This window comes from Pinus tabuliformis, chromosome 2_1, assembly GCF_031772625.1.
Source record: "Pinus tabuliformis cultivar Carrire ecotype Pingquan chromosome 2_1, CPIR1, whole genome shotgun sequence".
Taxonomy (NCBI): Eukaryota; Viridiplantae; Streptophyta; class Pinopsida; order Pinales; family Pinaceae; genus Pinus; species Pinus tabuliformis.
Window position 1 is genome coordinate 123340918 of NC_142299.1, and position 70610 is coordinate 123411527.

Consider the following 70610-nt stretch of genomic DNA (forward strand, 5'->3'; position numbering starts at 1 on the left):
TACTGACCCTAAAACCAGGTTTCCCCACCCTAGAGATGTTTAATGAGTTCGACTGGTCCGCAGTTTGATCCTGCGCGCAGGTTGCTTCGCGCACTTTCCGTTCCTCGCAGCCTGATATACTGCCTTCGCGCAGCCCTACCCTGGGGCTGAGCATCGCACTCTGCGTTATTACTCAAGACCTTGCTTGTATTCCAATGTTAGTTGATTATCTTTGCCTACTTGAGTGCTTTAAGTTATACTTAACAATATAAACCATTCATACAGGTGCGCGCAGTAAATAAACAGTATATTCGCAAACTATATCAATCATGCATTAACCCAAGAACAGATACACAGAATTATAACAAAACTTCTTTTTATTGATTCTTTCCACGGTTACGGACTCGACTCGCCCTGCACACTCAGCTGCAAGGATCCACCCACTCAGTTGCGGACTACTAGGCCTCTGTGCACACAGCTGCAGAGCCTTCTCCTACCCAACGAGTCACAGACACACTTTCCACTATGACTCAAACACTTAGCTCTCTCATGCTTCTCTTCTATTCTCTTCTACACTTAGAGCCTCGCTCTATTTATACAATCCCATGGTCCGCGGACCATGGGTAGGTCTATCCAACCAACATTACATTACAAAACTAGGGCGGACAACCCTGTGACTCTATCATACTTTCGCACCCCGCGCCTGCAATTTGTGGAGATTTTACACAAGATTCGATCAAAACTTGGGCTTTGAGCCCCAAAACATGCCTTGGGGGGATTCCATGCCCAACAGGCCCCCAACACAAACATCGTGACTCGCCCTCGAGTCACTCTGTCAGCGCGGAGGTCAGCAGCACACTGAGCTGCTGCTTGCTGGATCTGCTACATACTCTGTTCCGAGACCTCTATGTCGAGAGTGCTTCTCTGCATCAATGTGTGCATCCCCTGCATGTGTGCGAGCTTGCCTTCGATTTCTATCGTGATGGTGAAAGCCTCGTCGATCCAAGGTTGGACGCCACCTTTAGGACTTGATCCAAAATGGATCCTAAAACCTCTAAGTCTTGAATACTATCGGAAAACACTATCGCAGAAGAAAAACCATGAAGAATGGCCGAAAACAGAGTAAAGCAAAGGTTGAAGTATCATTGAATCAGAGTCGTTGGATCGGACTGATCAACGGTCCAGATCAAATCGGCGGATCGCATCGGAGGGTTCAGCAATATCGCATAGGCGGAGTGTATCGGGGACGGCCCAAGGGGAAATACGACTGCGATCGGCGACACAGCGCGAACCATTGATCGAGCACGCAGATCAACGGCTGCGATTACACCATCGCATCGCAGGTTTCCAAGGGAAGGACTTACCAAAGGCCCGAAGACCATGTGATATGCGATTGCGATATATCGCATCGCAACAATACAAATGGGGCGAGACCCATAGCCCGTGCGATTTGTGATAGCTATCAAGGTGGACCTGAAAGGGTTTATAAATGCGGTTCTATAAAATTTGAGTTCCGATATAAAAGTGTTTTGTCAGGCTTTTTCTGTGTATTGGTGTATTTCCGTTATAAAACTGAAATACAAAGGAGACATGGCATATGGCACTACAGCGATAAAACACGGACCCGAAAGGATTTATGAATGCAACTTTATGTTATTTGGGTTCCGTGGTAAATGGTATTTCGGGCAGGCTTCAGGCGGTAAGTGGTATTGGACGGGCTCCACCCGATCCCATACACTGACCGACACGTAGCACGCAGCAAGGAGAGAGAAAACCGCTTTTTCGAGCAGGTGATCTCCGAGCAAGTCATCTGAAATGCACATCAACCGTCAGATCAAATGGTCGCAGATCAACGATGCAGAATGCACGAGCAGGGTGGATGATCGGGATGGATGTGAACCGTCGGATGAGAACAGATCGACGGTGTGGGATGCCAAGACAACGGACGAGGCATAACAGCCGTCCTATTCCTCTGTTTTAGAGTTTTTCCTGTGTATTTCTCTATGTAAACAAAGAAGCAATTCTTTGGGATTTTTCACCACGCCAGTTTTTCCGTTTGAAAACAGGTGGCCACCATACCTTAAGAATTTTACAATGATTGTTTAATGCTCGACAGGGAGTTGAACAAATAGCGACCGGGAGCCAGAAAGCCCAAGAATGTAGATGAACGGACAGAGCCAAGAGGCTTAAAAGCAACTCTAGGGCAAACAAAGAGAACAGAGGCAATTGAAGACAGTGAGTCAGTCAGATTGAGGTAGATTGAATAGAGGAACAGGACAGAGGGAGAGTCTGTGCACTCCTTTAGACTCGAGGTTTTCGAGCAGATCCCTCTTTGATGTCACTGTAGTTGAGACTCTGTTTTTGAGCTCACTCTTGTAATAATTTGTTCTTGAAGACTTAATATAGAGGTCGACACTGAACGCTGGACCAAGAGACGTAGCCGGGGGGGGCTGGTGAACTCCTTCATTATTTTGACTTTGTTGATGTGTGTTATTATGTTTTATAACTATTCATTGTCTATATTATTCGCAATCTTTTCGATCCGTTGCACTAAATAAAATAGGCATTCCTGCACATGAGTCTGTAATACCTTAATATTGATTTAAGATCTCATTTTCAGAACAGGACTGCTTCCTTATGTCGTGCCATGTCCACCTGCTCCTTCAGCGCTTTAGCCTGCTGCATCCGTGCAAGCCTCTGAGTGAGGACCAGCGTCTGCGCAGTTCCTCGGACACTGTCACACTGCTGTTGGAGTTCTCGCACCTCTGTCTCTAAGTGCTGGATGTTGGGGTCCTCCCACAGATTTGAGAGGACCTCAAGTGATTCTTCCAACATACAGGTGCAGTCTCACACTACACCTCCAATTTCCTCCAATCCCGCTATGATAGCGCTAGCGCGCTGTTCTCTAACTTTCAAGGGAGTGGATGGTTGCGCTTTTAACCGCAGCTTAGCGATCTAAAGGTTCAACTCCAGCTAAACCTTTGCCATTTCTTCCTTCACCTTGTGGACCCCTGCTGCTAACCTATGGATCCACGCCTCCGCTGGTATGTCTGCTGGGATGGCCAACTCCGTGACCACGCCTCCGCTGGTATGTCTGCTGGGATGGCCAGCTCCGTGACGCTTTAGCAAGCGTCGTCTATCACCTGTACCAGCTGTTGATTCTGCGACACCACTTCGGCGCGCTGCAAGCTCAGTTGTTCCATATTCATTTTCTGCTCACTGAGGACTTGCAATGTGCGGATCTCCCTAACTCGCAGCTCTACAGTTATCCCATCCTATAGCACATATAAGGCCTCGCGCAGGAGTGCAGCTACATTGATACCGAGACCTTTCAGCACGCTAACCAAAGCCCTATCGGCCTCATTTGATGTTACTAGTGCCCCTTCCGACAGCACTATGGTGTTCGTTATTAGCACGCGCAACATCTGTTCTGTTGTTGTTGAGCCGACTACGAAGCTAGTCGAGTGGGTACCAACCTGAGGAGGGCACGCCTGTAATTCCTGCAGCAGCGCTCTGAGGGCCCCCAACACATTTGGTTCTCCTGCATGAAATCTTGGAGAGCCTCAGAGGTGACATCGCGCACTATCTCGCTGATGTCATGTAGATCACCCTCGGTTAGGGTGATTGGGTCAATAGACAATTTCGACGCCTTGATCTTCTTACACGACTCTGCCCGCTCGGTTGGGTGATGGCGCTTCAGCTGCGTTGACGTTGTTTGTGGGTCCGCACCTCCCTCTTCGGTCTCTACTTCCTCTGCTTCCTGCCCCTGTGTCGTTTGGTCCTTGCCCGCCTGCGTAGCTGCCTCCTGTGTTGCTACTGTTGCAGCCTTTTCTTACTTGGCTGATTTTTGTGCCGCGTCTCGCGTCGCCCGTACGTATGTTGCCGCTTCTGCCTCCCTTCTCTTTTCCACCAACTGTGCGATGCGCAGCTTGGCCTCTTCTTTCTTCCTCTGCGCTGCCGACTTCTCGATCTCTGTGATGTCTAGGGCGCGCCACTCCGGCAGCCATGTCTCCAGGACGTTAAAGATGACATCATTGGTGGCTACAAAGGGTAGCTTCCTCCATTGTTTAGTCAGGTCCTTGCGCGCTCTAATGTAAATGTTATGCATGTCCGCTTTGAATTCCGCAAAACCCTGAAGACTGTTGTAGACAGTGGGCGACAACCGCGGCTTGCGGTTGATCCCCATTCTGAGGTTCATCTGCATGAGCACCCAAAATATTTTGCTGTCGCGGATCCTAGTGGCATCCTTGGTGGCCCAAAGCGAAGCGTACTTCACGGCCTCTAGTAAATCTCTGTCAATTATGGGGAATTGGCTATCCTCCAACAATTCCCCTGCCACGAGCACTATGGACAGCAGAAGCCATGCATAGTGGAACGTTTTGCCCTGTTCCTGGGCTTCGCGGCAATTCTCTAAAAATTTCGTGCTGAGGAATTCAGACCAGTTAAACTGGACCCCCTCTGCGCACTGCCCGGCCAGTGTGACCACCGGCGCAGGTACCTCATCTGCGTGGCACTTGCGCATAACCTTTCCTGCGGGATTTGGGTTGCCACACGTACTGCTTTTTCCTTGATGCGAGAGATGGCATAGCCCCTTTCCTTCTTTTCCAGCTTGTACTTTTTCTTCATGGCCTCTACAACGGCCAAGTCACTGCCCTACCCTTCCGATATGTCTGCGGGGTCCTCTCCTTTGCATGGAAGCCGGGAGACGCGATGAATCAAGTCTGTCGTGATGGGGATGGCCTCTTCCAACCACAAACACCCATTATGCACCAGGTAGAGCAGCTGCCTGATGACGAAAATGGTTATTGGTGCGCAGTGGAAGTGCGCCACCCAGATTAGTTTCAGTAACCTAGCCTTTTCCACTCCGCGCAACCACTTTCGCGGCTCTAATTTTGTCACCTCCGCTGCGATGTTCTGCTTAGGCTTCATGAGGTTCGAGGTCGCAAGGTGAGGGAACTTCTCGTGGCCAGCGAGGTCCCAATCTTCAAATTTCAAGCTTGGCACCCGTCCCAGGTGTGTGCCCTCAAAGATGATGTTGTCTAGAAGGAGCGGGCTTTGGAGCAAGCTCTTCGTCTCATCAAAGTCCTTGGGCACTCTAGCTTTTCCTTTCCGCGGGGGGACATAGGTGGGCAGCTTTGTCGGGGGGGTACGCAAGCTCAGCTTCCACCTCCATGCCTTCGTCCTCGTCCTCTTTAATGAGTAGGTCCTCCTGGTTTTCTTCTTCTTCATCGGTTTCGATGGTGACAGCTTCCCCCTTTTCCTCCATTGACAGCTTGCTACGTAGCAGGTTCCGCGGGGACATACGTATGGGGACCATGGCTTGTTTGTCCTTGGGTTTGGGCGTGCGCAGTGACTTCAGGATTTCAGCCACAATCCCGGCTCTTTCCGGAGCATCTTCTACTGCTAGGGCCTGCACGACCTCTCCGGCTGTCATTTCAGTTATCTCCATAATGCCCTCAGCTGTTGCCATTGTATTCGTTCGGAAATCTAGAACTTGCAAACTCAGGGGCTCAATCAACGCTCGGCTCACAACAATCAGGGCTCTGCTAAATTGCTTAATCCACAAATGACCAAGTGTTGTTTGTTGGGCAGCCCTTTGTATTTTATAGCACTTTCTGAATTTGAATTCGACCGTTCTCCCCCAAATTCGGTTCATTAATGCTCCCATGGCGACAGATTTTCCCAGATCTTGCCCATAAATCGCGTCTTAAATGCCTGCCGCCTGCTCCATTTGGCCTCAAGTCGATTCCCATCGTGAATAGTGACTTCAACGGTCACTTTTAGGCCATCCCGCGCAGCCCCCCATGCGCGGTCGCGGACCTTGTGACTCTTTGCTTCTGCGCGCAATTCCAACATCGCGCAACTCCCGGACATAATAGTTTATAGTCCCACACTCTCTTTCAACTGCCTGGAGCAGTAAGACTGTCCTTCCCTCGACTAGTCAGGTGGCTGCACCACCCGTGAAAACTTCCATCCTATCGTTCATCATGTCTCCAGGAGAATCCCCACCTTTCACTGTTAAGGTCGGCATCGCGCACTTTACTATTTGCAACGCGGTACCCTGGTCACTATGCTTAACAATGTGCAGTCCAAGCCAAGGCATTAGAGTGATCAATTCGCGACAACAAGGCTTAAACTTGTCATCGCGATCGTACCTATCCAGCCTTTCCATTCTGGTATTTTTGCTGAGAAAATCTTCCTTTATTTCGTCCTCCGTCTTCTTGACTACCACGTCCGCCAGAGCGCTTTTCTCCCTTAACTGTACCCTTTCTTTTTCAAGTCCTTGGAGTCTAAGATTTCCCTGTTGGATTTTTGCTTCCATGGTTTCGCGAACCGTTGTATCTATTAGTGCTATCAGGCGTGGTCTAAGTTCCTTAAGTACTATCGGGTTTATTGTGGTTTCTTCATACTCCAGCCTTGGCGGTCCCTGTGTGGTCAAGCTTTTGCACGCGGTCCTATAAGCCCAGAGAACCGCTAGTACGCGCAGGTCCCAGTCAGTTTGCTTCACATGGTGGGCCTTGTTCAGCGCGTCACGTACTTTGCTAAATGCTTCTGCGTGGATATTCTTTTGCGCCCCTGGCCTTTCCATACTTCGTGGTCCCAACCGTTCGCGCCATTGCCTTACCCGTTCCTGCTTACTAATCGTGTTTCCTACCACGAGGACGGTATGCTTTTGTGCGAGTTTCGCACCATATGCCTGTATCTGCCTGGGTAGGTGGGTGCGTGAGCCGGCTTATCGGTCATACTTATCTTCCAATTGCACCTGAGGCTTCCCAAACCGCATGAGCATCATCCTTCTGCATTCACGTCAATCCTCAAAACTTCTTTGGTGCGCACCCCACCATCTTGCAGGCATAGCGTGCAGTACCCATTTCAGAGCGTCGAAAAGTTGTTGTTCTGGTACTTCTTTTTCAAATTTGTTCAGGAAGTCATCCACCTCGCTCGACCCGTCATACATAGGCACATCTCTTACCTCTGTTGCCACGCGGTGCAGCGACCTTATCATCATGTTACAGTTGAGCGTGGTTACCTCGTGTAATCGGTTCTACTGTCGTTCTATCTCCTCGTCCGAATCTGAGGTGCATGAACATTCGCACTCCCACGAGATTCTGCCATCTGCGGTTGGATTTACCCAGTCCTGCTCCCGCGCGGTTATCTTGTAGATACAGTCTAGATCGTCGACGTTGTCGTAGTCGTGTACTGGCTCTATGTAGTGCGATCCTTCTACAAGGTCTAAAGGTACCACTAGCACAATGACTTTTTCTCAAAAATCATCTTGCACTTCTTTAGATTTATTACTCCATTCATGTTAGTGGCCCAGTCTATTCCCAATAGCGCGGGATAGGGTTTGATGTCATCAACAATATCTATCACTTCGAAATCTGCAAGCGCGCTTGCTCCTTCGATATCTACTGTGATTCCCTGCAATCTCCCCATAGGTAGGATCTTTTGATGGTTCACCATTCGCAGCTGGATAGGTGACCATTACAGTGCAGGCCTTCCCATGCGCTCCCATGTCTGCTTTGGCAAGACGTTCGCGTCTGATCCTAGATCCAGAATCACTTGATCCATTTCATATTCCCTGATCTGCGCGGTCAATCTCATCTCCCTTCCTGTTCGTGTCGTGTGCTTCCCGAGCTTCTGGACTACGCGCGTTCTCTTGGCGCGGTCCCAGCACACCTAGTTATGATTTCTTGCAGCGCCTTCACAACCTTGTTGTCGCACAGCAGCTTCATGCATGTCCCCAAGAATGTAGTGAGCATCGATGGGTCCATTTCTGACTCCAATCTGTCTTTATTTCCTAAAGTGGAGGCATCCGCGAAGCTCCTCTTAGCTTCCATGAATGTCTCCTTAGCGCGTTCCAAATCAAATTCTGGTTCCTTTGTTGGAGCCTTGCGAACCCAAGTACTTTCTTCAGGTTGCTTGCTTTGTCATCCCCTGTCGTAATCCCGCTCTGGAGCACGATATTCACATTAGGGTCTTCCTCACGCAGCTCAAACCTCATCATTTGTAGGTTCTGAGTCGGGGGAGTCTGGAGTGTTCCTTTATCGCGCAACCTCGCTATCAGTGTGGGACAGTCCTCTGTCTCGTGATCAAACTGCGTACAATATAAGCATGATGGTCTCGTTGGATTTGTACAATCGCGGGCATAATGCCCTGGCCCTCCACAATTGTAACATATCAGCTGTCCGCAACCTCTTCCTGGTCCCATTCCACCCTGGCCTCGTTCGTGCCCCTGAAATCCAATGCGCGCCATTCCTGTATTTTGATCGAGGGCCCGTGTTTCGGTCTGAACTCTGTAGCTAGGAGTCTGATCCATCATCAGTTCATAACTTCTACAAGTGCGCTCATCGTGGCCTACTGACCTGTAGAAATTACAAAACAACTGTTGGGAATTCTACGTATACTTCTGTAATAGATGGCAGTTATCTGTAGCATGCTTCCCTCCTACCTAACAAATCGCGCACCATAATGCAGGCGCCGCGCTCGGTCCTGCGTGTGCCTCCGGTCTCAATGGCATTGTTACTCCTCCCGCCATGTAATTCGCGAACACTGGACAATGGTCCTTGTCATGTCCCTAGCCTTTTCACTTTACACATCATACTTCCTCGCGCGCTTCTGGGCGAGTTGTCCTATCTTGTTTCAAACTCTGCATCTCAAGGCACAAGTTTTTCAACTGCGCGTGGATCTGTTGAACTCCCAGGTTAGGATCTTGTATCGGGGTCTTGTGTAGTCTCATCGCGATCTCTAAGGCCTCGGCCTAAGTGGTTAGCTTCTGTTGTGACAACGCGTTCCTTAGATGCGGCGTTAGCGATGCTACAAACCATGCGCGGTGTTGTCCATCCGTCAAGGTCATATTAGCTTCACGAATTGTACACTTTAGTCTCTGATTTAGCTCCCAAGGGGTCTCGCCTAGAAGCATCGCGATTTCCTTAAATCCAATGATCGACTGTGTCTCTGATTTTGGCCTGCTAAATTCTTTGTTCAACGCAGCTTGGATATCCGCGATCCCTGCGTTCGGATTGTCATTGGAATGCTTAATGTACCAAGTCAGTGCACGATCCTGCAGAGCGCTGACCAGCGTTGCTTTCTTTATATGTCATCTATGACTCCCTACGCTTCCCATACAGCCCTTACCACGAACCAAAACTGGTCCGGATCTTCATTCCCTACTCCCTTGAACACTAGCAACTTTATCGCACTTCCCATATTGAACTGTAGTGGTGGTGGAGGTGGTATGGGCGAAGACAGGTGAAAATGGTGAAACTGGCGGTGTAGGTGGGAGTGGTATGCGCGAAATTCGTTGCTTTATCAAACTGATCACACTTCTTGGTGAAACCTTCGCGAGCTCTTCCTTGCTTTCTCGCGGAGGCGAAATCAAGGGGCTAGTCTCTAGTTCTGCACTACCTTCGTTTTTGTAGATCCTCCCACTCCGCGTAGCCCCAACATCAATTTATTCGCATAACATGTTTTTCACACAGTAGCATTTTAATCCAAGTGTTCAAAGATTTAACGTACTTACCTCGCGGTCCTTTGAGGAAGCGTCGTTCTGCCTCGCTATAGCTGACTGAAGTATCTACCGCGAACTTGGTGATAAATCCTCCTATAATTCGATCAAGCTAGTGATCCATAGCGCACGTGATCTTATCTTCCGATGTTTCTAGTCTACGGACCAATTCTGGAGTCCACACAATAGGTCTATCGAGTCTACACCTTCCTTGACTGTCTGCTAGCTTCGCGATCCACTCGTACAACTCAGTGGGGAAGGATGCAAAGAAAATTTCGTGGATCTCCGTATACAAGTAGCAATCTAACCACTCTTCCTTTGATAGTCACGGATTCCTGTTTTCATGCGCTGCGAACTAATGAATTTTTCTGTCCAACCAATCTTCAATTCCTTTCTTTGTCGGATTCCAGTGATACGACATCAGACATCTCTATGCAGATCCCGGTCCCGGCAATGGAACCATTTGTTGGCTTTATGGGGCCTGACCCAGGTTCGGAGTTAATTATCCAAACAAATCCCAGTACTACTGGACCTTTCGGCAACAGTCCGCGGAGCGCGGACTAAGGTCTCACCCGAAGTAGTATGGGAGGGTGCTAGAACCAGGTTTCCGCACCCTAGAGATGTCCAATGAGTTCGACTGGTTCGCGGTTTGATCCTGTGCGCAGGTTGCTTCGCGCACTTTCAGTTCCTCGCAGCTTGATATACTGCCTTCGTGCAACCCTACCCCGGGGCTGACCGTCGTGCTCTGTGTTATTACTCAAGACCTTGCTTGTATTCCAATGTCAGTGGATTATCTTTGCCTACTTGAGTGCTTTAAGTTATACTTAACAATATAAATCATTCATACATGTGCACGCAATAAATAAACAGTATATTTGCAAACTATATCAATCATGCATTAACCCAAGAAGAGATACACAGAATTATAACAAAAATTCTCTTTATTGATTATTTCCATGGTTACAGACTCAACTCGCCCTGCGCACTCAACTGCAGGGATCCGTGCACTCAGCTGCGGACTGCTAGGCCTCTGCGCACACAGCTATAGAGCCTTCTCCTACCCTACGACTCACAGACACACTTTCCACTATGACTCAATCACTTAGGCCTCTCATGCTTCTCTTTTATTCTCTTCTACACTTAGAGCCTCGCTCTATTTATACAATCCCATGGTCCGCGGACCATAGGTATGTCTATCCAGCGGATATTACATTACAAAACTAGGGCGGACAACCCTGTGACTCTATCATACTTTTGTGCCCCGCGCCCGCAATTTGCGAAGCTTTTACAACAAGATTCGGTCAAAACTTGGGCTTTGAGCCCCAAAACATGCCTTGGGGGAATTCCATGCCCAACAATTTTTGAGGTCTTGCTATAACCCACAAAGATGCCCTTGTCTGCAGTGGGCTCTAGCTTGGTCTTGTTCTCCTTGGGGTCATAGGAATACGTAAGGCACCCAAAGATATGAAAGTGCCCAACATCAGGCTTCTTCCCAGAAAAAGCCTCCTCCGGAGTCACATTCCCCAAGGCACGATGTGGACTCCTGTTCTGCAAGTACACAGCAGTGTTGCAGGCCTCTGCCCACAAAAATAAAGGTAACCCCTGATCATGAAGCATGGCTTTGGCAGCCCCTGCAATGGATCTATTCTTCCTCTCCGCAACCCCATTCTGTTGGGGGTAGTAAGGAACTGTGAACTCCCTTCTAATGCCTGCCTCAGCACAAAAATCAACAAACTCACCAAGGGTATACTCCCCTCCATTGTTTGACCTGAGGACCTTGATCTTCCTACCTATCTGGGTCTCCACAAGAGCTTTTAACTCTTGAAACTGCTTGAAGACCTCATTCTTGGTCTTCAAAAAATAAATCCAGGTCTTCCTGGAGTGGTCATTAATGAATAAAACATAGTACTCATAGCCACTCAAGGATACATGAGACATCTGACCACTCACATCGATATGAATCAAGTCAAGGATCCCGGTCGCTCTGTTGTCACTACTGCGAAAAGGGGATCTGGCAAACTTCCCCATAGCACATACTCTGCATACATCAAGGTGATCAGGACTGAAATCTAGCACACCAGTGGTGATCTCCCGCAATGTACTCAAGGCCCCATGATACATGTGCCCCATCTTGCGGTGCCAAATCTCACACAACTCTGAACTGCTAGATCTATTGTCGGTCTTGTCTCGGGTGCCGCTACTCAATGCCATCAGGGGCTGGAATGAGAACTTGTACACCTTGGCATGGCACACACCAATCTCTCTAGCTGAAGAAGCTGGAGTTTCCCTAGGATATATAAGCACCTACCCTCTCCTTAACAACACATCATACCCTCTATCCTCAAGTGCTAAGACAGATATCAAGTTCTTCTTCATTCTAGGCACATAAAGAACATCTGACACTTTCAAGGGAGGTTTGGGTCCCCTATCAAATGTCAATGTCCCCACACCGACTGCTCTAAAAAAGTTGTCATCACCAAGTACTACCTCCATATCAGTATCACCCTCTGAAAGCTCTGAGAAGTACTCTCTGACTCTTGTCATGTGGCGGGAAGCGCCACTGTCAACATACCAAATGCTAGAAGATGCTCTACTAGTAGCGGGGAATGCACACTCCCTCTGAACTTGTATGGTAGGTGATCCTGCACTAGTGGCCTCACAAGCTATGAACCCAAACTCCCGATCAAATTTCTCTGAGAAGCTCTCTATGTCTACAGAAGCTGCCATGGGTTTGTCTTTCCCTTTCTTGTTCTTCTTCTCCGAACACACAACAGCATAGTGTCCCAACTTTTGAAAATTCCAACATTTGACTTTGGAATAGTCCTTCTCCTTGTTCTACTACTTGCCTTTACCTTTGCCTTTGCCTCCACTATTGGAAGCTTGTTTCTTTGCTCTGCCCTTCTTGCCTCTTACTAACAATGCCACATTGTCATCCTCCTCCACCTGTTTGGCTGCCCCAAGATGGTTTTTTCTGATCTCATTCTGAATGCAATCATCCCACAACCTCTCCCAATCGGGAAGGTTTTCTCGTGTAACAATGCCATCCACAAAATTCTCCCAAGTCTTGGGAAGACCATTCAAAGCAATTCTCACCAACTCAATGGGTGCAATGATCTCACTTACGGCTGCCAACTCATCTCTCACTGAAGTGATCTTTGTGAGGTATGTTGTAGCACTATTAGTCTTAGCCATTTTAATGGCCTTCATTTTCTCCTTTAGGACCATTTTTTTGTTTTCATTTGAGCTCTAGTAAAGACTGGTCAAGGTTGTCCACATCTCATGTGCATAAGTCTTTCCTCTCACATGAGGAATGACATGGTCTTTGATTCCTTCCAGAATCAATATTTTTGCCTTAGCATTCTTTTTGTTAAACTCTACCAACTGTACAAGGTCAGCAGGTACTACTACTAGGTTCTGTGTGGTATTTACCATAATGCCCCAGACTTCTGCTTCCTCAAAGATGCTCTGGATTATCTCCTTCCATGCACTGTAGTTGTTCTACCCATCCAACCTGTCTTCAACTCTCAAACCCAAAGACATGTTTCACTGTCCTACCAAACTGAAATTTTCAAATCTGTGGTAAAGGTTTATGTTTTCTGTGTAAAAATCAGCTGCTTGTAATTTTCACTTTGTTGTCCCAAACTGCACTTTTCAGTCAACCAAGCTCTGATACCATGAAGAAATTTCAACCCCCACTCCAGTTATTAGTTTTCCTTATCACTCCATGCATTTAGTTTTAAATCCAAGCATGATAAAAATTCTAAAATCAGGAAATGATAATAATTTTTTGAAAACACAAATTTAGAGATTTCACAACTATTGAAATTGCAGAAATAAAACACAGCAAAATTATGACAGCCACACACAGAAAATAACACAGTGATTTTTTGGTCAATGTGACCCTGGAAAATCCCCCTACAACTCTTAGGGAAAACCAGTTTGAGAGCTCTTCTTTATTTCTGAAAATGCTTTTACAGCGAAACTGAAATACACAGTAAAAATTCCAGCGACTACAAATTACAATTTATCTCAATTTTTGTGCTTGAACTCTGCCTTAAAAATTGTGCCAATCAGCAAACAGCGAAAACAGAAATTTTTACAGCAATAAAACAGAATTAAATGTTGTACGGCTAGCCTCGAAAAATGTGCCCAAAACTTGTTGTCCCTCTTCGTCGATTTCTATGCCTTTCTCCTACTGTACGGTTTTTCCTTGGGATGGGTGCCAATAAATGTTGCTGCCAAGATTTGCTGAAATGTCTTCTTGCTACTCTCCTTCACTTCCTCACTGCTCAGAAATTTGCTCCTTGCTCTCTCTTCTCTCTCTCAAATGCTCATGAAAGAATGAATTGATCTTTTCCTCCTCTTCTCCTTTTATTCTCTAAATGACCTTTTGGGTTACCCTAAGATCTAATCGCTAAGATTCATTTAGATCTAGGGATGAGAATAAATATGCATTTAATTCTCACTTTCTATTTTTTAACTCACCCACTTAAATAAAGACCCACTTGGCCTTTTATTTCCAGACATTTTTTCACTTTCTAATTCTTCACTGACTTTAATAAAGTCACCTTTAAATTAGAATATAACTTTACCACTTATAAAGTCACTTTTAAATTAGAATGTAATTTTACCACTTATAAAGTCACTTTTAAATTAAATTGACTTTACCACTTATAAAGTCACTTAGGAGAAAAGTTAAAAAAAAAATTGGACACTTTTCCCTAGGCCAAAGATCAAAGCCTTAGGGAACCACTTGTCCTCTGGTACCCAAATTTTAGCATGACTCTCCGGAACTGGAAACTCCTTTGGAATACTATTATGATGTCCCTCTACCACCCGCCACTTGATCTTTGACTCGATTTCTCCTCGTGAATCACCTGCACTGTAATGACCTATCGCGAATTAAAGGGAATATTGGGATATTATCATACATGCGAGGTATGCATATGATAGCGACATATGCATGCATCACATGTACTGCACTAGTATACATACTGGCTAATATTAAAAAAATGTCTAAGCTTAGGGTAACGAGTTAATTATTGGAGCAAATACCTAACTCACTAGAATATAATGAATATATCGAGTGGATTATTTAATGTGTTTACCACTAGCATAATATATATAATTCTTTTATATAAAATAAAAGGTAAATGCAATGTATTGTACAAAATACAAAGGAATTATAATATATATATATAGTATTCTAACAAAAAGAAACTATCATATATATATATATATATATATATAGATATATAGATATATATATAAAGGGGAATATAACATACATTGTACAAAACATAATTATATTAATTTGTGATTCAAACTAAAACTATAATACAATAACATTAATATCTGTCCGCATGGGGTAGCTCAAGTGGCAATGGCCGTGGAAATGAAGTCTCACCAAACCAGAGATCTTGGGTTCGATTCTTGTGCTACCCTCCCTGGAAATGGGGTGAATAACAGACATGTAAAAACTCGAAAATGAGAAGGTCCTACCGAAGCTTACAAAAAAAAACTATAATACAATAAAGGTAATGTAATACTAAAAAAAGGAGAACCATAATATAATAAAAGTAATGTAGTATAAATAATTAAAAATAACTCATAAAAGCATTTCATTGAGTCTTGGTGTCAAGAGAAGGCGATGACCGCCTGCAAATTCCCAAGAATATCTAATTGAAGGCGGTGGAGAGATTGGGGTGATGAAGGAACCTCGGCAATATAAGGAGGAGAGGAGAAATTTAGAGAGGGGAACCTGATACAAAGGAGCACAAAAGGAGGGTTTTACTTCTAACAGTGGGAGAAGCAGAAACTATGAAAAATACGAAGAGAGCCGGAGAAGTTTGAGCAATTGTTCTTGGGGTTTTGGGCACGAGGCCCGGAAGACCTCTATTTCGAAGTCTTCTAAGTCTGGGCACTGGATAGGTTAATACCAGATAGGCTGGGAGGAAAAGGGTCGGTTTGGTAGCAGGAGCGGGAGCAAGGATAGTACAGATTCGCCTTCAAACAAGATTTTCAAGTAAGTACCTACAAATAAATTCTTAAGTTTAGATTGTCTAGTTAAAATGCAAATTAAGGCATCATAATTGGTTTATATTGTTAAATTTAAGTTCTCTGTTTAAATTACATAATTTGGGTTTTTAGATGCATTGGAAAATCGAACTGCTCAGATCACTGAGTATCTGCACTGGTGTGTTCTCCATCTACCCATCGACCTCTTATAATCTCTAGTTAGGACTCCAACGACCAAAATTAAAACTTAATTGATGGTTGAGATCATCTCCAAGTCGATCTGTGTGAATTTCTAGAGAATTCTCACCTTTCTCAATTAATTGCTATTAATTAACCATTTTTCCTAAGTTAGACTTAGGAAATTTTTAATTATGGTCAATTAATTTAATTGAACCATCTATAGGTGGAAATTCCAAAACTGATTTCTGGGTTTTGGAAAACTCCTGCGTTTTAGCCTCTCCATAAAATCTTGAGACTAGAACATCATCCAATGCTACAAAAACTAACAAAAAGAGGATATAGATCTTTGAGGAGAGTTTACAAAGGGGCTCATAGAGTTGTCACTCCTCAAATAAACTAATTACAAAAGAAGAAAAACTACAAATGCTTGCAACAAGTACAATGACAAGTCCCCAAGTGGGACACTTTGCTTCCTCAAGATGTACGATCTTCTCAACCAATGGGTTCTCAAAAGGAAGCACCTTGCAACGGAAGATGAGAGAAGGAAAGGAGTTAAGAGAATAAATTTGGACCTGTAAGGCTCCAATAGTATGCTCTTGATCTTCAAACAATACTCCTCAAAGTGAAGCCCTCCAATCCTCCTAGAGATCTACAAAAGAGAAACAAGTTAGCTTCATGATTCTTTTCAAAAAAGTAAAGTACAATATAGAACAAAATCCTGCAACAAGAGAGAGTCTCTCTTGTGCAAGCAAGGAAAGGCTAAGCCTTTCCAAAAGCTCTCAAAAGCTAGATAAATCAACTAAAGCACATAACATTGATCAAGAAAGATTTTGAATTTAGATTTTTTGTGATCTTAGTAAGCCAAGGTAAGGAAAACTCCCTCTTTTGATTTCTTTTAATGAGATCTTTGAGAACAAATTGATTGGGTCCTTCTACTCTTGCTCTTGACAGTGAGTTCGTCTATATGAAGAGTTACCCCACGCCCAAGCAATCCTTCAAACAATTCTTAAATTTCTACACACTTTGAAAAGAAATTTTACCGAGAAGCTTATAGTGCTCCCCTTCCTAGAGTATTTCTCTAACCCAAAAACTATACAAAGTAATTTGCATATAGTAATCCAAACAAATGGCAAAATGAGAGCTAATATAATCCAAAATACATGTAATATATGAAGCACAAAAGTTGAAATAATATCACCTCAATGATAGAAGGAGAATACCAACGAGATAGTATCCCAAAGTCTTTTATTATAGCTTATGAAAGTGAATACAAAATGTAGCAGAGTCTCCCCAAGAACAATAGCTCATTCCAAGATGATACAATAGGAGCCCAAGGCTCATTTAAATAGGCAAATGGGAGCAAATCCCACTGGAAAAACCAAGTGACAAGTGTAGTTTCATCATGATGACGATCCCAAAGCTGAGATGGCTAAGATCCCAATGCAATTGACCTCTCCAAGTGGCAACATGACTGTTGTAAGTGGTATGCGTATTCCTCCTAGTGGCAACGTATGAGTATGAGTGACACAAGCATATATTTGTGTGGAAATGAAGGGAAACATATCCCACAATTTACTCTTGAAAACTGCCACCAAACAAATGTAATGATTGTTGTGAACTGCCACTAAATCAACACTGTCCCATGAACCGACAGTCCTCAAAAATGTGTGCAAATCTGTCCCTGCGTGTGTTCTAGAAGACTGCCAGCATGAGGGTTGAGTGTAGTTGGTTTTGATCTCACATAGATCTGCGTGTACTTGGCTGGATACTCACGTAAGCAAGAGGGCTTTAAAGTGGAAACACGCTCCACTTCAACTGAAGTCAACTGCTCATCCAAATCCGCGTATGATCCTTGTGGTTGGCTAGCAGTTTGAGTGCTATATTTTAACTGGTTGTTGGTGCCACCGTGTGAGTTGAGAGTGGAGACAAACATGAGCTAGTGAGGGACAAGGCCTGTCCTATGTGGCAATGTTGTTCCCCACCAGAATTATCAATTTTGTGAGCTGCTAATGTGGTAGATTTGAGCTCCCAACTTGGAAACGCATTCATATGTTCCCCACTTAACATTTTTTTATTGATTTCCTTTTGTATCATATGCCAAATCACTTTATTTTGTCCCCCACTAACTTGGAAACATATTTTTCTCATCCCTTTTTTGATTTGGATAACATTTTGATATGTTTCCATTATTTTATTTTATTTTTTGAATTTTATTTCACTTTGCCACTAACATTAGAAAAATTGCTTGTCGAGGGACTACAAGTCATTTTTTTTACCCTCAAAGTGGGTCTTAGGATAATGTTGGGGTTTCGAGGATAAGTTTTGAGTTGTCACACACCCCAAACATTTCCTAGGGCCACTTATTTACATCATTACATAGAAATTAATTAAAAAATCTCGTTTTGCAGGAAATTTTTAATTATTGAAAAAATCCTACTTAGACCTAGTCAAAATCCATGAAATTTCAGAGATGACCTAGCACGGTGATATACATTGACCCTAGACACTAAGATGGGCTTAATGCACAATCTTCAAGCAGTGACCCCAGCTTTGGGGTATGCAATGAGTGAAAAAACCCAGAAAATTATTTGCTGCTAAAAGTGGGAATAATTAACCAAGTAAAAAAAACACTCCAAAGTTTACTCGCTTTTTGATAGAGTCTCAACATCCTAGGTCTATTACATAGCTTTATTCATCATGCTAGTGATATTTATACAATATCCCCGTAGGGTTGCGGAATTTGAAGACTGAATGAAGAAAGAGAGAAGGAAGGGGCTTAGAAGCCCTGATGAAAGTTAGAACTCTATAAGTGCAGGAATGCTCTGACATATCCTTGGACTTGGAGTCTTCAAGTGTACTTTAGTGGTCAACATGGACCAATCGCAGGCTACCACGTAAACCAACCAAAGGCTGCAATGTGGACCAACCGCATGTTGCCACATGGAACAACAATAGGATGCCACATGGACCAACAAGAGGTTGTCATGTGGATCTTCTAGAAAACCTATGCAGGGTTAGTTGGAGGATCAAAAGTACACTACACAAAATATGCATTGGTGAGATTCGAACAAGTGACCTCCGCTCCAATCTCCAACAAACTTTACCAATGCACCATATGTGGAACATGTGGTAAAGAAGGCATAATATCATTCATATTTTGTCTCTTTTTTGTTCTAAAAATAGACAAAGGAACAGATTTGTAGTAATTCGAACCTGTGACCTAGCGTACATAAGCTCACTGCCTTTAACATCATACCATGCACCACACATGGGATATGAGGTGGAAGATATTATATTTATTCAAACAAAAAAATCTCTTTTATTTAGAGATTCAAACCCCAACACATTTGGGATAGGATTTTAGCATTAAAAGCAAAACTAGTTGCTCCTAGCCTATAAAAGGACGGAAATTTTTTGTAAAAGGGGATAGATATGTTTTTTCTAAGCTTTTTGAAGTGTATTTTATAAACTTTTTGAAGAAGAATAAGCAAGTAGTAGTCTTGCTTATGAATTGAAGCCTCTTAATTGGGAGAGAGTTTTTGAGAGTCCCTTATGGGAGAATGAGCTGTTGAGAAATCAATGCAAGTAGATTAGGGTTTGATTCCTCTTTCTTGATAATTACTTGTGAGTTATGTTGGCTTCTTTTACTTCTTTATTATCTTATCTTTCATCAAGCAATTACCATATTATATGTGTATGAAGATCACAAAACAAGGGACACAAGATGTAGGCACTATGCCAGGGCAAAATCCCCCTCAAGGGGAAAACCCAATCAAAAATTCTCTTCCTTCAATAGTATTCTTTGAGACTCTTCAACCTAGACAAAGACCAAACCTTCCCTCCACACCAAGTCAGCCTTCCAGATCTTCAACCCCTTTGCAGCGCACTTCCACCCCAACAACTTACGGCATCAGGCAACAACTGGCAGTAGCAACACTTGGAGGACTTTGATCTCACAAACTAGGGCACGAAATAGAGAGAGAGTAGCTCCAGAATTTCGATTTTCTTCTTCTCCTTAGACTTGACCCAACTCGAACTTCCTTTAACTTCCTTTGACCCACTTCTCACGTCTCTGGCTTCCTTAGAGATATCGAACTAGCTTGAGATGAGATGCTCCAAATGAATTTCACTTCCTTCTATTTATAGGCTCCAAGTGAAGTCGAATTGGTGTCCTTAGGCCGACTTGATCTCTTCTAGGCCGACTTGGTGTAGAGGTTACATAAACTATATTTGACTCTGTTGACCACTACTGGTCAACTGCCCATGCAGTACACCTCCTTTCTGTTGGCAGAGAGGGGTAGCTCCTGAGCGACATGTCCGTGCCAGCCTTCAGTCATCGACAGCTTGATCATTTTTGTTGTAAACCCAGTCTGCATGTATAAGTTGTAAATAATCTAAGCAGATCAGAGTCATGTATGTAAAGTTGCCTAGGTGGACCTAACTTTCTAATGATGATCTGCGTCCCGGGAGGTTTTTCGTCTCACCGATCTACGATCGGCAGAGTTTTCCTTCAAACCTGACCCCAAAGCCGGGATGGATTTCGTCATCAAAACTTTAGGAGAATCTTATATGTTAATCTGCTAGATTATAGTTGTGTCGCAGAACTGGGTGTTCTATGAGGGTCTGTATTAAGTGGGTTCGTCCCTTTGAGATGTAAATTGTAAAAATCATGATGAAATGTGTCTTGAGGGTTGAAAATGTTGTAAATCCCCTCATGAGTCCTAGGTCCTAGGTCCTAGGAGATGTTTCCAACGGCTCAGTTTGATGATCCATCTTAAAATGAATTAAAAATTTAAAAAATGAATAAAAATAATAAAAAATTAGAAAACATAAAGCAAAAACCCTAAGCAATAAAATAATAATATTTTTGTGAATACATGCAAAACTAGCCGTTGGGATCATTTCCTTTATATAGGGTCTTAGGGAGTCATTTTAGAGGTTTATCTGATCTGTGAGTCTATACTGAGAAAGCTCTCTTGTAATCTGATTTTCTGGTTAATAAAAAGACTTTGGGGTTCAAAACTGGCTGGTGTTACTCTCTGGAATTGTTGTGAGATGTTTGTTTTTTCTGCATATTTCAGTTTTCAGCAGTTAATAATAGCTTGTTTTCAGAGCATTGTGAGCACAGGTATCTTGTTCACGTGCTAGGGTTTGAATGTTGTATAGTTTTCTGGAATAATGGCAGGTATCTCCATCATTTCTTGAAATCTAGTAGCATTTCTTGCCCTCTTTACTGATGTTTGCTGAAGGTGTGCAGGAAATCTTTAGGTGAAGGGTATTTGTGGGCGTTTGGGGAAGTTCTGGGCTGAACCAGCCGACTCCCACAGGCTTTTCTGTGCAGAGCCCATGCTGTTTGTGCCCTGGGTTAATCTTTTAATTTTATTTCGTGTTTTACATTGAGAGATTTTCTTTATGTTCACAGTAAAGTTCAAATCTCTGATATATCGAAAATGTTACTGTAATCATGGTTAAATCTGGTTGTTCTAGAGCTGTAAAATTTGCGATTTCATGTTAATTTTGAAGGGTTTACTTAAAATTTTTTGCATATATCTGCGGGCTTTATTTTACAATCTTGCAGGCTACCAGATAAGAGCCAGAGAAGGAAATTTTGCAGGATTCCTATCTCAGTGATTTAAGGGGTTTCTGGAGCGAGAGAAACTGAAATTTTTTTTTGTGCTCCTCAATTGTCGAAAACTTTTCACAAGGAGATCCCGCCATCCTGCAATCGCTGCCAAATTCCTTTGGGTTAGCAAACAAAATCAGGCCCAGTCAAGCAGTGGCTTCAGCATAAGATACATTGGTCTACGAATGGCATCAAGGTTTCATTAGCGGGTCACTCTCCTTCCTTTTGCGGCTGAAGACATTGCCAGTTACGCACGCCCAGAGACCTGCACGAAACTGTGGAGCTCTCATCCGCTGCCAGGGTTCCAAGCAAGCATTGGACCAGGCACTCCATTGACGTGATCGATTTTCTGTGGGATAAGTATTACGTTGTCTTGCACAGGCATCAGGTAAGTCCATCAATAAACGCCGGTTGATCTCTCAGAATTCGATTTACGTTTTCAATCATAACGTCTTAAGGGTTTAGTAAATGCATTGAAAGGTTGTCTCGATTTTTACTATCCTCAGAGGGCAATTCTTCACATGTTCTGATCCACGTTTACTTCCGAAATTTAGTTCTGGTCCAAATCTTTTCGATTTCGTTCTTTCCGTCAGCGTTTTCAGGTGTTTCTCTAGCGAAAATTCCTCCCGCACATGCAGTCTCTGTCTTGTATTGACTCTCCGCCGTCGTGTAAGCCGTCAGTATAATTTTCCCATCGTTTGCAGATCCCTATCACCGCTACAGGCATCGTATTTTTGAAAGCTTTTTTTTTGTGTGACTGTCGTAGGGTTACGTATTTCATCTTAAGCCTGCGAGAAAATTTATAGCTCAGCCCTCTTGTGATTTACGTTTAGCTTGCACCTTTTAATTGTTTAGCGTAGGCACTTTTTTTTAGTTTTATAAAGATTTAAAATAAAAAAAAAAAGGAAGCAAAAGAAATGTGTTAAGTTACTTGTTAGATTTTAATCGTATTTCATTTTTTTTTTAGGATTTTAATTCTTTTAAAAAAATTTCATTTCTTTTAATTGTAGATTCAAAAAAAAAGAAAAAATCAAAAAAAAAAAAGAGGTTATATTTTAATTAGTTCTTAGGCTTAGTTTTAAACTTTTTATTTTAGATTAATTTTAGTTTAAATTTCTTGGATTTTAATTTAGGTTTTAGATTTTTTTTTTTTTTAAATTTAAATTAGATTTTTGATTTGGTTTTTTTTTTTTTTTTTTTTAAATAAATAAATAAATAAATAAATAAAAAAAAAAAAAAAAAAAAATTGAAAAAGCATAAAAATTTCTTTTTGTGGAGAATTGCTCTTACCACCTTCAGTTGTTTATCATCGTATATCTTTCGTGCTGTGGTCTGAATACGAAATAAGTATCTGGTTTCTCTATTATTCAAAGCAATTTATTTCTCTTAGTTTGCCGGATATCGTTATTCGAGGAACTTTGTGGTTTTTACTGGATATTTAAAGCATTGTTCTGATCATTTGATGATAGGTGATTGCTGTTTATGATTTATGCTCTTATATCACCTAGAAAGTAATCATTTAGGCACCAATCTAACAAGGCACTGGTCTATCAAATCAATAAAACCATTTTAGTGCATCTCGTCTCCCGGCCCAACTGTTTGGCAGTTGGCCTTCATCTTTCCTCAGGGTCTACCCCCCTTAGCCGTGGGAGACAGGCTTAAACGGAGGGATCGGGGATCAGAGTGACAGCCCCCGGTCTGAGCGTTGTCGTGTCAATCCGCGCGACAACATTTTTTGGCGCCGTTGCCGGGGATAGAGTTTTTCTGTCCTTGGTTCTTTCATTCCAAGCTTGTCTGTGCTTAGCTTCTTGTTCAAGTGGCGACTCCACTTCCCATATTATCTGCAAGAGTGTACACTAGAAGACATCCAGGCAGTCTGTGCAACCCCACTCCGGATCCTGAAAAGGTTTACAGGGTGCGATCACACAAACTCGCTTCTCGTGCACTCCTTACAAATCTTGGACAAGAAGCCCTTTCTGACGTTCATCTGCTCTTTAGGGGTCAAGTTAGGCGCAACACCATGAGTCTGTTGGGCCCTTGTGATTTTTCTAACATTCCTGGAGCCCCCAATGATATTCCATCTGTTGGGATAGACAAATTGCCTAGCTTTCATGGAGATAATGCCATTACGGTTAATCCCATTTGCGAGATTTCAACATATGGATGGCTAAGTATGCTAGGTCTCCTGATTTTGATCATGAAGATGTCAGGATGACCCTTTTTATCTTGACTCTAGGAGGTGATGCTCATGACTGGTTTACAGAAAAACCTCCTAATTCTTTTGACTCTTTACAATCAATCATTAATTCATTTAGAGAAAAGTATGGAGATAAGAGAGAGGGAAGACATCTTGTAAGAGCTCTTACTCTGATGAAAAAGAGAGAAGACGAAACTGTTGAAGAATTTAATAGAAGGTTTAATGGTATTATTAGAGAATTACCTCAAGACTATAAACCTTCGGATAAAACTCTCCAAGATTTTTATATTGACGCCTTTGGTCCTGAACCATCTTATGAGTTAAGGCGTGCTAAACTTACTGATTATCGAGATTGCCAAGCCTTAGCTATAGAACTTGAAAAGGACAAGGCAGCTTCGGGGAAGTCTGAAATCCCAGGTTATGATAGGGCTGCTACAAAACTAAAGGAACCTAAGGGAAAAGCAGTCCAAGAGCCTGAAAATGAACTTGTTCTCAAATTGCTTCAGAAAATTGAAACCATGGAAATTAATCATAACAAGGAGATAAACACTTTGCAGAATAGGTTGATTCAAATGGAAAGAGCGCAATCGCAAAATTTTCAACCTCGAAATAATAATAACAGAAATAGTAACTGGCAAAGAAAGGGTCAATCCAGTGAGCAGAGGCCTCCTAATCCGCTTACTAATCTGGTTGATAATGCTCCTCCTTATTGTCGTGCTTGCGATACTTTTCACGAAGAGTCCTCTTGTCCCATCATCAGAAGACTCCTAGACAATGGAATGTTTGGGACAGATGAGCAAATAAACGTAGTAGGGGGCAAGTTTCCTTTGCCTATGAATGATTGGATAGATGTTAAGGAAAGAAGCTATGATGTTGGGAATCCTCAATCTGCTTTTAGTATAAATAACCTTGAAGACGAAGATGACATTTTGGCTAGGTTATATGGTGAGAAACCCTCTGCTGAGAAAATTGTGGAAATTGCTAGAGACAAGGGTTTAACATACCAGAGAAGGGATAAAGATCAGAGCGGGAATCAAATTCCTCCTCGAACTTTAAACCCTGGTATAAACTCTGGAATAGATGTCGATTTGGGGAGTTGGTTTAATAATGCTAAAATCTGGGTTCCCGTATCTGAGATCGCTAAGATCCCTTCCCAAAGAGACAAGTTACTAAAAGCAATTCAGGGCCCTCAAGTCAACGCTTCTCAACAGAAGATTCGTGAGGTTGACTATCATGATGCTCCTATTTATCTGCAAAGCGTAGATGCTGATAACAAGGATCGTCAACCCTTCTTTATCACCTTATTATTCAATGGGTATAAATTGAATAACTGCATGTTGGATTCAGGTGCATCTGCTTGTGTTATGACTAAAAGGGTTATGGAACAGCTTAACTTAAGAGTTTCCAGACCTTACTATAATATATGTGCCATGGATTCTAAGAAAATCGAAGTACATGGTTTAATCAAGGATTTGCAATTTCATCTTTCGGTTTACCCAGACATCATGGTTGTTATGGATATTGTTGTTGTTGATGTACCTGATGCTTGGGGTATGCTGTTATCTAGGAAGTGGGCCTCTGATCTAGGGGGAAGCATTCAGATGAATTGGTCATATGCTATGATTCCTTCTCCTAGCGGTGACAGTTTCGTTAGACTAACTAGAGAGCCTGAGAGGAAATTTCATGTTGAAAATCCTAAAAAGCCTCATAACGAAATAATTAGAGAGCAATCTGACATCGGGAACTATGCTATCCTGTCTAACTTCATAACTCCTCCCGACGAAAAGGTCAAAAGTCTTAAAGATGAAGTCTGGTATATGTATTTCGATGGTGCGTTCTCTAGTCATGGTAAGGGTGCTGGAATTGTGCTTAAGTCTCCCCTTGGTCACGTATTCAAGTTTGCCTATCGTCTAGAATTTGAAGCAACCAACAATGTCGCTGAGTATGAAGCCATATTGTTGGGCCTTGAATTGGCCAAAGCCTTGAAGATTAAGTTGCTTAGCATAAAGGGGGATTCCGATCTGGTTATCATGCAGCTTAAGAACAAATTCACATGTAGAAATCAAAGATTAAGAAACTATCGAAATGCTGTGTGGGATACTATGGAGCACTTCGATGCCCTTAACCTTGAAGCAATTCCTAGAAAGCTAAATAGTTCGGCAGATGAACTTGCCGTAGCTGCTACCACTTTCCAGTTGTCTGATGAGTTAATTAACGATAAAATTAAAATGGAGGTAATATTCAGACCATCTGTCCCAGACAACTCAGAGCATTGGCAAGTTTTTAATGATGAAAAGCAAGTCGTTCGTTTTCTCAATAGTTTAGACGAGTTTGAGGATTTCCGGTTAGTTTCTGACGAGGATGGGTCTTTAGATCATAGACATATCATAAATCCCACTCCCAGAAATGTGGTTGCCTTAGAGCAACATTTTGATCGGCATGATGCCACGAAGCTGAGAGAAGAAAACAAGATGGACCCAGGTGAGTACCTTGAAGTCAACATTGGCACTTCTGAAAATCCGAAAGTAGTTAAAATCGGTAAAGGTACTAGTTTGGAGGAAAAGAAAAAGTTAACCGATTTACTTCGCAAATATCGAGATGTTTTAGCTTTTTCCTATGATGAATTGAAGGGCTATAGGGAGGATATTATGGAGCATACTATTCCATTAAAGGACGAAAATGCTAGACCCTTCCGGCAGAAGCTTAGGCAGATTAATCCTAAGTTAGCCCCCCTGGTCCAGAAAGAGCTTACGAAAATGCTTGCAGCAGGGATCATCGCTCAAACTAGGCATTCGACATGGTGTTCGAATTTAGTGATTGTCAGGAAAAAGAATGGTACAATAAGACTTTGTGTCGATTTTAGAAACCTTAATCTAGCATGCAAAAAGGATAATTACCCTTTGCCAAAAATGGAAACTTTGTTGCAAAGAGTAACTGGGTCTGGAATGATGTCATTGCTAGACGGTTTTTCTGGGTATAATCAGGTTTGGGTTAAAAAAGAAGATCGACACAAGACCACATTCACAACACCATGGGGCACTTTTGAATACATCAGAATGCCATTTGGGTTAACAAATGCTGGGGCTACTTTCCAGAGGGCCATGGATTATGCCTTCAAAGGGTTAATCGGGAAAATCATCGAAATTTACCAAGACGATCTTACTGTTTTCTCTAAAGATGGTATCAGCCATATAGATCATCTTAGGAAGGTTTTCGATAGATGCAGAGAATATGGAATTTCTTTGAATCCGGCTAAATCTGTCTTTGGGGTAACTGAAGGAAACTTCTGGGTCATATCATTTCTAAGGAAGGAGTCAAGGTCGATCCTGAACGAGTTGAAGCAATTCAAAAGATTCCTCTCCCGCATAACCTCAAGTCCCTTCAGTCTTTCCTTGGAAAGATAAATTTTATTAGAAGATTTATCCCGAATTATGCGGAAATAGCTAAGCCCATTCAAAGTCTTCTGAAGAAAGATGTGAAATTTGTCTGGCAGGAAGAGGGCAAAAGGGCTTTCCAAGAAATCAAGTCTGCTATCGCGAAAGCTCCTGTCCTTGTTAGTCCTGATTACTCCAAAGATTTCATGATTTTTTCTTTCGCTTCTGAGGATACCATTGCCGGTGTCTTGCTTCAAAAGAATAAAGATGGTCATGAGCAGCCTATCGCTTTCATGAGTAGAGCACTTCAAAACTCCGAATTGAAGTACAATACCATGGAAAAGCAGGCTTATGCCCTGGTCAAGTCTCTTAAGCATTTTAAAACTTATGTGGGTTATTCTAAGATCATCGCTTTCGTCCCACATTCTGCTGTTAAAGACATATTAACTCAAACTGATTGCTTAGGGACTCGTGCTAGGTGGGTTACTAAGATACAGGAGTATGATTTAGAAATTAGACCCACTAAACTGATCAAAGGCCAAGGTCTAGCTCAAATGTTAGCTGAAAGTAATGAAAGGACTCTTGGTTTGTTCTGCCTTGACGATCTATCTTCACCAGAATTAAGAAGGTTAGCTGAGCATGAATGGTATAAGGACATAGTTTACTACTTAACAAACTTTACATGTCCTAACCACTTAGTCGCTCATAAGAGAAGGGCTCTTAGACTAAAAGCCACCAAGTACTGCCTTATGAAGGATGGCCTTGGATGGAGAAATCCAGAGGGCATAGTGCTTAGGTGTGTTGACGATGTTGAGTCCAAAAGATTAATCTCCGAATTTCATTCAGGATTTTGTGGTGGTCATTATGCCGCTAGAACTACTGCCCACAAAATCCTGAGAGCTGGCTATTATTGGCCTTCGATTTTTTCTGATGTGCACAAGTATGTTAGAACGTGTCAAGCTTGTCAACTGTTCACTGGGAAGCAGAAGCTTGCTGCCCTTCCTCTACAACCTGTTGTTGTAGAGGCACCTTTTCAGCATTGGGGTCTGGACTTCATAGGGAAGTTCCATGAAAATTCTAGCAATGGCTACTCATGGATTTTGACTGCTACTGATTACTTCACTAAATGGGTAGAAGCCATTCCTGCTAAGAATGCCACTGAAAAGGTGATTATGGATTTCATTGAGAATAACATCATTACTAGATTTGGTGTCCCCGCTAAAATCACTACGGACAATGCCAAGGCCTTTAGTTCTTCAGAGTTTACATCTTTTTGTTTCAAATATGGCATTGTCTTATCTCATTCGTCGAATTACTATCCTCAGGGTAATGGTTTGGCTGAATCAAGTAATAAAAATCTCATAACCATTATCAAGAAAATAGTAGGAGATAACAAGAAGTCTTGGGACAGCAAAATCAAGTATGCTTTGTGGGCAGACAGAATTACTAAGAAGAAATCTACTGGTAAATCTCCCTTTGAATTGGTTTATGGCTTGGATGTTACCTTACCTGTGCACCTAAAATTGCCAGCCTATCAGCTTCTCCAAAATTTTTCCACCGATAAAGATGTTGTTCGGAATAGGATAGATCAGATTGTGGAATTAGATGAGACTCGTCGGACAGCTTTCGAAACTATATGTAAAAATCAATCTAATATTAAGAAAAGCTTTGATAAATGCTCTAGATCTAGATCTTTGCAGGTTGGAGATATGGTTTTACTTTGGGATCGCAAAAATGAAAAACCAGGAAAGCATAAGAAGTTTGACAGCTTGTGGTTGGGACCATACATCATTAGAGATATAGCTGGGCCAAACTCATTCTACTTGAGCAGATTGGATGGCGAACCACTTGACCTACCAGTGAACGGCCAAATGCTCAAGCTGTTCTTCAGAGATGATATCTGATGCCATGGGGCATCTTTTGTATTGTATTTCTATCCCTACTCCTTGTCTTTTCAGCATTTCATTTCTGTTTTTAGGATTAGATTTACTTTTCATGTTATTAGATAGTCAATAAATGAAGAGCTTTTATCTTTCCTGTACTTAATGTATATGATGATTTTGGAATGGACGCTACTTATTTTTGTTTGTGTGTTGTATGGATGCAGATTCTGGATTCTCACATTCCTACCAGTGCAGCAACGTGTCCCCAAGTAGAGCCAGATGTTGACCACTACTGGTCAACTGCCCATGCAGTACACCTCCTTTCTGTTGGCAGAGAGGGGTAGCTCCTGAGCGACATGTCCGTGCCAGCCTTCAGTCATCGACAGCTTGATCATTTTTGTTGTAAACCCAGTCTGCATGTATAAGTTGTAAATAATCTAAGCAGATCAGAGTCATGTATGTAAAGTTGCCTAGGTGGACCTAACTTTATAATGATGATCTGTGTCCCGAGAGGTTTTTTGTCTCACCGATCTACGATCGGCAGAGTTTTCCTTCAAACCTGACCCCAAAGCCGGGATGGATTTCGTCATCAGAACTTTAGGAGAATCTTATATGTTAATCTGCTAGATTATAGTTGTGTCGCAGAACTGGGTGTTCTATGAGGGTCTGTATTAAGTGGGTTCGTCCCTTTGAGATGTAAATTGTAAAAATCATGATGAAATGTGTCTTGAGGGTTGAAAATGTTGTAAATCCCCTCATGAGTCCTAGGTCCTAGGTCCTAGGAGATGTTTCCAACGGCTCAGTTTGATGATCCATCTTAAAATGAATTAAAAATGAATAAAAATAATAAAAAATTAAAAAACATAAAGCAAAAACCCTAAGCAATAAAATAATAATATTTTTGTGAATGCATGCAAAACTAGCCATTGGGATCATTTCCTTTATATAGGGTCTTAGGGAGTCATTTTAGAGGTTTATCTAATCTGTGAGTCTATACTGAGAAAGCTCTCTTGTAATCTGATTTTCTGGTTAATAAAAAGACTTTGGGGTTCAAAACTGGCTGGTGTTACTCTCTGGAATTGCTGTAAGATGTTTGTTTTTTCTGCATATTTCAGTTTTCAGCAGTTAATAATAGCTTGTTTTCAGAGCATTGTGAGCACAGGTATCTTGCTCACGTGCTAGGGTTTGAATGTTGTAGAGTTTTCTGGAATAATGGCAGGTATCTCCATCATTTCTTGAAATCTAGCAGCATTTCTTGCCCTCTTTACTGATGTTTGCTGAAGGTGTGCAGGAAATCTTTAGGTGAAGGGTATTTGTGGGTGTTTGGGGAAGTTCTGGGCTGAACCAGCCGACTCCCACAAGCTTTTCTGTGCAGAGCCCATGCTGTTTGTGCCCTGGGTTAATCTTTTAATTTTATTTCGTGTTTTACATTGAGAGATTTTCTTTATGTTCACAGTAAAGTTCAAATCTCTGATATATCGAAAATGTTACTGTAATCATGGTTAAATCTGGCTGTTCTAGAGCTGTAAAATTTGCGATTTCATGTTAATTTTGAAGGGTTTACTTAAAAAAATTTGCATATATCTGCGGGCTTTATTTTTCTATCTTGCAGGCTACCAGATAAGAGCCAGAGAAGGAAATTTTGCAGGATTCCTATCTCAGTGATTTAAGGGGTTTCTGGAGCGAGAGAAACTGAAAAAATTTTTTGTGCTCCTCAATTGTCGAAAACTTTTCACAAGGAGATCCCGCCATCCTGCAATTGCTGCCAAATTCCTTTGGGTTAGCAAACAAAATCAGGCCCAGTCAAGCAGTGGCTTCAGCATAAGATACATTGGTCTACGAACGGCATCAAGGTTTCATTAGCGGGTCACTCTCCTTCCTTTTGCGGCTGAAGACATTGCCAGTTACGCACGCCCAGAGACCTGCACGAAACTGTGGAGCTCTCATCCGCTGCCAGGGTTCCAAGCAAGCATTGGACCAGGCACTGCATTGACGTGATCGATTTTCTGTGGGATAAGTATTACGCTGTCTTGCACAGGCATCAGGTAAGTCCATCAATAAACGCCGGTTGATCTCTCAGAATTCGATTTACGTTTTCAATCATAACGTCTTAAGGGTTTAGTAAATGCTTTGAAAGGCTGTCTCGATTTTTACTATCCTCAGAGGGCAATTCTTCACATGTTTTGATCCACGTTTACTTCCGAAATTTAGTTCTGGTCCAAATCTTTTCGATTTCGTTCTTTCCGTCAGCGTTTTCAGGTGTTTCTCCAGCGAAAATTCCTCCCGCACACGCAGTCTCTGTCTTGTATTGACTCTCCGCCGTCGTGTAAGCCGTCAGTATAATTTTCCCATCGTTTGCAGATCCCCATCACCGCTACAGGCATCGTATTTTTGAAAGCTTTTTTTTTGTGTGACTGTCGTAGGGTTACGTATTTCATCTTAAGCCTGCGAGAAAATTTATAGCTCAGCCCTCTTGTGATTTACGTTTAGCTTGCACCTTTTAATTGTTTAGCGTAGGCACTTTTTTTTAGTTTTATAAAGATTTAAAATAAAAATAAAAAAAGGAAGCAAAAGAAATGCGTTAAGTTACTTGTTAGATTTTAATCGTATTTCATTTTTTTTTTAGGATTTTAATTCTTTTAAAAAAATTTCATTTCTTTTAATTGTAGATTCAAAAAAAAAAGAAAAAATCAAAAAAAAAAAAGAGGTTATATTTTAATTAGTTCTTAGGCTTAGTTTTAAACTTTTTATTTTAGATTAATTTTAGTTTAAATTTCTTGGATTTTAATTTAGGTTTTAGATTTTATTTATTTTTAATTTAAATTAGATTTTAAATTAGATTTTTGATTTGGTTTTTAAAAAAAAAATATATATATATATATATATATATATATATATTTTGAAAAAGCATAAAAATTTCTTTTTGTGGAGAATTGCTCTTACCACCTTCAGTTGTTTATCATCGTATATCTTTCGTGCTGTGGTCTGAATACGAAATAAGTATCTGGTTTCTCTGTTATTCAAAGCAATTTATTTCTCTTAGTTTGCCGGATATCGTTATTCGAGGAACTTTGTGGTTTTTACTGGATATTTAAAGCATTGTTCTGATCATTTGATGATAGGTGATTGTTGTTTATGATTTATGCTCTTATATCACCTAGAAAGTAATCATTTAGGCACCAATCTAACAAGGCACTGGTCTATCAAATCAATAAAACCATTTTAGTGCATCTCGTCTCCCGGTCCAACTGTTTGGCAGTTGGCCTTCATCTTTCCTCAGGGTCTACCCCCCTTAGCCGTGGGAGACAGGCTTAAACGGAGGGATCGGGGATCAGAGTGACAGCCCCCGGTCTGAGCGTTGTCGTGTCAATCCGTGCGACCACAGACTCAATAGTAAACATTTTTACATGATTCAAAAGCCCAAGAAGGGTCTCTTTAAATGTACAATGACTCTATAGACTTAATATTAATCCTAGGAATCCACAATGGGGACTTTGACTAATATAATGATGACCCAAGCATGAAACCCGTGCTTTAATAAATCATTGATACAATAATAAAAATTATTTTATTTATTCTTTTGACAAGTACAATTCATAATGACTCAAATACATTAATGAAGACCGAACCTAGTTACATTTTCCAACATGAGTCACTTCATGAGAGAAGCTTAGCCCTTTGTGAAAAAGAATCAGCCCCTTATTAGGAGAAAATTTCAGCCTTTTTATAAAAGGAGAACCAGACCCTTATTGGGAGAAGAATTCAGTCCTTTTTGTAAAAGGAACATTTGTGTGAGCTCAGAGACAGCCAATGCCGGGTGAACTCCATTATCATATTGGTTTGCATATTATTTTAGTGAGTTTGGTAGTTTAATTTCAGTTTAATGCTGATTTTTAAATATTACGCCAATTTTCATGTTAATGACAGTAAATTGAGAATTATAAAATTCATCTGAAAATGGAAAAAAAATGAGTCTGTTTTATTATGGCCGATGGCCGATTTCTGATCAAGAAGTGTGTGAGATAGATTTGAAATTTCTTGGAAGGGTGTTAAGGAATTAGTTTGAACACTAAGAGTTAAAACTCTCTAAAGTGTATCCACAGTCTCATAGAAGTGAGGTGAAACTTTCAGCTTGGGCAGAGTGTGGAATTTTCTACATTGTGCATTAGTCCTTGTGTCTGTCATAAGAGATTTTTATTTCAAGTGTATTTCAGAGTTGCACAACTTGAACTCAGCAATAAATCAGCAAGGCTCTGATATCATTAGCTCAGCAAAAATTGAAAAACTTATCCGAAAATCACCGAGCAGGAAAAAATGCATTAAAAGCTCACAATTTGATTTTTTTTTTAAAAGAGGCCCAAATCTGCTTTTGTCTTGAAATGGTGCCCTATAATCTATCTTTTCATAAAGCTCGCAAATAAATTGCCAGTCATAGGGCTTTACAAAGGATCGGTGATTTTCACAATTCACTATTTCCCGGCAATTGTTTCAAGTGAGAAATCGTGTATGGTTTGACTTGCCAATTAATCAGCAATTTGTATTTAGGGGATAAAAAGTGACTAGTGCTTTGAATGTGTCAAGACTCAACACTTAAATGTATATGACAAATACACTTAAAACAATTATCTATAAATAGATCTATCGGGCCACATATTGAAGGGTGAGGGATATATGTGCCAATCAATCGTGTTTGAAACCCCTCCTATGCTTTTTTTTTCTCTTTTTTTGTACTTGCTATCACGCTGACTTGACAGTAGAGTTTATGCTGTGTAAGATTTTAGTGGGGGTTTCCATTTTTACTGTGAATCAATTCCAGTTTCTGCTCTTTATTGATTAAACCTGTTTTATAAGCTGTTGTTTACTGTTTATTTTTCAAATCATTGTTGGTTTCATTAGAGCTCAACAGGAGAGCATACCTGAAGCAACAACAATAGCAGCAATAGTCAACAAAGTCGTCGTTGATATCACAAAGGCAGCACTGGCCAAAGCCCCAAAATAAAATACTGCCAAGCAAGTGAAAACAATAGCCATAAAGCCACCAACTATTGCCAAGGACAAGAGGAGGCCAATTATAATTGCATATATGGTGGCAGCCAAAAAGAAAAGCATAAACAGCCCCAATCCTGTCAAAGCCAAAAGCAAAATTGATCCCACCTGCCAACAGAAAAGCATCTCTTCAGTTATATCAAACATTAAACATACAAGTGAATAAATAGCAGTTGACCTTTTCTATTACTTTCTCTCTCTAATTTTCAAGGAAAAAAAGGAATTTGGCTTATATAAATTTTCATAAGAGGAATTTTAGCACCAGGCAACATATGTCCTTAGGAATAAAGTTGTTTACATAATATTCAAAAAATAACTAAATAATAAGATAGCGCATTAATTACACTAGTTTTACAATAAGAAAATAACCTACTAGGCACTCTTCAAAAAAAGCTTTAGGATTTGGCAAGAAATGAAAGTATAACCTAATAGCCATCCAATGTTTTAAAAGTTAGGCTTGGCTAAGGATCAGACCAGACTTAGATCAGAATCAGGTCGGAATTGGCAGGGCACTTGGTTTATGAACTAATTTACTAAAAAATACATAAAATCCGCAAATTTTATGAGCCGATTTTTTAATAAATTGGTTCATAAACCAAGTGTATACATCAAAAATACACACACACACACACATTAAAATTTGCATCTTTTATGTATTTTTCAGTAAAACAGTTCAGAAACCAAGTGTTCTGCCAATGTATTCAAGTACATCATTGTAAATCCAAAACATTATAAACCAAACATTTAAAGTCTGCTCATGCATATATCATGTAAGGGTGAATACATCAAAATCGCACCAAGCGCAATACATTTTCAAAACAAAATACATAAACATCAAGGCTCTAAATGGCCTCTGGAGTCCAAAAACAGCATGCTATAAGCTACTACATATCAATGATCAATAGGATATGTTAATTTTAGGTATGTTTTATGCTTAGAGAAATTTATTTCAAATTTCACAGTTAGCTCAATATCTTTTCCAGATTAGCAATCACATCAGCATTAAAGTAAACTGCAGATAGAACATAAACATAAATCGCAGAAGACAAGCCAAGACAAGAAGACACAAGATGTGGCGCTAGCCGGGGACAAACCCCAATGTGGGGAAACCCTTGATCAATTCTTCTTATATGTTCTTCAATAGTTCAGCAGAGAGAGAGATAGTACGTTTACAACAGAAGTCAACACTTTGACTTATCTAGATAAGAGCATAGATCATCTCTAAGAAGATGATACATGAGACCAGTTGAAGACATCCTGCTTCAACTGATTCTCCAAGGTGACTCCTTCCCCTATTGTTGTGTTGCATTTCGTCATCATGTTGCACCTCACCGTGCTGCACCACGCTACACCCATCATCACTATGCTGCATCTCATCATGCTTCATTAATCATGACTGTACCCATCACTGTACTACATTATGTGCCATTGCTGCACCATGTTGCCATACTGACCTATGTGCTGGTTGCACCTTGCTTGCTTGTTGTCCCTAGCATGCTTGTTGTCCTTAGCATGCTTGTTGTTGAATGCTAGTTGTCCCTTGCATCCTAGTTGTAACATTGCATGCTTGGTGTATTCGCTGCTAAGTACCATACAACTGTCCCAATGTTAGTTAGTTGTCCCTTGCATGTTGCTCTCCTTCGGAGACAGATGCTCCGGCAGTTCCCAGCAATTTCGGTTGTTCCCGCAGTTCCGGTTGTTCTCGGCAGTTCCAGCAGTTCCCAGTTGTTCCGACTTTTCTCGACAGTTCAAGCAGTTCCCGGCAGTTCCGACAGTCCCGGCAATCCCGACAGTTCCTGCAGTTCTCGGCAGTTCCCGCAGTTCCCGGCAGTTCCGGCTTCTGCCCTCTAGATTAGGGTAGCGTTATCGCTTAGGATATCTCCTCCTACTAAAACCCAAAGACAAGTAGAGAGGAAGAGATCCCAAGTGTGTTGAAATGACTTGAAGGCCACCTCTATTTATACTAAAACGTTGAGCACAAATGGGGTGTATTTGGTTGCTAGCCGACCTTGACGAATTGTCCTATAACAAAAATAAATTCATATCTCCATGAATACTTATCGGAATCGGATGATCTTTAGATCAATCCTACACCTCTCGATGAGAGGGATCCAAGAAAAATATTAGCTTCCATTAATAAGATGACCCACATGGAGTTTGGCCCTAGTTGCCAATTTTAACACTCCCTCTCAACTAGGGATAACTCCATCCGTTGATCCATATGTCCAACTGTACTATCTCTGCCATCAGTGCCTTGCACTGCTCTGCTGAACCATGAAGAAGAAGAATTGATCGAGAATGTCTCATACCATTCTCTACTGACTCGAAGTCAGTTTCATCTGAAGAGAGTGTGTCACATCACTCTTACTAGCCCAAAGTTAGTTTTATTGATCCCAGATCAATATCACAAGAGAGTGTCTCAAACCACTCATACTGATCTCAGATCAGTTTCATTGATCCCAAATCAATGGAGGTCATCCTAGCATAGGGCGTTCGGTAGATACATCGATGTGTCCAGCAATAGTACTACTATGGTCCCTAACCCCATTTCCCTACTAATTGATCAGATGAGAGGTACTTCCCATGAGTCCCAAACTGCATGGGTAGGATACCTTGACAGGAGAACTAATCATCCTGTCCACAGGAGAACGAATCATCCTGCCCCACAGTCGCCACGGGAGAACTAATCATCCCGGCCCACAGGAGAACTAATCATCCTGTTTCACAGTTTCCACGGGAGAACTAATCATCCCGGCCCACAGGAGAACTAATCATCCTGTTCCACAATTGCCACAGGAGAACTAATCATCCCAGCCCACAGGAGAACTAATCATCCTGTTCCACAGTTGCCACGGAAGAACTAATCATCCCGACCCACAAGAGAACTAATCATCCTATTCCACAGTTGCCGCGGGAGAACTAATCATCTCGACCCACAAGAGAACTAATCATCTTGTTCCACAGTCGCCTCGGGGTATCACAGGGGAAGGTTGAACCTATCATCTTGTACATAGCGCACCACCAAGGGAGGGTGAGTCGCCCTGTGGTCGTATGTTGCTCCAGTAAGTACCCCAAGCCCCCCAGAGCTCAATGCATGCAACATGCAAGACCCTTATAAGAAGGTCTCTCAACGACTCCAAGTCGTTCGGGAAAGTCACAGATTTGACCTTTCCCCGGGGCTTTGACAAAATGTCTGCGACCTATACATCAGTCTCAATGCGATGGAGCCTCCTCGCTCATCGACTTACCATATCCTAGATAAGGCAATATCTGATGTCTATCTGCTGGAGCAATCATCGAATACGGGATTCCTCAATAATCGAATCCCCCCTCTGGTTGTCACAGAGAATCATAATGGTAATGGTATTCATCATGTGTACAAACAGCTCACAGAAGAGCTTCCACAACTAGGCAGCTTCATACGAGATCATACTCGTAGCTATGTATTCCCTCTCAGCGGTGCTTATAGCAACCGACTTCTGCTTCCTGCTCATCCATGATATCGAAGCAGAATCCAAAGAGAACCAGCACTGAGAAGTGCTCTAGTGATCCTCCACACTGCCTGCCCAGTCAGCATTCAAATAATCATGCAATTTCATATTTCCGGCAGTGTATCTCAATCCATGAGAGATTGTGCCCTGAAGATATCTCAGAAGATTCTTGGCACCAATCCAGTGAGGCTCAACCAAATATGAGCTCACCATGCTAACTGCAAAACATATGTTCGAACGGAAGTTCACCAAGAACATCAACGCAAATGAATTTATGAAACTCAGAGGCATTTCCCAAATCTGGTCCGACATCACTACCATATAACTTCGGAAAGCTAAGATCCTCGAGGTAGTCACAGGCTTGCTGTTTATCATTCCACATCCGGAATCCAACTCCCTCTTACTTCTGCAAATGAGAGGGTCTGCACCTGTCAAAAATAGGTTGTCATCATAAGGTGCCGGTATGAGAGGTCTATCATCCACAACCTTCGGGTAATGGTTTGGATCAGTTTCACTCCTAGTGAATCTCAGCTTCATCAAACAGCTATCAATCCTCTCATACTACGCCCAGGGTTTTTTGCATCAAGCCATAGAGGGCTTTCTTCTACCTGTATACATGAGATTCCCAATCATGAATCTCAAACTCCTCGGATTGTTCCAAACCTGTGGACCTGTTGCATGAGGGGAATGGTCCCCTTATAAGATTTTCCTTCGGTACATCTCAGACATGTACTTTCATGCTATTTTTTAATTCAGGCATCCCAGTCACCATCTGACTCACAGACCTCCAGTGCTATGTGTCAATGGACATGGTCCCCAATGGACTTCCTGCAACTTGATACAACCCTGAACTCAAAAACATCTTTGAAAATTCTATTTTCAAACACGTACCTTTCCATCGATGAGTGCCACCCTGTAACCTTTGACTTCCATTGCCGAAATGGACACCAAGTTCTTCTTGCGATCAGGTACATAAAAGAGATTCTATAAATGAATCGAGTTACCCTCATTCAATTGAGGGGTAACATTCCCTACACCCTTTCCGGGATAGGTGGCATCGGCTCCAAGTATAATCCCACAATTATTTCCATCTCTACCAAATTAGAGAGTGCACCCTTCTATCCGATGAAGTGCCTTGAAGCACTACAATCAATAAGCCAGATTCCCAAAGAATCTGAAGGAGAGGGCCAATACAAGATAACGCTTCTTTATCTTATCAAAAACAACATTTAATTCTTCATACCTGGGTTCCTTGCTTTCTTTGAAGAGTCGGCCATTTCCTTGATGACCTGCATTACCTGTCATTCCTTTGATCATTGAAGATGTCCCTAGAATGATTGTTATCTTCAACAAGAGATGTGTCTCTGCCATTCGGACACTCCTTCGAATAATGGCCGAACTTATTGCAACCAAGGCATCTGCCTTTCCTTCCACCCTTAGATCCGGACCTCCCAATGAAGTGATCTTTAGGTAGGCCGTCAGAAACTTCCGCTGCGCCATTCTGATAATATTCTTTGCTTCGACTTCAACCTCAGTGAATTTGAAGAGGGATGAGGAATCCGTTGATCCTTTTGTCCTTTCCCAACTGTCTTCGGTGATTGCTCTTTCACTCTTGCTTGGGCATTGTCTTCACCTCAGCTCTGATACCATGTTAATTTTAGGTATGTTCTATGCTTAGAGCAATTTATTTCAATTTTCACAATTAGCTCAATATCTTTTCCAGATTAGCAATCACGTCAGCATTAAAGTAAACTGCAAATAGAACATAAACATAAATTGCAGAAGACAAGCCATGACAAGAAGACACAAGATGTGGCGCTAGCCAGGGACAAACCCACATGTGGGGAAACCCTTGATCAATTCTTCTTATATGTTCTTCAATAGTTCAGCAGAGAGAGAGATAATACATTTACAACAAAAGTCAACATTTTGACTTATCTAGATAAGAGCATAGATCATCTCTAAGAAGATGATACATGAGATCAGTTGAAGACATGCTGCTTCAACTGATTCTCCAAGGTGACTCCTTCAGCTATCGTTGTGTTGCATTTCGTCATCATGCTGCACCTCAACGTGTTGTACCATGTTGCACCCATCATCACTATGCTGCATCTCATCATGCTTCATTAATCATGACTGTACCCATCACTGTATTGCATTATGTGCCATTGTTGCACCATGTTGCCATACTGACCTATGTGTTGATTGCACCTTGCTTGCTTGTTGTCCCTTGCTTACTTGTTGTCCCTAGCATGCTTGTTGTCCTTAGCATGCTTGTTGTTGCATGCTAGTTGTCTCTTGCATGCTAGCAATAACATTGCATGCTTGGTGTATTTGCTGCTAAGTACCATACAACAATCCCAATGTTAGTTAGTTGTCCCTTGCATGTTGCTCTCCTTCGGAGGCAGATGCTCCTGCAGTTCCTGGCAGTTCCGGCTGTTCCCGACAGTTCCTAGCAGTTCCGGCAGTTCCGGCTGTGCTCGACAGTTCCCAGCAGTTCTCGACAGTTCCGGCAGTTCCGGGCAGTTCCCAGCAGTTCCAGCTGTTCTTGGTTGTTCCAGCTATTCTCGGTTGTTCAAGCAGTTCCCAGCAGTTCCAGCAGTTCCCGACAGTTCTTGGCAGTTCCCACAGTTCCGGTAGTTCCCAGCAATTCCGCAGTTCCGGCTTTTGCCTTCTGGACTAAGGCAGCGTTATCGCTTAGGATCTCTCCTCCTACTAAAACCCAAAGACAAGTAGAGAGGAAGAGATCCCAAGTGTGTTGAAATGACTTGAAGGCCACCTCTATTTATACTAAAACGTTGAGCACAAGTGGGGTTTATTTTGTTGTTGGCCAACCTTGACGAATTGTCCCATAACACAAATAAATTCGTATCTCCATGAGTACTTATCGGAATCGGATGATCTTTAGATCAATCCTACACCTCTCGATGAGAGGGATCCAAGAAAAATATCAGCTTCCATTAATAAGATGACCCACATGGAGTTTGGCCCTAGTTGCCAATTTTAACAGGATCAGTGGTCAAACTCATTACAATTGTTAGGAATGGGATCCTCTCACTTTAGGTTGACTCTACTCCAACATGTTACATCTCAAACTCTCTCTTAAGAGGAAAATATCTATCCCCAACTGGAGAGACTAGACACAACTCTCAGGCAAGCCACCTATTACTGACCCAATTAGCAAGGTTGCCAAGGTCCTTGCAACATATTGGGGTTTGCACACACAAACCCATTGTCACCTCAAACCCAACCCTTCCTCTTTAGGCCCAACTTCCCTCTGAAAGGCCAAAGGAGGATTTCCAATTGATATTGTTGGGAAAATTAATTGTCTTAATAAAACAAACCAAATGCTCACACATAAATTATCAACCAAAGTAAGTTTGTTTCTTTCAAGGTTATTGTTACCACTCAAACTAGCAGGGGTCCTAAGAGGGGATCCTAAAGGGACAACTACTAGGTCAAGGGCAACAATGGAGCAATAGCCCACTGTCACCTCAGCTAAATCTCCCTACTCTTTACAGACTTTCACCGATGGGAGGAGACCCGATATGAAGGCAAATCATTAGATGGATAAGTCAAAGAAGGGGTAAAGAGTGATTCCTAAGGACCTATTCACAAGAGAGACTCAATTTTGTGGCTTGTGTGCTTGAGAAGCAAGGTGTAAGGCTCTCTAGGAAGGGCCAAGGGGATTTCAAGGGCTAGGGTTTGCAGATAAGACTTGTAAAGGAGATACCTAGTCCTAGAAATCCTTGTGAAAACTTGGTTTCTAAGCGGTCTTGGTGAAATTAGCTTAAATAAGTTGCAGGACGCCGGGACCACACGGGACCAAGTGGACCCAAAGTTAGCTCAAGTGGGTGGAGTTGATCAATCAAAGGTGTGCTTGAACTAATTGAGGGGGGAGAAGGGGATCAAAGGAGAAAATTTCAGTGATCTTAATACAATGATCCCAATGAGGTCACTATCCAAGGGAATCAAAGGGCAAGAAACAATCTCAGAGCTAGGGCTTGAAGTATCTCGAGATCCCACCATCGGAATGGCTTCAAATTTGGAGGGCTCCTAGGAGACACAATAGCGCAATAGAGGCTAGGAGATCGAATTTTTTTGATGGGTAACTTGTGAGAAATGTGATGCCCTAGGTCCCCTATGGAGGCTAGGCCTAGAAGAAAGAGGGAGAGGTGATAAAGATTATGCTTTTTGGTGATCACCTATGGAGGACCAGTGCCTAATCCTTTGGGAGAAATGGAGTCAATATGATTCCAATGCTCAGAGTGATTTCACTTTGTCGAGGCCTCTACAACAGTTTCGCATGGCAATTAGGGCATGGGACAATTGCTTCAAGGTCTTTATACTTCGATATGCATATGTGATGACTTATCGAGATAAAATTTTAACAAAATATCTCTAGGAACATTCAATTATTCAAACATGGCCCGTGGCATGATGCAACGCTATAAAAAGACAAATTTCTACCATTTCACACAAGAAAAGCAACAAATTTCAGCCTAGTTTAGCAAAATTCCCTAGCAACATGCATATGACATAAGAAAAAGACAAAATAGCATTAAAAGAGCACTTACATGTGAGAATAAGTATACCCAATCATCATCATATGCCAATATAGAAGCTCCAAGACAAAAATGAAGAAATCTAAACATCAAAATTCATGCATCCATCCAATTTCGTCCTCCAAAAAGAATAGCAAAAATCTCACAAGAGAGAATGATCCAATCGAAGTGATGATGATCAAATGATTCCATCACACTTCTATTTATACACTTCCTAATGAATTCGATTTAGCTAATTAGGCCTAATTTAGCCCCTAAAATAAAATAATGTGCATAATAACAAAACCTTTGGTGACAATCCCACCAAATAGTTCAATAATGTTAAGATAAGCCTCTCAAGAGAGTTGAATATCAACAAAGTGATGTCGTTGGGCCTTTGAGGAGGCATGATAAAGTCCAACGAGTGCCATGATGAAGAAAAGGACTCCAAACATAGTGGGCAAAGGATTGGCCCCTTGTTATCCAATCAAGAACCTATGGGGCTCCCAAGTGGGTATGGGGGCATGAGGACAACCTCATGGGTCTCCAAATGGATCAAATATGTTTGTAAACCATCTATAAGGGCTGGAGTGATGATATAAACCCTCCATTCGCATCGGGAGGCATCCTGAAACATTTGCCAAATGTATGGCGCAACTGTGGAGCCTGTTGCGCAAGGTGGACCAGGTGCATCATACTCATCCAAAGGTGGAACATGAGCAATCAACGAACGTTGTTGAGGATCCATGAAGTAATATCTGCTATGGTGGAGGCCCATGGCTCTAAAAGGTCACACTACAAGTGCCAATGTGGCCCTCTAGAGGGCTAGGACCCTGTATAGGGAGACCAATCCCTAAATGAAGACCCACAGCAATCCTGCATAAGATCCAATGCGTCCTCTCGCCCTCCAATACAACAAATCATTGGAATAATCAAGTAATAATGCTTACAAGTTATGGGATCAATGGGGCACTTCATGGTGGCATGCCCTTCCACAGTGGGCTTTGGCAAGTACAAGTGTCTCCAAGCTCCAAATGGGGTTAACCAAGCAACCTATTAGGTGGTTTCAACCTTAAAAGGGGGTGGCATGTCCATAGTACATCCTTTAAGAGGTAGGTAGCAAATGATATAATGATGGAATGCAGTGGGGGTGAGGGGGAACATCCAAACCACATGTCAAGGTACATTGGTTAACTATAACAAGGGAAGCTCACACCTAGGTATATGAATGTAGGAAGGAGAAAATCGTGGTGCATGAGTTACCCCGGCCTTTGTTTTTCCACCCTTTCATATGCCTTTTTCCTTTTATTGATTTTTCTTCGAAACTGCTCAGGGCTTGAGGGGATGGAGAGCATGATGTGTAATATGTAGCAGTGGATACCCCTTGAGGTGGGGCAGTTCATTGCCCACCAAGGGTCGGGACAACATGGATTGCAAAATGATGGAGGGGGCTCATCTAGGGCCCATTGGAACCAGGGTGATGGCCATGCATAAGGGGTAGAGCTCATGTTTGGCTTTTTCCCACGTGCTAAATTTGTATGTCCTGGCCATCTTTAGCATTTTATGGTACATTTACTGTTGAGAGTGGCCAAAGTATGCTTTTTACTTTCATTTAGCTGCATCAACCTCTGGGGCATCGTTCCAAGCCTGACCCAAGGTATGGGCAGGAGGAAGGGGAAGCTGACCCTATGTGGACCCAGTGGACACATATGGACCCGAATGAGAAAAGAGATGAATGGGGCTCGAATAAGTGGAAAGGGAGTAAAGTAGGTGGTATCGGGAAGTGGGACCACACAACCAGTAAAGGAGATCCCATGGAACTAGGACCAAGGGTAACCAGGAAATCGGGCAAAGGAGACAAGAATACAAACCTAACCCATTCATTCCGCCGAAGATCGTGATGCATGAGTTACCACGCCCTTTGTTTTTCCACCCTTCTTCATATGCCTTTTTCCTTTTATTGGTTTTTCTTCATAATTGCTCAGGGCTCCAAGGGATGGAGAGCGTGATGTGAATTATGTAGCAGTGGATACCCCCTTGAGGTGGGGCAGTTCATCGCCCACCAGGGGTTGGGACAATCATGGGTTCCATAATGATGGAGGGGGCTCATCTAAGGCCCATAGGAACTAGGGTGATGGCCATGAATAAGGGGTAGAGCTCATGTTTGGGTTTTGCCCACGTGCTAAATTTGTATGTCCCGACTATCTTTTGCATTTTGTGGTACATTTCCTGTTGAGAGTGGCCAAATTGTGCTTTTTACTTTCATTTTAGTTGCATCAACCTCTGGAGCATCATTTCAGGCCCGACCCAAGGTGTGGACAAGGGGAGGGGGAGGCTAACCCTATGTGGACCCAATGGACACATGTGGACCCGGGTGCGAAAAGAGATGAATGGGGCTCGAATAAGTGGAGAGGGAGTTATGTGGTATCAGAAAGCAGGACCACGCAACCAAAATTGGGATTTCCCACGTAGTGCCAACCCTAAAGCTAATGGACAGTAAAGGAGATCCCACGGGACTAGGATACAAGGGTAACCAAGAAATCGGGCAATGGAGACAAGAATACAAACCTAATCCATTCATTCCGTTGAATCCCCCCACCAATTCATGCCCTAGAGTGCCCATGACAAGTAAGGAAAATTACTCAACTATACTAATGAAAAGTCATACCTTTGGGATTGGGAGGCCCACCATAAAACATACATCCATAACAACTGGGCGAGGGACCACGTGGTTGGCTCAGGTAGTGAAGAAAATTGAACATCAAGCCATCTAGGGGTTGCAAGGGGTTGTTGGCTGCCAGCTGAGGACCATCTAGGAGAAAATATTTCTCCCATATATACTACCCACAGGTGGTGGGTAAAATCTGGCTCCAACTAGGACATGAGCTCTCAGAAAAGTGTGCAAAGCCACACAAATGGTAGGTCATGAGAACACCAGCAATCTCTTGGTTATCGTAGACCTGTTGCTTGCACACATCAAAGACCAAGCACATGGGGCAGCATGTTTTTCGTGTTGTCTTATGATCACCCATGCTTAGTATTGGGCTGTAAAATCAACAGAAAAGTAAATAAAATATGCAAATTTAAATCTAAATGCAACTATTCTACCATGGGAAATATCATATGATGTTATTTCTAAAGAGAAAACCAGCATGCACTGCATCCTACTCTAACATACATATACTATAATGCCAAGTGTCGAAGAAAGTGGTGATACGATTTAACTTGACCGGTTGTGGCCATAGTTCGTCGTTGAGTTTAGCAATGTAATAATAGGCCTCTCCAAGTTTCCCATGGATCTTGACAGGCATTAGGTCTTTATCGACCAAGACCAATTCCCTGACCTTATATTCCTTTTTAGGCTTCCACTTTTTTCTTATTTTGTGATTCGATCATTTGAGAACACAGACATCTTGTCAAGGGAGAATGGGAGAAGGCTTCTCGATCTCATGTGTCTAGTAGTATGGGATTGGTGGCTTAATCGCATGAGAAGGGTAAGAGGGCTCTCTATAAAGGATGAAGGGATTTCCATCAGATTGTGGGATAGTAGCATATGACAAGTCCATTTGGATATTGACCTCCAACAGTGGCTCCCCATTTACTTGATAAGAGCATACCCCACATATCAGGGATGTCTATGACCACAACATCCATGAGAAGTGATATATCAAGGTTCGTAGCCAAAGAAACCTTACGGTCCTTTATGAAACATTCCACCTCCCTAGGCTTAGAGTTAAAACCACATACCTTCTTATATGGCCGAGCGATGTTAAGACCCGATTGCTTCATGACTTTTAAAGGCATGATGTTTACGGAAGTCCCTAAGTCTAACATACAATTATGCAATAGGAGCTCGTTGATGGTCAAAGTAAGCATGAATGGCTCATACTAGGGAGAAGATTAGGAAGGTGAATGTTTTGCAAGTCTTTGGGTGATTCTTCCTCCTCATAACCCAGGGATTTCTTAATTTGTTGTTGCTCTGGAAGTTTTGCAATCTCTTTCAAAGGAATGGGTATAGTTATTTTCCCTATAGTAGTCTCTATGTCAATTTTAAGTCCAACCTCTTAGCCCTTCTCCTTCTTGGTGTTCTCTTTCCTTGGGAGATCCTTTTTAGGAGGATTTTTAGGGAGAGGTTCCTTAGGAGAGACTTGCTTGGGAGTCGGGTCATCTTTGTTTGGTTCGTTAGAGGTTGCGCGACCCTTATTACTGTCCTTTCGTGAATATTGAACCCCTTTGAATCTTCCACTATCATCAGCATTAAGAATGGGCTCCTTCTCTTCTTTAAAGGTGATCTCACTAATGGGAGGATGATTGTATGAACCTCCTAACAAAATGTTGAAGACATAGGATTCTACAAGGTTAGCCTACTCATCTACCTCTTCATCATCACTTTCATCCTTTTCACTTTGCTCATCCTCTGAAGATGAAACTTGCCCCACTGCATTAGTTAGAACTAAGGTGTTTTCAAGGACCCTATTAGGTGGTTTCAATCTCTAAAGGGGATGGCATGTCCATAGTACATATTTTAAGAGGTAGGTGGCAAATGATATAATGATGGAATGGAGTGGGGTTGAGGGGCAACATCCAAACCACATGTCAAGGTATATTGGGTAGCTATAACAAGGGAAGCCCACACTTGGGTATATGAATGTAGGAGGAAGAAAATCATGGTGCATGAGTTACCCCGACGTTTGTTTTTCCACCCTTCTTCATATGCCTCTTTCCTTTTATTGATTTTTCTTCATAACTGCTCGGGGCTTCAAGGGATGGAGAGCATGATGTGTAATATGTAGCAGTGGATACCCCTTGAGGTGGGGCAATTCATCGCCCACCAGGTGTTGGGACAATCGTGGGTTGCAAAATGATGGAGGGAGCTCACCTAGGGCCCATTGGAACCAGGGTAATGGCCATGCATAAGGGGTAGAGATCATGTTCGACTTTTTCCCACGTGTTAAATTTGTATGTCCTGGCCATCTTTAGCATTTTGTCGTACATTTCCTGCTAAGTGTGGCCAAATTAAGCTTTTTACTTTCATTTTAGCTACATCAACCTCTGGGGCATCGTTCCAACCCTGACCCAAGGTATGGACAGGGGGAAGGGGAAGCTGACCCTAAGTGGACCCAGTGGACACATGTGGACCCGAATGAGAAAAGAGATGAATGGGGCTCGAATAAGTGGAAAGGGAGTAATGTATGTGGTATCGGGAAGTGGGACCACGCAACCAAAATCGGGGTTTCCCATGTAGTGCCAACCCTAAGGCTAATGGCCAGTAAAGGAGATCCCACGGGACTAAGATCAAGGGTAACCAAGAAATCGGGCAAAGGAGACAAGAATACAAACCTAACCCACTCTTTCCGCCAAATGCCCCCACCAATTCATGCCCCAAAGCACCCATGACAAGTAAGGAAAATTACTCAACTATACCAATGAAAATTCATACCTTTGGGGTTGGGAGGCCCACTGTTCAAACATACATTCATAACAGATGAGCGAGGGGCCACATGGTTGGCTCAGATGGCGGAGAAAATGGCACATCGAGCTATCTGGGGGCTGCAAGGGGCTGATGGCTATCGGATAAGGACCATCTAGGAGAAAAAAAAAATCCCATATAAACTACCCACAGGTGGTGGGTAACATCTGGCTCCAACTGGGACATGAGCTCTCGGAAAAGTGCGAGAAGCCACTCGAATGGGAGGTCATGAGAACACCAGCAATCTCTTGGTTACCGTAGACCTGTTACCTGCACACATCAAATACCAAGCACACAGGGCAGCATGTTATTTGTGGTGTCTTATGATCACCCATGCTTAGTATTAGGTCGTAAAATCAACAGAAAAGTAAACAAAATATGCAAATTTAAATCTAAATGCAAGTATTCTATCATGGGCAATATCATATGATGTTATTTCTAATGAGAAAACTATCATGCAATGCAATTGCATCCTACTCTAACATACATATACAACAATGTCAAGTGTCGAGGAAAGGGATGATACGACTTAACATGACCGTTTGTGGCCATAGTTCGTCATTGAGTTTAGCAATGTAATAATAGTCCTCCCCAAATTTCGTGTGGATCTTGACAGGCATTAGGTCTTTATCGACCAAGACCAAGTCCCTCACCTTATATTATTTTTTAGGCTTCCACTTTTTGCTTATTTGTTGATTCAGTCGTTTGAGAACACAGACTTCTTGTGAAGGGAGAATGGGAGAAGGCTTCTCGATCTCATGTGTCTCATAGTATGGGATTGGTCTTGGCTTAATCACATGAGAAGAGAAAGTAGGCTCTCTATAAAGGCTGAAGGGAGTTCCATCAGATTGCGGGATAGTGGCGTATGACAAGTCCATTTGGATATGACCTCTAATAGTGGCTCCCTATTTCCTTGATAAGAGCATACCCCACACCTCAAGGATGTCTATGACCTCCATGAGAAGTGATATATCAGGGTTTCTAGCCAAAGAAACCTTAAGGTCCTTTATGAAACCTTCCACCTCCACGGGCTTAGAGTTAAAACTTAAAACCACATACCTTCTTATATGGTCAAGTGATGTTAAGAACCAATTGCTTCATGACTTTTAAAGGCATGATGTTTGCGGAAGCCCCTAAGTCTAACATACAATTATGCAATAGGTCGTTGATGATCAGATTAAGCATGAATGGCTCATTCCCAGGGTTAAGATCTTGAAGGTGATTGTTTTGCAAGTCTTCGGGTAATTCTTCCTCCTCATAACCTAAGGATTTCTAAATTTGGTGTTGTTGCTCTGGATGTTTCGCAATCTCTTTCAAAGGAACAAGTATAGTTATTTTCCCTATAGTAGACTCTATGTCAATGTTAAGTCCAACCTCTTTGCCCTTATCCTTCTTTGTGTTCTCTTTCCTCGGGGGATCCTTTTTTGGGTTGGCTTGTGTTGGGGGATCCTTTTTAGGATGATTTTTAGGGAGAGGTTCCTTAGGAGAGACTTGCTTGGCAGTCAGGTCATCTTTGTTTGGTTCCTTAGAGTTTGTGGGGCCCTTACTATTGTCCTTTTGTGAATATTGAACCCCTTTGAATCTTCCACTATCATCAGCATTAAGAATGGGCTCCTTCTCTTCTTTTTTAAAGGTGACCTCACTAATGGGAGGATGAGTGTATGAACCTCCTAACAAAATGTTGAAGACATTGGATTCTACAAGGTTAACCTGCTCATCCACCTCTCATCGTCACTTTCGTCCTTTTCACTTTGTTCATCCTCGGAAGATGAAACTTGCTCCACTACATTAGTCAGAGCTAAGGTGTTTGGGACTTGAGATGAACTTGGCTTGTCCTCGTCATTTTGCTTTTTAGGAAAGGGTTTCCCTTTTGGAATGTAGCTAGATTTTTGGGCCTGTTCCAAGGCAGTTATTTTGTTCATGTAAAGTCTATCTCGTGAATTTATTTCTTCACCAAGTTTTTCCATTCTTTTGAGGATGTCCAAAAGGGTTTCTTCGTGTTGAACTTTGGATTTTTCCCCTTTGACCTCCGTCTTTGCCTTAGGATGGTCATTAACATCTACTCTAGAGATCCATATGTTTTCTTCAACCTCCATTGTTATCTCTTTAGCCTCAGCCGATGTTGAAGGTTTATTATTCCTTAATGCATAGGTAAGGTGGCCACCCACAACTCTGAGGATTTTGTCGAGAATGTTGGCATCGAGAGGCTTCAAATGGTCAGGGATATCCCTGACTACCCTATCAAATTTTTGGATGAATTCCCGGATATCTTCCCTTCCCCTAGTTATTTGATAAAAAAAATCAATGTTGAAGGTTCCTTGGGCATTGCATGACCATCTTCTTATGAATAGGTCCTCAAATTGGTCAGAATCTTCTACACATGCTGGGGGAAGACTAAGATACCATTCTCTCGCTTGTCCTTCAAGTGATAAAGCAAAAAGCATCATGAGCCTATCTTCATCAAAAATCATCCTAGGGGACATGTGCCAATAGAATTCTTCAACAAAATCACGGGCACTCATGGTAGCATCGCCTTTGAATTTGGGTAACCATCTGTTGTATTTTTCAGGTAATGGTTTAGGGTCATCACTCAACTTCAAGGGGGCGAAGACACTAACCAAATGCCTCTCACTCTTGGTCATCTTGGGACAGTCAGTGTTAGAACTAGTTGCCATTTTTGGGGTGGGGTCACTGACCTTTTCAAACTCAGGGAGAAGGGCGGTTTTAACAGTTGATGGTGTTTGTTCTCCCCTTCTTGCAGCGGCCCTAGTTAAAGGAGGAATATTTTCACCTTCAAGTAAACTAGGGGATTGGACAATGAATGGAGTTCCCAGAGGAATATTTGAAATGTCATCTACGAATCAATTCCTCAATGATTCACTAGGGAGGTAGATCTGCTTCCTCCCAGACAACGCTGCCAAAATGTTACCGCTCAAACTAGCAGTGGTCCTAGGAGGGGCATAGCTTTTAGACGCTGAGGTAAATTAAGAGGTGCGTATTTATTTAGCAAAAAACTTGGAAGAGCCATCTGGATAAATGGGGGGGGGGATTGAGGCTTGCCTGAGGAACTTGGCCCAAAAACACATTGGTAGGAGTGACTAGACTAAATGCAGGGTATTTCAGGGCCTAAATGCAGGGTATTTCAGGGCCTTAGGAACAAGTCATGAGTAGTGCGTAACAGTGGGTTGAGAGCTGGATGAGGAAGCTTCAAAGGCTGGTGAGATGGTCGCACAGGCAGGGGGAATTTTCTCTTTCCAGACTTTCCTAAAAATTAATCTTTCTAGGTCATATACAAATAGGGCTTTCTGTTGAGATGTATCTGAGCGAGTGTGAGGCCTTTTAAAACCCAGGATGATGAATAATAATGGGGGTTTGTGGAGTCGCCAAGGTGATGATGAATGAAATCAGAACCTCTTTGTTCACCTACGCAAAGAGTGCTCAACTTGTCGTATCCCAAGGGAAAATCCTTCAATGCGTTCCCCGGCAACGGTGCCAGAAGATGTTGTAGCTCCTAGAGACAGCATTGGATTGCTTACAAGACCAGTGCCTGGGCACGTATACATTTGGAGTGTCTCAAATGATTCTCAGTAAAGGGAGACCTCACTTATATTCTATATGTATATATAATGGGTTGGTTCATTCACCTAAAGGAGTAAGACATGAATTTCTGGTACTTCTTCACATATACAAATCTCAGAAATATGCACAAAACAGTGGCGGCCAAGTAGTTCAAGGATTTATAGTTTAATAAGCTTTTGTAGAGCAATGATAGAGAATAAGGAGAAAGGGCAACTCATCACATAGAGCTTAAAGCATCAAGAATTCTTGATCCGAATTGGATCCTTAAACATTTCCATGATTGTTTCAAATTATGTCAGATCAAAATCTTATGAATAACGAGCTTATCAGAGATGACCTCAGGACAATGGCAATTTATGGCCAGCAAGGAACAACGAGGACCCTCGGTCAAAGCGCGCTGACTATTGGCCCATGGAGACCGCGCATGGACACAAATTGGCAATCGAAAGCCCAGATCCTGAAACTGAGGAAGTTTAGCTAATCGCGTATCGTAGGGCAAAACCCTCAGGAAGGAAAGCCCCGAGCACTCGGTCACGAGGAAAACAGGAAACCCTGCGGAAACCGTCAGAAGGCGGGTCCCGCGCCCAAAACCGGCAGGATATCGCGTGCACTTCAAGCGGTAAGTGGGTTTGGCTGAGTTCAGCGCGATGCCACACACCAGGCGACACGTGTCCAACGGATGAGAGAGAAAACCGCTTACATAGCGTGAGTAATGGTCGAGCAACTTACCTGCGCGATATAGACGGAGACCGTAGGATCTGGAGGCTCCAGATCAACAGTGAAGAATCAACCTGATGGATGACCAGATTTGACTGGGAAATAGACTGAGGCACATAAGATTTGAGGTCCGGCATGATCGACGAGCCGGCAGAAGAATCAGTTTCGCGGGAAAATCCTGGAGTAACGAAAATAATGACCGTTCAAAGAAAATTGACGCTCAATTCGTAAGGCGACAAGTGGCCACCTCTCTGTGCAGCATTACACAGCGATGATGACACAGAGCAGGGGAATTCCAGCGGACAGAGGCAGGCGATCCAGAGAGTCGGGAAGAGGAAACGAACAGTCAGGGAGCAGATTGGCTTTAAGCTATGAATAGACAAAGAGGCAGAGGGAGAGAAGGAAGTGAATTGCAGAGAGCACAGAAGTCAAGCTGACCCGCAGAGCGAAGGAAGCATCAAGCAGACAGAACAGAGAGAGTCTGAGAGTCTGTGAACTCCAGAGAAGGCTTGAAAGGTTCAAGCAACTCCTCTGTGTATTCCTGTCGGGTATTGAGTACCAAATTGGACTCATACCACTGAGACCAGTTGAGGTCAAGATTCAGTAAGGGGAGTCTGTGCACTCCAGAGACTTGGGGGATCCAAGTACAATCCTACTGATCATTCTCTGTTAAGTGAGACTCAAATTGAGCTCCTTATTGTAAAATCTTTGCTTTAAGACACAATAGAAAGACCACCACTGAAGGCTGGACTAGGAGACGTAGCCCAGGAGGATTGGGTGAACTCCTTCTTAAATTTGTTGTGTTTTGTATTTGCTTGTTGTGTCTCTCTTACTGTTTCAAGTGCCTGTGTATTTCGCAATCTTATCGATCCGTTGCTCAAAATAACATAGGCACACCCCAGCACATGGGTCTGTAATACCTTCATTAATTAACTGAGATCATTCACGAGTGATTTTCAGATCAATTCTATGCTTAACAAATAGAGCTAGAAACCTCAAGAATTTCTATACTTATCTGAGTTACAAGTAGATATAATGGACAGAAAGATGTTGGGTGCTATGATTCATGAAGAGCAACTTTTAAAGTTATAATTTCAATAATCCATACAAGCACTAGCATTAACAATGTCGATACAAATGAATCTGTGAGGAACTGTAATCCTTGAAGGGGGAATCACCACCATTTCCTTGATATTCTGAAAACTTTGTATTACAAAGCCATACAATCTAAAAATAACATGTAGTATTTTCTTTAGAATTTTTCGAACATTTGTTAAGTCTTGCTTCCTCCTATTTATCAAGAGAGGAGAAGCGTTGAACATTCATTACATCAAAAATATCTTCAGCCGAGTCTCAGTTGTCAGATTGACTAGCTGTCTCGGCTAGGGATGGCTTTGTGGCCCAAAAATATTACAGAATTAATGGCCTCATTGAAAGGAGGCAAATTGCAGGACATCAAATAAGTAAACAGTCAGAAAGAAGCATTAATAAACTATCTCAGTGCCCATCCCTGTAATTGCTTTTGCTTTAGGTTGCAGTGGGCTCATCGTATGGTCTCTTGTGCTGCTCAGCCAGCTCCCGTCATTTCTGCCTTTACTGCTCGAGCCATTCATTATTTAAAGCTGGGAGTGGGCACCATCCACTTCATGTCGCAGTACTGAAACAAAGGATCCTTGGGCGGTACTTCGTCTCTCTCTGTTATGGGACACCATGCCTGAAAATTGAATCCTCTCGAGCTACCAAGTCTCTTTTCACTCCTGTCAGTGCCGACCCTGATTTCGTGTCACAATGGGCTTTTCTGAATCAGCCCATGTCGGTTTTGAATGCACCACCTATTTCCTTTAAAGCCACAGTTGCCGACACATCACGCCTTTAAAGCCCTGCCCTATACTATAGGCACCCTGATCTGCCTGGTGATGCTCTCTTGGTGGCCATATGGAGGACTTTCCAATGCTGACCTTTCGCTAAAGAAACGTTGCAAAACAGACGAGTCTCAATCCTCCTTAGCCCCTTTCACTTTTAGCCCCTTTCCGTGATTTTCTTCATATGACCGGGGGGTTGGAACTAGGTGCTTAGCCCGAGGGTGCTAGAGCCATTGAACTACTTGCCAGGGGGCTTTTTCCTTTGTTATATGAAATCCCGCATATCAGCGATTTCCAATGCTTTCCCTTCATATTTCCTCTAGACTCCTGCGATCACCGATCTGCGGGGTCGGGCCCACTGAAAGCATCGCATATCGCAATCGAGAGAAGAAGCCTCTTTACCTTTCTTTATAGCGCTGGCCGACTCATCTCGACGCAAAAACTTTATAGGTCGGATCACATAACATATTGCATCCGGGAGGATCTCGCATATCACAATTGCAACATCGGAAGGGACATCGGCAGAGGAGGGATCTTGCCTTGTGCACTCGTCGATCACCGATTGTGAGGGGTGACATCATCACTACCACGTGTCACCCTATGAGTGGTAACATGTGTCACCCAGAAATGCCTCCTTAGGACCCTGAAAATGTCGAATCCGTCGAATCCACGTGACACTTGTCCTCTGTACTGCCACGTCAACTACCACGTGGGTTCATATGGACCAATGATATTCTGCCACGTGGCCCCCCTGGAGGAGAGAGAAAAAGGCCGCCCTACCTTGGTTTCCATTGATTTTCTTTGTTAAGAAGTTTTAGGCCCTCCCCTATGTTTTAACATTATATCGGCGCTTCCTCGCAATTTCTTAAAGGATGGCCTGTTGGGCCTGCCCATCGCCGATTTGTCGATATATGAGACCTGTGGGATGCGGGACTGCCCACCGTCGATCATCGATTTACTGAGCTCTGGACCCACCGATTGCGATGAACTCCTGTGGCCCGCCGATCGCCAATAGGCCCGGTCCTGTCGATGTGCAGGACTGCGATGATGTGGGATGCGAGATTGCGATGTGGCCGATATGTGGGATGCGGGACTTGCGATATGCAATGAGTGCCAAACCTCCGATATCCTTCTCTCCTTCCCTTTAAAAGGCAACAGACCCTCTAAACTTTAACATGTCATATATTTTGATCCAGAAGTCCATTTTCGGACTTCCTTATACCTTTGGGAAGCTCATTCCGGGCACTACGCAATGGACAGGTTTCAATTTGGCTTTAAGTGATCCTGTGGCCTGGAAGATGGCTTCAAAATTCACTACTCTTTGGCAACTTTGATCAACTAGAAACTCATAATGCAGTGAGTGACAACACTAGGCCCGACCCAGAGTGTGGACAAGGGGAGGTTGAGGTTAACCCTATGTGGACCTAGTGGACACATGTGGACCCGATGGGAAAATTGATGAATGGGCTTAAAATGAGTGGAAGGGAGTGGTGTATATGGTGTTGGGAAGCGGGACCACGCAACCAAAATTGAGATTTCCCATGTAGTGCCAACCCTAAAGCTAATGGCCAATAAAGGAGATCCCATGGGACTAGTGTACAAGGCTAACTACGAAATCGGGCAATGGAGACAAGAGTAAAGACCTAGCCCACTCTTTTCGTCGAATCCTCCCACCAATCCATGCCCAAAAGTGCCCATGACAAGTAAGGAAAATTACTCAACTATACCAATGAAAAGCCATACCTTCAGGGTCGGGAGGCCCACCTTCAAACATACAATCATAACAAGTGCGCGAGGGACCACGTGCGTAGCTTAGTTGGCGGAGATAATGGCACATCGAGCTATCTGGTGGCTGCAAGGGGCTGTCGGCTGAGGACCATCTACGAGAAAAAAATTCTCCTATGCATACTACCCACAGGTGGTGGGTAACACATCCCACATCTCCTTGGTCATATTCTTGGCCAATATGTTGGAGACTATATGATCCCGAACTCCATCCAGGATCATCCGCTTCGTCTTGGCCATCTCCTTCATGAATTCATTCAGTTGATCTGCATCTGTAGGTCATACCACAACGTTTTCTGCATAGGTCTTTAGACCATGCTCATCAAGAAGAAAGGACATCCTGGCCTTCCAAATGACATAGTTGGAGGCATCGTCCAATCTGTCTTGATCTCTAAGCCCGACTATGGCCATCTCTACAAAAGCTCAGAACTGGAATCTCCCCCTGTTCTCCTGCTCAATTCCATGTTCTGAAACTCGCACTCCCTCTTGGAATGCGCAGAACTGCCCTATCTACTTCGCCCTGCTTCCAGCTGCTTTCTGGAACTACTCGCTCAACCTTTCTGAAAGTCCTTTTCCGAAAAAATGGCGCAAGAGATGTAACCTCAGCAACTCGAACTGGCTTGTCTGGAAAACTTGCATGACCTTCTGCAACTGGAAAAATTATGGATCTCCTCCAGAAAACTGGAATTGAAAACCCTGTAGGAAAATTTGGAAATTCCTCCCTTTGTGTGTGCACTTTCTCTTCCACCCAGCACAGATTCTGCTCTAGCAAACTGCTGCAAAAGCAGGGGCTTTACGTCAGCCTATCGCGGACCCTCACACGCTTAGCTTGGAACTACTACCAATCAAGCTGTCTTGCCTGCTGCTGACTGGGAAAATGCTTTTTCGACACTCTGGAAAATCTTCCCGACCTCTGGAATTGAAAACGACCTTCCCTTCAGCCAAATCGAAATGCTCTGTTGAAGCAACTGCGCAGTCCCTGCACTGCTTCCTGGAGAAAAAATTTGGCCTCCTTTGTCTGACTCTCCGGAACTAGAAAACTTCCTTTGGATCACTGCTGACCTCTCCTACCACTTGCTACTCACCTCCAGGCTCGATCTCCACTGCTGAATCACTCCTGCAACTAGGAATTTGAACTGCCTGGGCAACTGAGTATCCGCACTGGTGTGTTCTCCATCTACCCATCGACCTTTTCTTATAATCTCCAGTTGGGACCCCAACTGCCATGATTAAAACATAATCTATGGTTGAGATCATCTCTAAGTCGATTTATGTGAGTTTCTAGATGATTCACACATTTCTCAATTAATTTCTATTAATTAACCACTTTTCCTAAGTTAGACTTAGGAAATTTTTAATTATGGTCAATTAATTTAATTGAGTCATCTCTAGGTGGAATTTCCAGAAATGGTTTTTGGGTTTTGGAGAACTCTTGTGTTTTATCCACACCACAAAGTCTCAAGACTTGAACACCATTCGACGCTGCAGAAACTAACACAATTTTCTTCAGGACAACTCACACTGGTTGGATTGGCTAGTCTATAGTCTATATGGCCTTCCTGCTGCTAGAATTTCGATCTCTTCTCCCTTGCTGGAAAAACTAGAAACCCTCTAAGAAATTGTTGGAGATTCCCTCTGTGTGCTTTCTCTTCCTTCCTACGCAGATCTGAAACTATAAACCCCTGCTACAAATCTTATGCGCCCAGATCTACTCTGCAAACTAACTGATCTGCTCACCAGAATTACTTCCTGACAATACCACTGCCTACTACCACAGATATGAAGCAAAATCGAAATTTTCCTCCACCTAGATCTGAAAAACAATTCCTACTCCTCTGCAAATCGAACCCCTGGCTTGGCCTGCGCAGATCTGGATCCTGTGCTTCAGATCTCCCTCTGAAACTGCAAAATATCACTTATTTTCGCCTCTGAGCTTCAGATCTGATCAATTACGCTCTAATTCCATGTGAAAAATCCATGATTGTAATACACTGGAAACTATTCTTCTAATTGATGCAGTTTATTTGTCTTCTGTTATTTAATCAACGACAAATAACGAATAGCTCACTACTGTAATCTTGACAATTAAAATAAATGTTGCGGAAAATAAATTAGGAACTGAGAAATAGGAGCACACACATAATGACACCAATGTTTTGGACTAACATCCCCAGAAAAACCCCGAAGGGAAAACCGGTGCAATAGATGAGGATTTATATTTTATTATCTTCAGCAAATTAGAGAGTACATAGATTTGCTTGCCAAACACTGGCAAAGCTCTAGAAAATTATCCCCACCACTCCCACTGGAAAATCGACCTGGAAACCCTCTATTTCCCTTGCAAAATCAAATTTGCTTCCTCCAATAAATGTGCACAAAGAACGCTACTACGGGAAATACGCACTAGCTAGAAATTAAGGTTTTGTTGATCCTGCACTCGCACTAGGCAACTCGCTCTATCCTCCAGAATTGATTCCCGGCTACTGGAAAAACGATCTTCTGCCCAGATCTGCGCACTGGAGAACTCGAACTCACTGGTACGACCTTCTGCAAAAGAAATTGGCCTTCCCTCTAACTCTAGAAATTTGTGGAAAATCTCCCCTAGAAATCTCTCTCCAATTTCTGGTGACCCTCTCATTGATGCTCTGTTGGCTCAAACTCTTCCCTCACTGAATACTTCGCACTGCCTTGCTCCCTTGCTCATTCGATGTGTCTTCTCCAAGCCCCATTGACTTGCTCTTATAATTCTCTCATTGGAGCACCAACAGCCAAGATCTAATCGTGATCGATGGCTCAGATCATCTTAGACTCCGTCAAATTACTTTTGAGAAGTCTCTAGAGAAAAAGTTGATTTCCTTAATTAATACACTTTAATTAACAAGTTTTCCTAAGCTAGAGTTAGGAAATTTTAATTATCCGGTCAATTAATTTAATTAAGGTGTTTTGAAACCAAATCTCGCGAAACCATTTCTAGGTATTAGACTATAACACCTGTCTGATGCTACCACAATATCCAAAAACTAACACGAGCTACACAAACTAACACACGGCTATAAACTTAGGTTCCATTCCCACTTAGCCTCTCATTTAGTCCATGAGAGTAATTGATAGTTGATGCTTAAATCACACAGTTGTAGGTACCTACAAAATCGTGTTTTGGATTTGTGAAAGCCTCTCAAAGAACTCACTTGATATAGAATCAACTTTCAAACAAAAGACGGTTGTAAGACATGGAATATGCCAACATATATGACCAAATACCCACAAAAGAGGAAAGCAAGAGCCCTCTCAAGTGTGGCTCGTGATCATCTACTATTAGTAGCATTCTATGAAAATTATCAAGTACAACCCTAATAGGTTACATTAATCCTTTCAATCCATCAAGTTGAGGCTAAGTCACTCGAAGGTTCAGGTTCGAAATTTGGCAAACCCGAAAAAATATTTATGTTCATCCAAGTTCGTCAAACCTAAAAGATGACCCTCAAGTCAAACCAAATCAAATCAAATTGAATTGAATCACCAATTTAATAAGAAAAAAAAAAAATCAAGATTGGCTGCAAGTTTGATTTAGGGTTTTTTTAATTTGTTAAAAAAATTAAAAATGGATCACATGACACAATTATCAAATTTTGGTGTGCTAGAAGCCTTTGCTGCAAGGGCATTGCTCCATCATGCTTGTGAGTTGTGTATTCGTATAGCCATTTCTTCATATATATTTTATATTTATTAATCAAAATTCTTATTCACGTGTTTATTGATGTTATTTCTTATTTTTTATGTTCTATTTCGTTCTAAATTGTGTGCGTGTGTGTCTGTTTGAAAAATATATATAGCCAAACCTCATCAGAAAGTTTGACCCGAATAAAACTCAGCTATTGTTGAACCTAAACGGTTTGATTTAGGGTTGAGGTCTAATGGTAAGTGGGACCACTTACAACCACAATGACTCAAGTTCAAAATCCAATGTACACACCCTAATCAGTAATGGGCTGCTTGAAATAAACAAAGAAGCTAAATTTATGCGACCCTATTTTCATTGCCATTGCACATGAAATGGAGTTTCATTGTCCCTGGATCTAAACAAATGGCATTAGATGTGGCCCACAACTTTGCATAAATTCCAATATACTATGATCCTTTTTTTCATTCAACTACAACGCAGTGGTGCTCCCACTAACATTGCGGTTGAGTTGTGACATTGTGAATATGCTTGTTGCTCAGCTTTTCCCACTGCGTAAAAATTAAAATTCTATAGACTACATATTGCCCCCTTTCACATTTGTTTTTAAGAAATTCTCGTTACTAAGTTAAGTTGTTTTTATGGCACATATACCTCTCTATACTCCTTGTTCCCTACGAAAATAAGAAATCTCCCACTAACAAATCAAATATATCTGGTTGACAATACTCCACTCCACAGTAGCCCTTTTATGTGTCTTCATAAAAAAACCAATCGTCAGTAAGTCAAGTACACTTAAAATCTGTGTTAATTATTTCAACTACATAAATAACTCTGTATAGTAATAAGTCCACAGACGTCTGAGATTATAGAACATAATCATTCGAAGTAAAACAGCCGAGTCGTTCAAATATTGTCCGTCACCTACCCATGCCTAGGATTTTCCCATTCAGGTAACTCTCTTGTCCAACTTCTGGAAAAAAATTAGATGTAGCGACAATTGCCATCCAATTCGCTTCCCAATCTAACTTGAAGGTCCTTTAAACTGCCTGAATTACAACCGGAATATCATAATTCCCAAAAAAAAAAACTTGAAAGAAGTAAATAGTCTTACAACAATGACGAGAGCACCTAGCCAAGGACCTCCGCGATGCACCCAGCGAACCAAATCTCTGGCTAAATCGCCGAGGACCTCCTTCAGAATCGGCCCCTTCTTCACGAATGCTCGTCTGGTTCTATGAATCAACGGAATCCCTTCCTTGGCCTGAACAATTTCCTGGATCAATTCCTTTAAAACTTTAAATATTTGCCATTCTTCCGTTTCTCTGCCAAATTTCATGTTTGGCACATCCTCCCAATGTTCGTCTTCTCCGTCGTCCAAAATTTCACTTCCATTTTCGAATTGTTCTTCGTCTTCTCCGTCGTCCAAAATTTCGCTTCCATTTTCAAATTGTTCTTCATTTTCTGATCCACTTTCGATTTGTACATCACTTTCTAATCCATTTTCTGCAATTTTCATTGAAAACCTTGCTTGGAAACCGTTTCTCTACCAATCTGTCTGTACCTGTACACTGTACACTTTAGAATCAGTGGTGACAGACGGAGCATCAAAATTCCGTATGGGGACTTTAATGCAGTGTTTCCCATGTCGTAGACTCTGGCTTTTACTTGTATGAGGATGAACCTCTGTTGGGGTTGTGTAATCCTCCTAAGTTTAATAAATAAAAGTAGCAAGTTTTTTAAATGGAAAGTACTGTTTATTGTTTTTATTTTATTTTCATGTTTAATGACCTAATGGAATTGGTATTTATTTGAATTATTTGTTAGAAGTTCGTTGCCTATTACTATAGCCCTTAAGTCGTATTAACAACTCACTGAAAAGTTAATGTTTAGTTGGAAACTTTTGACTTAGTCAAGGTCCACACGTCTAACACACCACACCTATAAAGGGTTTCCACTCAAAAAGAGACGTCTAAGAAGCTCAATCACAACGTGTTGTATGAACAATTTTAAGACAAAACATTGTGGGTTATATTTGAATTAAATAATAAAATTGCATGGGAACGGTTAGAAAGAAAGAAATTATTTTAATGTCCACGAGGTTAAAGATAGCTTATGGGACAGATTGCTTCTTCATCCGCTTGATGTATTCGGCCTTTTTTCTGTGAAGCTTCACAATAAATGTTCTCAGCTTCTCGACAAACCCCTCACTAAATAGATTATCCCAAGAGCTAGCTGCCAGCATATCTGCATAACTTTCCCTATTGTCTTTGAAGGCCTCACATTCTAAAATGAAATGTTTTTTTGTTTCCACTTTTCCGGAAGAACAAAAAATGCATACCCTTTCCTCCCACACTTCCTTTGGCCTTTTCCAGCGCCCTATTTCACAACGGAGTTGATGAGAATTAGTCCTTAACTGAGCAATAAGAATTTTGGCTCTCCAAGAGATATTGGCCTCTATGTATGCTTTTGGTTGATGATTATGAGTGGGATTAAACACTTCAATATAGTAATTTTTCTTTCTTCCTAGCTCCTTATCCCAAGTACGTTTGTGGAACTTTTCCATAACAAAAGCTTTTATCTCTTTGTTGTTTATGGGACACGCGTTCAAGCAAATACCCCATTTACTAAACCATTTGTTATTTTGCTACATCCAAGTTTTTTTGCTCTTGCACAATCTATCATTAAAGACAACCTTAGGTCATCTACTCTCTTCCATTTGCTCAATTTTTTTTAAATACCTTGTGACTCACACCATAGCAATTGCTTCAATAGGAGCAGTCCCTGTTTCACTTAACAAGATATCATAAGGAACTGCACTTTCAATCTTAAATTCGTTTGTAATCAAACGCTTCTGAATTTTCTCAATTTGTCTCCACTGCATGTCGGAGGTACTACTAGCCCACAATTCACAACCATAGAGAATCACCGGAATCACTAGAAGCCCAAAAAGAGTTTGAGTGGTCTTCCAATCCCATAACTCTGCCTCTCTACACCTATTTTGAAAAGCATAAAATGCTTTCCAACCCCCCAAAATTATTTTCTTTCTACAACCATTCCAGCTTAGATTTTTGTTGAAGTCAACTCCGAGGTATTTGTAATCCGTAACTTCTTCCAGAATGTTGCCTTCAAAGTAGAACTTATGCTGGTTATGTTTTCTTTTCTTAGAGAAGACCACTACTTTCGTTTGTTGATATTGACTTGCATCCCCACACTTCTACAAAAATTCTCAAGGGATAGTAAGTGCTCTTGCAAACGAAGAGCCAATTTAGCAAGCAGAATAAGGTCATCTGCATACAAAAGAAGCCTTATAACAAACTTGCACAAGTAGATACCATCACCCCCTTGCGAATTTAACCACTCCTCAATCTTGTTGATATATAAACCAAAAAGGGTAGGAGACAATGGGCAACCTTGCTTGAAGGTGATATCGTTTCTAAAACTTTCAGAAATGCCTGCTAATTTTGACTTTCACTTCTTCATACAGCCTATGCACAACTGCTCTCAAATGTTTAGGAACCCCAAGTTCCTCCATTCTCTACCAAAGTTTATCCCTAGGAACTGAATCAAACGCTTTTCTGAAATCAACAAAGCAACAAAAGACTTCTTCCTTTTTCTCCCAAACTTTTTCAATGATGTGTCTTAAAGTTATGCAATAATCAACTGTGGAATGCTTAGGTCTAAAACCTGCTCGCCCTTTAGCACGTTTATCTCTTTCTCTTGCCCACTTGCTAATTTTGTTTTCTAGCATGCTTCCAAATAGCTTTGCAAACAAAGGGTTTATCATGATGGTCCTATAATTGGAGGGATTATTGACGTCACCGCTCTTGAAAAGAGGTATTTCCAAACTAGTTGTCCAATCTATGGGGAGCCCTTGTTGTATGATGTTGTTGAAGATTTTTGTAATGTGAGGTGCACAATCTTTGAGCCCCACTTTAGATATTTTGCTTGGAGTTCAGCTAAGTCTTTTGCTTTTCCAACACCCAACTTATTGATACCCATCTCTACTTCTTGTACCGTGAAGAGTTCAGTATCAGTGTTGACCAAGGGGGGAGGGTCAACCTTGGGAACCTACTCATAGAGTTGTCTTGCATAGTCAAACCATTTAGAAGCTGTAATATTATTTCCAGTTTGTATCTTTTTCAGTTAGAGCTCCTTCCAAAATAATTTGGGATTATTTTTCCCAAGGAATATTAGTTCTTCCCTTCTTGAAACCATGAAATCAGCGTTTTTCTTGCTTAATAACTGCTTGTAAGATTTGAGCTTTATGTTATCCTTGTTTGATTCTTTCCACATTCTCCTTGCCTTTTTTCATTCCTCGTCAAACCAAGCATTAACCAGAAAGCAATTTGTTTCAGACTTCTTAATTTTTGTTCTTTTGCACTTTGCAAGTGCGCATTGAATTAAATGTGTTAATTCATGACTGTGAAGGCTGTGAATTGTAATTTTCTCCTTCTCAAACAGCCTCTCTTGCGTCATTTTGAAGGTATTACAATTTTCTGGGGTCAAAAGAATTCTGCCCTATGGGAGATTTTGTTGGACATGCTGAATTTTTGACTCTAATTGTTTCTTTCCAATCCAATAGAAACATAAATAAATTGGCTTGCGATCTGATTTCAAATCCCACAGCTGATCTCTAAAAACTTTTTCCGTTTTCTCATACAAACCATGCGAGCAAATTAAATAAGCTACCACACTTGCTCCATTGTAAGTATTGCAAGTGAAATTACTGGACTTTGCCATCTAGTCAAACCATTACAAATGACTAGATCAAAGGCCCCACATAGAGTAAGCAATTGTTCACCGAAGAGATTGCAGCCCTTGTCCTCTGAAATTCTTTCCCACTGATGATTACTTTCTTCTATAAGCCAAATAGGGTCACAATCATCTTTACAACAAAGAATGCTAGCTTGCTCACTTGCATTCCTAGCATTGAAATCACCCACTATAAGGACTTCACCTAGTTGTGAATATGTTGCAATATCCGCTTTTAAAGCTGCAAATGGATCTTTGTGGTCAAGCCCTCTACTTTGTAGATTTTTGAAACCTGTGGTGCAAAATAGTATGCTGCAATTCTAATGTGGTTTCCATTTTCTGATATTTTAAACCAAATGAATTGCTTATTTGAGTCTTCTTTTTCTAACTGAATGAGACGACCTTCTTTCTCTCTTACTAGAACCATGATACCCCTGTGCCCTTTGCCATTCCCTGCTGTCTTGTTCCACACTGCCATCTTCCAGTATCCTTCAAACAAAGGTGTCTTGCACCCTTCATGCTCATGTGTTTCTATGAGGCAAATTATGTCTCTATTTTCCGCAATAGGCCCTATCCCAAGTCCTCGCCTCCATGGGTAACCTCTGCAGTTCCAACAAACTAATCTTAAGGAAACCTGGGTATGACTTGATTCCTATTTATTTGGACATGCAAGACTCACATTTGAGTCTTTGTCTCTGTTTTCCCATACCGACCTTGCTTTCTAATTTCCTATTGAAGTGTTTGTTACCTCTTCTTTATTACCATCTTGTTGCTATGTTCTGGAAGGAGGTCCAAATTGCGCTATCACGGCTTTGCCTTTATAAATCCATGCTCTCTTTCCTTCATCTCTTGTTGCCCTAACCTTTAAAATTTCCTCCCTTCTTTCCTCCTATTGTTTTACAGTGAAATTTTCTTCTAGGAAAAAATGATAACCCCTCAAGAGATGTTTCTTGCTTAGAATAATATATCTATCACATAAGCTAGGCATAATGACTTTTATGGGCTTGGCTCTCTCCCCGTTAAACTTACCCACCCTCCATGCTCGATATATTTGTCCTTGCCATAGCAACTTGTCTTTCAAGAAGTCTCTTGCAAGGTCAAGAGTACATTCATTTTTCCCATAGTCTTTCACCCCTTTAATAATTATGTTTGTTGCCCTATTTTGTCTTTCCTTGCCTTCACTATCTTGCATGTTGTCAACCTGAATATTTGTTTCTCCTTCCTTATTAGCAAAATTGTTAGTAACTTGAGCCCAAGTTTTGGAAACTTTGGTAGAATCTTCCTTCGTTTCTTCTCTTACGTTCTCTTCATGGTTGTTTATTTGGGCAATCATTTTTCTTTTATCCGGGGATGATTTGCGTTGCCATTTTGTCTTCCTTATTAGGAGAGCTTCCTGTAGCAATGCCACTTGTTATTTTAAAATTTTATTGCTTTCTGCTAATGCCTTGTTCTCCGCCGTTATTATATGAATTTTATGATCTCTTCCTTGTGCTTTAGCTTCTAAAACCTCCAACCTTTGTTTTGCATTTAACATTCTTTCACATAAAGATCAGATGACCAAGTGAGATGTGTGGATGTGGGACTATATAAGGCAGAATTATCAATGACTTTTCCTTTGGACTTCTTGTTGCCACGTGCTTGTGGAGGAGACTTGTTTGAGTGCTTTTTGTGAAGGGCTCGATTACTTTTCTTTTTAGACCATTTCTACCTTGTTTGCTCCCATTTTAGATGGGCTATTCTTCGTTTTAAAATGCCCCGATATTGTTTGGCATTGACCCAAACCCACTTCCCAATTTTGGTAGATGAGGCAATTTTCACTTGTCCTAATGCCTTTGTCATGTTTGAATGCATTTGTTGTTGCTTGCTCGTTGCTCGATATTTCTGCTGCATAAAAACTCCTTGCTCTCACACTGCTCAGTGCCCACACTGGTCTGCTCATACCACTGACCACACTTTTACCGAACCTCTCACTTTCCCCATTAGTGCATTGATGATCCGAGGAATTTCCCTAAGTTGTCCTACTGATCCAAACTTTGGTTCAAATATTGGGAATTTGCAGTTGAATAGCTCAAATCAGTGAATAAACACACGTATATCTGCAACTGAATATTGCAGATAAACCAACAAATCCTTCGGGAAAAGAAGGAAATAAATAATGAAATTTTAAATTGCATCTCGCTGACATATGAATCTTAAATCTGAAATTTTCAACTAAATAGAGCAATCAACCGAAGGAATCTAATTGTTGATCCAATCCTTGAGTTGTGTTGTCGAATACTCCATCTTGGTCTGCACGTTTGAAAGAGAGACTACAGCAAACCTCCTCGAGGCTGCAACAGAGTTCAAAGAGAGACTACAGCAAACCTCCTCGAGGCTGCAAGAGAGTTTTCATTTTGTCTATCCTTTTCTTCGTCGTCCAGCATGAAATCTGCTGTTTTTTTTCTAATCTTCTGCCATTTTCCACAAACCACACCGAGCTCACTCGTCTACGTCCAGGAATGAATTAGTATCGAACCTGACTCTGAATCTGGCCAGTTGTGGTAAATTCTCATGCATCTGATATGAGAATCACGACATCGAAGTGGGATCGCTAATATAAAAATAGAATCATGGATTCATTCCACTGCATCATCACATCCGACCCTGTTGTATTGTTTTGTTTAATCTCCTCGATCGCTCCTGTAACCTGAAATGCGAGGTGAAACGCATCATCATACACTTTTTAAGGCTATTTGGATATAGATATATATATATATATATAGGGATCTTAAATCATGTTATTGTTATTATATCATAAAAGTAGGATCATTATTATCAAACTTTATATATTTTTTTCTTCCATGAATGTAATGATATAATAGGGTGGAGTTTTTGTATTTACTCAAGCTCATTTTTTATTTTTATGTGCACTTAGGTATTTTAAGTTATCATGAAGTATGGTACCTCCCAAATACAACAAAATCTTTTAACGAAATGTAACCATGAGGCATTTAGGCAAATTATCTAATATCACCATAGTAATGTTTCTTTTCATTTTAGGTCAATTCTTTTATGTAAAAAGAGAAATTTTGCAAAGTATTTTTTTAGTATTTTCTTTATAATAAGGTGGATGGTGGAATTTACTAAGATGCTCATCTAATTGGAATAAGTAACTAGCACAACTACATTAGTAAATGTGGTACATTAATCAACGTTGTTTTCCCCATTTTAAAATTAATGGTCTGAGCATAACCATTAATTTTATAAACCATTCTTTTATAAACTCCCGTATTCACATGATACCATTTATTATTTGATAATTTGTATGGTGATTTCGTAATTGTATTAGGTAAATGTGAAAAGGTAAATATGTATTCACATGATGCCATTTGTTATTCAATAATTTGCATCATAATTTCATAATTGTATTAGGTAAATGTGAAAAGGTAATCATAGATTTAGAGATGTAACATAGTTAATGAATGAATGAATGAAATTTTAACATCCACGAGACTACAAATAGTCTAGGGACCACCAGTCTCCCTGTTGTTCGTCTTTTGCAATTCCATCCTTTTATTACTCAAATTAATGATGAGTTGACCCGACCTTCTAACAATCCCCTCATTGAAAAGACAATGCCAAGGAACTGATGTTAACATATTGTTGTAATTGTCTCTGATGTCTCTAAAAGCATAACATTCCAAAATGATGTTTTTCCGATTCCACTGCCCGAGAAGTGCAAAATCACACACTCGTTCTTCCCAAGCTTCTTTAGGTCTTTTCCACCGACCCATTTCCCACTGAAGTAAAGGAGAATGATATGTTATCGTTCAATGGGGGGACACCTATCTGCACAATTAAAGGCCAATGACAAAGATGGTTTGAATATGATGAAGATGCATAATTAGGATATTAGACATATGTTTTAACTAACCATATGTATATTCTTTGATATGCAAAAACCAAAGAAGTTTTGTTTCAAATATGCCCCTCATAACACATTTAAAATAAGGAAGTAATAGCATGCATTGTGGACAAGAAAGGGATAATAATGGCTTCTCAAATTGTAGAAATCACTCTAAAGATATCCATTAAATGAACATTAATTGCAACAATAGATAGGAAGGGTAAAACCTTGACATTAACATCTTATTAGATAAAAATGATCATTCTTTGAAGATTACACCTGTTGGAAATACTGAGAGGGGGGTGAATCAGTATTCCTTTTCAATTGTTACTTTTACCAGTTAAATCAATTATATGTAGAACACAAAATGAGCAATAGGAATAAATGCTTTTATTAGTATAATCTTTTTTTCTTTTTTTTTTAACACTAGGACAATCGGTAACTGGTGAGAGTTATCCTGGGCAGGCCCAGGATCAAATCCAACTAGCTGCCACTATAAACCTAGGCTAGGTGCAACAACCTGCAAGCCACACATAGCAAGAACTTATGCCTCAACAAGAGCCGAGACGTCCACTCTGGGGTCGCCTACTCTTCTAGCCAAGACACAACAGGCCATGTACTCAACGAGATTTGAACCTCCGTCTCGTGGGTTTCACCCAAGGAAACTTACAGTTAAACCCCATATCACTGTACATTAGTATAATCTTTATAATGAATCAAGTACAATATATAGGGCTCCAACCCTTGATGAAGACACTGATCTTCAATTCCCCATGCTTCAACCTGTTTCCAAACACCAACTTGGTCTTTTGTGAGGCTCCAACCTCTAGGGCACTGACCCTATCTTCTCAAAGCACCGACCTTACGTTTAGAGGCTCCAACACCTTAGGCACCAACCCTTCTCTGGTACAAGCTCCGACCTGGTTTCTTGAGGACAACAATCCTCTAGGGCTCCAACCCTATCCTTCAAGGCACCTACCTTGTTTGTTCAAGGCTCTAACCTTCAGGGCACCAACCCTTTGGGCTCCAACCCACTACTATACTTTGTCTAGATATGTTTTATAGTACTTCATGGCTCCTAAAATCTTCTTCACTAAGTTCTATCAATCTACAGCTTCACTGTAGTCTCCATGCTACATCATTAATGACAACCTTGTCTCATAGAAGGTATCACCATTGCTATTCATTACACCTAAGCAAAATCTCCAAGTCACATCATGATGACTAATACATCATGGTCTTCAATAGTCTCCACACAACTTCATGGTGTCTACAATGAACTGCACTAAGCTTTGCACAAAGACAACTCTCTGTTTCAACCCTTTGTCCTTACTGTCACAGTAACTGCTTTGGGAGTGAGGCTTGAGGAGTAACTGCTTCAGAGGAGTGATTGTTGCGGCTACAGGTCGTGTATTCAATTAAAATGACCCTACCTATGTAGTCTTTTTAATAGATCGCAGGTTGCGCTTCTACGGATTCATTCTAGGTCTGATCCTTTCAATGAATAACCCAGTCAACAGAATGCTCAAACTTTGGCTACCTTCTTATTTCGTTGGACCCTCGGCTTCCTTCTATGCTTGTTCGGTCTTCAGCTTCCTCTTTCGCTCGCTCAACCTTCGACTTTTCTTTCTTTTGTTCCTTCACGTTCACGAGTTTTGAACTGTCCTTTGTCTCAGTGATAGATGCCCGAGCTCATTTCACTTCTCGAGGTGGAGCGTTTAACTTATATATATATATATATATATATATATATATATATTGATCTCATCAATACGCAAAAAGACATGTTCATTGGAGGAGAGGTCGACTTGTGTATGGGATTGCACATTACAAACATATCATAAACTTGTTTATTTACAAACATTCATATTATAATAGATGTCTAGCGGTCCCACATGCCACGTCACTGCTTAAATCGCAATCTCAACTTCATAAAACTATCACAATCACAACCCTTTGGCTTCACGATATGACATTGTTGATGCCCCTATTTCCAAAGGAGCAGATGTGATGTGATATTAAACAGTTGTTAATAAATCTGTTGGGTCCACAATTCCATCACAATCGGTGGTTTGTGTTGACACCTAATCCTTGTGATTGGGTAAATATATGTAAATAAATAAATGAGAAATGTGAACAGTCATCAGGAGATGAACTGAACAGTCTCTCCCTCATGTATATAATAGACCTACCTGATTGAATGAATACACGAATCAATTTTCTGCCTAATGGAGTTACTGCCTGGCCTGACATGGTATCAGAGCCAGCTCCTTTTTTAGCTCTCATGCTCCTTGTAACTCCTCTGCCTGTCTGCCATATTCTTTTTACACAGACCTGCACTTGACATTGCAAACGCTCCTCTGCCTGACATTGCCAGCACTGTCCAAGCTGTCCTGAAGCGCTGTGCATTCACCTGAATGAATCGCTGCTCTAAGTTGAAACATTCCCCAGCTTATTCTTCGTGCAATGTTGTCTTCATTTTGTATCTCTGAGTTTGGGCGAGGCGATTGGTGCGGTGAGCATGGAATCCATACCACGAAACATTCAAATCCTGTCTGGTAATTGCTGGAGTATGCATTAGAAATCGCTTTGGTATTTGAACGTTGTTATACACATATTATTGTGGTTATAATACCTGAACGTTGTTATACGCATGCGTGGAAATGTGCTGATTGTTTTTGGAGATGACATAGTATGTTGTTGATTCGTGGAAAACGACATGGTATGCTAGAATTGGCGACTCTTGGCACCATTGTAAGTGGCTTCCCTGAGGCGACGAGGAAGCAGTAAATTGTACAGCACGAAAAGGTCATTGAATCGAATACGCTGGGCATTTCACTGAATCGAAACATTTCGTTTCGTTGTGTAATGTGCAAGCGGTAAGGGAGCTGATATCACCTACTGTGTAATGTGTAAGGCGCTCCTCTTGGCACTGTCTGTGGGAACGTCAGGTCTCTGCACAGCCTTGGAGTAAATCCTATTGGTGATTCTTGGGCTCGTTTGCACCTCCAGGGGCGTTTGTTCCATTGACATG

At 41.7% G+C, this 70610-nt stretch overlaps 1 protein-coding gene across 2 annotated transcripts; it reads right to left on the reverse strand.

The window, feature by feature from the left end:
• Positions 1 to 16282: 16282 nt before the first annotated feature.
• Positions 16283 to 60634, reverse strand: LOC149199078 (uncharacterized). 2 transcript variants are annotated; one of them, XM_089399361.1, is made up of 3 exons: positions 60050 to 60634; positions 33679 to 33916; positions 16283 to 16334 (listed from the first exon to the last, which is right to left on the reverse strand). In XM_089399361.1, exons 1-3 carry the CDS (start codon positions 60452 to 60454, stop codon positions 16327 to 16329), a joined length of 651 nt encoding a protein of 216 aa, XP_089255487.1. In that variant the 5' UTR covers positions 60455 to 60634; the 3' UTR covers positions 16283 to 16326. The 2 variants fall into 2 exon arrangements, with proteins under 2 accessions (XP_089255487.1, XP_089255486.1); XM_089399360.1 differs by lacking the exon at positions 16283 to 16334 and having other exon boundaries at positions 33635 to 33916.
• Positions 60635 to 70610: the final 9976 nt, after the last annotated feature.

Bases quoted from the DNA above. Each gene is read 5' to 3' on its own strand.
- LOC149199078 (XM_089399360.1), bottom strand. From the start codon at position 60,454: ATGAAAATTGCAGAAAATGGATTAGAAAGTGATGTACAAATCGAAAGT. The intron at 33,917-60,049 runs GTAAGACTATTT...TTCTGTTGGCAG, and splicing joins TAGGTGCTCTCGTCATTGTT to GTGGGATCAATTTTGCTTTT.